We start from the raw sequence: 67,853 nt of genomic DNA, 5'->3' as shown, positions 1-67,853 counted from the left end.
AAAAGGAGCCTAAAGATGTTGTAGCTATTTATTTTCTTATCCTGTCATTTTGCTATCATTGTAAAAGTTTAGCTATGTCAAAATTTTGGAAAAGTATTTTCGCCAGAAGAATGAACGTGTCTAAGGTGAAGATGCTGATGGTACGTCATACTTTAGGAGCTGGAAGGGTGGACGTAGTATGATAACGCTAAAAGTCCACTGTGGAACAGCTGCAACATTTTGCCTGTAACAAATACATCCGATTATCTGATTATACCTTCAAAATAAAAGTTCATTATTCCAGTAATGGGTTACACTTAGTTACCATTTGCTACAACATTTAATGTATTTCTTTCTTTTTTTAAAGGTTGAAAAAAACAGTTCGAAAGGTTAGAACAATATGTATCTTTTATTTTTTTTTAAGGTTTAAAAAAAGGCTGAAAAAATATTTTCGATAAAAGGTTTTGAAAAAAATATTCGAAAGGTAGAAAAATGTATGTCGTGTATAACGTAACAATATAATCTTAAGCTTTTATTTCGAAGGCATAGCAGTAACCGGACGTTGTGTTGTTGCTGAAAAACTTGTCGCTGCCGTTACAGCAAGTCAGATAACCACAGCGCCGTCAACTTAGTCAGCTCTTCGTAAGAGACAGGTTAAACCCAAAGCGAGCAAGTACCCACAAATAGCTGTAATTAGCTAAATCCACCCACCCGAAGAATATGGATGACGACGTATTGACTACATTGAAACTATTGATTATCGGCGAGAGTGGAGTTGGGAAGTCGAGGTAAGACACTGCCAGTGTTGACATCAAGCTTGTTACGTAATTGCTTCAGTACACGTAGCCAGGGCCAGTTCAGAGGTAGCTATCCCTGGCCTGGGTCTAGATGGCTAGGCTAACCAGCTGAATGTCTTTGCTCTGTGGAAAACATCAATATACCCAGACAGTGTCATATCCACTCCACTTCACCGCTTTTTTGACTGTATCATGGTCATTTCTGAGTATCGGATTGTTGTTAGATAGCTAACCTGCCCGTTTCTTTGTTGTGATGAGGGTGTAACCTTAGCAAGCTACTTTGTTTTATGTAATATGTGGCGAAGTTGCTAGGCTAGCTAGGTGCAATGGAAATTGTATGTTGTTGCTTAGGAAGCAATCAACTCTATCCTATTTACCATCTGTTCATTCCTTGTCGGCTTCAAGCCTGTTCTCTACCTAGCTAGCGACATTCCTGTTGGAGTAGTCGAGAATTCTTTTGTCATGACGCAGGGAGAGGAGACTGACTCACGCAAAGAGGGGTAACTTCTACTGACGAAGTACACCCCATAATAACACAGCGAGCCTTCCCTGGCATAAGCCTGGCTTATTCGGTAGACTCGCTTTATGGAACAGGCCTCTACTATCATACTTGTTTCACTCAACCATCTCTGTATCTCTCTCTCTCTGTACCCCTTCTCTCTCTGTATCTCTCTCTGTATCTCTCTCTGTATCTCTCTCTCTGTACCCCTCTCTCTCTCTGTACCCCTCTCATACTCTCTGTATCTCTCTCTCTCTGTACCCCTCTCTCTCTGTGTATCTCTCTCTCTCTGTACACCTCTCTCTCTGTGTACCCCTCTCTCTCTGTGTATCTCTCTCTGTATCTCTCTCTGTATCTGTATCTCTCTCTGTATCTGTCTCTCTCTGTATCTGTATCTCTCTCTCTCTCTGTACCCCTCTGTCTTTCTCTCTGCCTGTCTCTCTCCACCCCTCTCTCTCCAACTACCCCCCCCCCCCCCCCCCCCCCATCACTCAGTCTGCTATTGAGATTCACAGAAGACACATTTGATCCTGACCAGGCAGCCACTATAGGTGAGTCCAGATGACCTTCACTGGAACATCCTCCTTGTGGTTCAATGCTATCAGCTGCGATCAGGCTGACCGATTTGTGCTTGGTTTTGTATCGATCCAGGTGTGGATTTCAAAGTCAAGACCATCGCAGTGGATGGGAACAGAGCTAAGCTGGCTATCTGGGTGAGTCTTTCAGCCCGGAGCAGGCCTGTGTTTTGCCTAAACACACCGTCTCAAACAAACAAACGCCTGTAGTGTTGTAGTACAGACTTACATCACTAGGGCACACCAGTGTACAGTGTTGTCTCTCAAATGCTGCATACTAGTTTGTAAATGTAAAAGAATGTCCCATTCTTCTACCTAGACCTCAGATTGAACACACAGATTAGTCCAGAAGAAGAACGGGTTAACCATAACCAACCCTACAAGAAGTGTGGTTGTAAATACAAATGTTTTTCTTAATTAACTAATTAATGAAGATAAGGTTAGAGTAACTGAAGTGAGTCCTCCAACTGTGTGTGGAGGTGAGAGGCTGGAGGTGAGAGGCTGCCTGGTGAGAGGCTGTCTGGTGAGAGGCTGTCTGGTGAGAGGCTGGAGGTGAGAGGCTGTCTGGTGAGAGGCTGGAGGTGAGAGGCTGTGTGGTGAGAGGCTGGAGGTGAGAGGCTGTCTGGTGAGAGGCTGGAGGTGAGAGGCTGTCTGGTGAGAGGCTGGAGGTGAGAGGCTGTCTGGTGAGAGGCTGTCTGGTGAGAGGCTGGAGGTGAGAGGCTGGAGGTGAGAGGCTGTCTGGTGAGAGGCTGTCTGGTGAGAGACTGTCAGGTGAGAGGCTGTCTGGTGAGAGGCTGTGTGGTGAGAGGCTGTGTGGTGAGAGGCTGGAGGTGAGAGGCTGTCTGGTGAGAGGCTGTGTGGTGAGAGGCTGTCTCTGGTGAGAGGCTGGAGGTGAGAGGCTGTGTGGTGAGAGGCTGGAGGTGAGAGGCTGTCTGGTGAGAGGCTGTCTGGTGAGAGGCTGTCTGGTGAGAGGCTGTCTGGTGAGAGGCTGTGAGGTGAGAGGCTGTGTGGTGAGAGGCTGGAGGTGAGAGGCTGTCTGGTGAGAGGCTGTGTGGTGAGAGGCTGGAGGTGAGGCTGTGTGGTGAGAGGCTGTCTGGTGAGAGGCTGTGTGGTGAGAGGCTGTCTGGTGAGAGGCTGTCTGGTGAGAGGCTGGAGGTGAGAGGCTGTCTGGTGAGAGGCTGTGTGGTGAGAGGCTGTCTGGTGAGAGGCTGGAGGTGAGAGGCTGGAGGTGAGAGGCTGTGTGGTGAGAGGCTGTGTGGTGAGAGGCTGTCTGGTGAGAGGCTGTCTGGTGAGAGGCTGGAGGTGAGAGGCTGGAGGTGAGAGGCTGTGTGGTGAGAGGCTGGATGTGAGAGGCTGTCTGGTGAGAGGCTGGAGGTGAGAGGCTGGAGGTGAGAGGCTGGAGGTGAGAGGCTGTGTGGTGAGAGGCTGGATGTGAGAGGCTGTCTGGTGAGAGGCTGGAGGTGAGAGGCTGTCTGGTGAGAGGCTGGATGTGAGAGGCTGTCTGGTGAGAGGCTGGAGGTGAGAGGCTGTCTGGTGAGAGGCTGGATGTGAGAGGCTGGAGGTGAGAGGCTGGAGGTGACCAGGCTGTGTTGATGTGTTGATGACAGGACACGGCCGGACAGGAGAGATTCAGGACCCTCACACCCAGCTACTACAGGGGGGCGCAGGGCGTCATACTGGGTGAGTTATACTCAAGTGTGTGTCCTCAGTGTAGAACTCTAGTGTGTGTGTGTGTGTGTTCCCAGTGTATAACTCTAGTGTGTGTGTCCTCAGTGTATAACTCTAGTGTGTGTGTGTGTGTTCCCAGTGTATGACGTGACTAAGCGGGACACCTTCACCAGGCTGGAGAACTGGCTGAATGAGCTGGAGACCTACTGCACACGCAACGATCTGGTCAAGATGCTGGTGGGCAACAAGATCGACATGGTGGGTCCGACAGGGCCCAGACTCACCCCTAGACCCAGACAGGGCCCAGACAGGGCCCAGACTCACTCCTAGATCCAGACAGGGCCCAGACTCACCCCTAGACCCAGACAGGGCCCAGACAGGGCCCAGACTCACTCCTAGATCCAGACAGGGCCCAGACTCACTCCTAGATCCAGACAGGGCCCAGACTCACTCCTAGACCCAGACAGGGCCCAGACTCACCCCTAGACCCAGACAGGGCCCAGACAGGGCCCAGGCTCACCCCTAGATCCAGACAGGGCCCAGACTCACTCCTAGACCCAGACAGGGCCCAGACTCACCCCTAGACCCAGACAGGGCCCAGACAGGGCCCAGGCTCACCCCTAGATCCAGACAGGGCCCAGACTCACCCCTAGACCCAGACAGGGCCCAGACTCACCCCTAGACCCAGACAGGGCCCAGACTCACTCCTAGATCCAGACAGGGCCCAGACTCACTCCTAGACCCAGACAGGGCCCAGGCTCACCCCTAGATCCAGACAGGGCCCAGACTCACCCCTAGACCCAGACAGGGCCCAGACTCACCCCTAGACCCAGACAGGGCCCAGACTCACTCCTAGACCCAGACAGGGCCCAGACTCACCCCTAGACCCAGACAGGGCCCAGGCTCAAGCCAAGAGTCGGAATTTGAAGCTTCAGAGCACAGTCCTCTAGCCCTGTTCACTGTTGATGTGGTTGGCTGTCTTAGTAATTCTGTAATCTTTATGACTGGCTGTACTGTTTGATGGGAGGTTATCAAACACCCGAACTGTGCTGTGTTTCTGTTCCTGAACGGTGTTTCTGGTGCTGAACAGTGTTTCTGGTGCTGAATGGTGTTTCTGTTCCCCTGTTGTGTTTCAGGACAACCGCGAGGTGGACAGGAATGAAGGCCTGAAGTTTGCCAGGAAACACTCCATGTTGTTCATAGGTGCAGTAGTCTCTCCCTCTCTCTAGGCTCTCTCTCTCTCTCTCTCTCTCTCTCTCTCTCTCTCTCTCTCTCTCTCTCTCTCTCTCTCTCTCTCTCTCTCTCTCTCTCTCTCTCTCTCTCTAGGCTCTCGCTCTCTCTCTAGGCTCCCTCCCTCTCTCTAGGCTCTCTCTCCCTCGCTCCCTCTCTCCTCCTCCCTTCCTGTCACCAGTGCTGATGACTATGTGTTCTGCTCCCTGTGGCTCCAGAGGCCAGTGCTAAGACCAAGGACGGCGTGCAGTGTGCCTTCGAGGAGCTGGTGGAGAAGATCCTCCAGACTCCAGGGCTGTGGCAGAGCGACACCCAGGGACAGGGCGTCCGGCTGGGGGACACACAGCAGCATCCGGGGGGGGGGTGTGGAGGGTACTGCTCCATACCCTAACTGGAGGGAAGGAACACTCGGAACTGGACTGGGCTGGGAACCGCAAATGAGGATGGAGGAGAGGAGGGAGGGAGGGAGGAGGATAGACTGGTGATGGGGCCTGATGTCCTTAGGGGCGTGGCACTGAGGGACTCACTTCCTATCAGCTGACGTGACGTGTCACATGACAGCATCACATTTGACCCCCACCTCCTGTCTATGGAACTTGATTGTTTTAAAATGACACTTTTCTTTTGGTTTTCCATGCCACGTCATACACAATCTTTGTGTGTACGGTAATGGTATCATGTTAGAAATTCTGCCGCTCACATGTCTAGTAGCTTCCTCATGTCCTCTTAACTACCAACCAAGCCCTGGTCTGGGGAACAGCGCCACCTGGTGACTGCTGGGCCCCTCACCACGTTGGCCTGACAGACTCTGGAGGTACGTAGATATAAAAACACTAAAACTCGTATCCGCTCATGTCCGTTTGAGCGGCGCCCCCATAAAGAACGTATGGGGAACAGCTGACCCAGGCAGGCGCAACATGGGGTTTGGGGGAGGGAGGGGGGATAGTTCTGCCTTAATTACGACTGTAGCGATGGTTACCGTGGCGCCTGACAGGTGAGGGGATTGAAAATTGATAATAGCAGGTCAGTGGTCACCGGACACTTTTATCAGTCTTGAAGAGACAGGCGAGATGGACGTGGGCTCGAGCATTGTGAAGGCACTCAGAGAAGCCATGTCATGTCCTGTCAGGACATGTGATGTCATGTCAGGACATGTGATGTCATGTCCTGTAAAGCACCCAGAGAAGCCATGTCATGTTCTGTCATGTGATGTTGTATATGTCTGCCTGCAGGAACTTGTGCCTATCAACCGACGTCACCACGGCAACCTGGCTTGTCAATAACCACATCTTTTTAATATCGTTTTTCTTCTTAGTTTATTTGCTTATGTCGTTTCCTCTGCTCAAGAGCAGCGTGTCTGTTTATACCACTGTTCTCTGTAGGCCTGTTAGCCACACGCTTACTGTACGCCACCCTGCGTCACACACACGCACACACACACGTACACACGTGCAGTCCCCTGTCCAGACCCTTGAGCCCGCTACATTCTAGTTCCAGAGACGTGTCTGCTGCATGTTTTCTGTCTGTGTTACATGAGTTATGTCAAGATGACCCAGAGCTCCTAATGAGTGTTTTTGTTGCAGGAAATTTTAAAGTACATCTTTGTCTTCCTGGAGTCCATTTCTGAATTGTAATTTTGCCTTAATGTCGACCATGTTTGTATTGTTGCGTTTATTGAACACGGGCGTTCATATTAAATGAATTAAGTGAAAATAAATGACAATCTGAAGACCAGGAAATTTCAAAAACACGTTGAAAGTATTTTCATCTCCAAACATCCCCTCTGCCCCCCCCCCACCACACACACACACACACTACATGCTACCCTGGAAACCAGTTTCACTCTCCCGTTTCCCTGGAAACCGTTTGGAGTTTCTGTTTCCCCATGTGTGGTGTGTGTGGGTGTGCGGGGCAGGTTGGGATGAGCTGGTGTTTCCATGTAAGCTGTGTTCCCCAGGCCAGCTGCTGGTCGTGACAGGCTGGAAACAGGGCTGCCACACATGTCACCGAGGAGAAGAGAAGCATGGAAAATCCCAGTAAGCATGTAGACCAGAATCATCTCTCTGCCCTGTGCGTGTCTCTGTGTCTGAGTGTGGGTGCTTTGGTGTGTGTGTGTGTGTGGGGGGGTGTGTTAAGCATCACGATAATGTTCCCAAATGAAGCAGGATGGTCTCATACCAGAGGACCACACCAGCTTAAGTCACAGTACCTTCTAGAACCCTGCCAGACACAAACCTTCCAACATAACATTCTAGAACATTCTACTTTTGAAACATTCTACTTCTAGAACATACTGACAAAAAGGTATAACATATGTTTATTTAAATGAGCTTCTCTTACATTACAATGCACATTTACCATTGGATAATGATCCAGTCACTTACTAAATTGTAATTCGTTAAGATAACTTAGTGTAATGAGGCACACAGGAATATAAAAAAGATACATATTAACCAGACCACTTTTACCCAACAGTTGTTATGACCCAGGTTGATGATAATATACCCACACAGGGGCTCCCATTTCAACCTGTGATGTCAAGAGCTGTGGTGGACAGGTCTGTGGTGGACAGGTCTGTGGTGGACAGGTCTGGGGTGGACAGGTCTGTGGTGTACAGGTCTGTGGTGGACAGGTCTGTGGTGGACAGGTCTGTGGTGTACAGGTCTGTGGTGGACAGGTCTGTGGTGGACAGGTCTGGGGTGGACAGGTCTGTAGTGTACAGGTCTGTGGTGAACAGGTCTGTGGTGAACAGGTCTGTGGTGGACAGGTCTGTGGTGAACAGGTCTGTGGTGAACAGGTCTGTGGTGGACAGGTCTGGGGTGGACAGGTCTGTGGTGGACAGGTCTGGGGTGGACAGGTCTGGGGTGGACAGGTCTACCACTGAGCTATTCCCTTCCTCAGAGTCTCCCAGAGCCACACCCACATGCAGGTCCAGACTCAGTCTCCTCTGGACGCTGGTCAGCGAGGAGAGCTGGTGCAGGTGAGAGGTGCATGATGGTCCGCTGACAGGAAGTGCAGTCTCTGTTCCAGGAAGTGCGTTGTAGTCTAAGGGGGTCTGGGGCGGTCCGGAGCCCTGATTCATCTGTGTGACAGGACAGCCAGCTTCACAGTCTTCACCTCGGAGATGTGGGACGACTTTTGGATGATGCAACTTGTAATGATAGGCCCTGTGGTGCAGCTCCATCCTGGGATAGGCCCTGTGGCGCAGCTCCGTCCTGGGATAGGCCCTGTGGTGCAGCTCCGTCCTGGGATAGGCCTTGTGGTGCAGCTCCGTCCTGGGATAGGCCCTGTGGTGCAGCTCCGTCCTGGGATAGGCCCTGTGGTGCAGCTCCGTCCTGGGATAGGCCCTGTGGTGCAGCTCTGTCCCTGGGCCAGGTTGGTGAGAGCCATGGCGGCGTGGATCTCCCTCCAGTCCTCGTCCTCCCGTCCCTCTGCTCCACTGAGAGGTAATGTTGTTCATTCAGACATGAATATCTTATAAATTAGATTCCAATAAATCCTCAATATGCACAAAGATATCCAGACATTATTAAACATGACTCCAATATCCCTCCAACTGTCAAAAATGGAGGGAAAGAAAAAGCATGCCGAAGGTGTTTCTCACCTGCCAGGTCCAGCATGGAGGGGGTCTCCAACACGGCCTGAAAACAAGCAGGGAGAAACAAGCTGTTAGGAGTTGTTTTTTTAGAACACTGAGTCCATGGAAAACACACACGCACACACACACACACACTCGTTTACAGCGCCAGAAGGGTTTAACTGAGTGAAGTGCTCCAGTCTGGCTTCTCTTAGGCGCTGCGGCCAAAACAAATGTCATTAAGTTTCTCCTGAGCTTCTGAGAAGGAAAGAGAATTTATCTGCTCAGCGTCAGGGCCGCAGAGCTGGTGTTTCCACAACACGGCTCTCTGCTCTACATGCCTCGACATCTATTCTTCCCTCCCTCCCTCCCTCCCCTCTCTGGAACACAGAACCCTCTCTGGGTACAGTTTAGAACACGGAACTCTCTCCGGTTCCTGTTTAGAACACAGAACCCTCCCTGCGTCCAGTCTGGCTCGTCTCCAGTTCCTCCAGCAGGGTCCCGGCCTGGAGAACCGCAAAGCAGATCATAAATAATCCTGCCTGGCCTGTGTTCTGCTACTGAACGCCTCTAATCTTTAGCTTTTGCGGTTCTAACAGGTTCTACTGGGGGGAAGCCTTTCTGTGGTTCTAACAGGTTCTACTGGGGGGAAGCCTTTCTGTGTTTCTAACAGGTTCTACTGGGGGGAAGCCTTTCTGTGTTTCTAACAGGTTCTACTGGGGGGAAGCCTTTCTGTGTTTCTAACAGGTTCTACTGGGGGGAAGCCTTTCTCAGCATCGCAATCTTTACCATCGCCAGAGATTTCTCCCCTTTCAGCTTTAGCTAGTTGCTCACTTGTAGACAAGCTACAACACTGAACACCAGCCTCATCACACACCCCCACACACACACACACAAACACCCACACACACACTAACACCCACACACACACTAACACCCACACACACACTAACCCCCACACACACACACACGCACCCACACACACACTAACGTGTCCACTCCAGTCTGGCTCACCAGAGGAGAGAGTGGAGGGAGCCCACAGCAGGCCAGTATTCATAAACAGACTGTTCTGGAACGACTCCATTAACCTCTCTGGAAGTGTGTATGTGTGTGTGTGTTTGTGCATATATTTGTGGTGTGTGTGTGTATTTCTCCCTCGCTCCCTGTTCTATAAAACTTCACGCCAGCTGGATTTATGGGTCTCCCGTCTCTTTAAGGGAAATACTCAACTTGATGTGAGCACCGCTGCTAACGCCTGAAATCATAAAGTACCTCCACACCTCCACGGGTCCACACCTCCACGGGTCCACACCTCCCCGGGTCCACACCTCCCCGGGTCCACACCTCCCCAGGTCCACACCTCCACGGGTCCACACCTCCACGGGTCCACACCTCCACAGGTCCACACCTCCCCGGGTCCACACCTCCACAGGTCCACACCTCCCCGGGTCCACACCTCCACAGGTCCACACCTCCCCAGGTCCACACCTCCCCAGGTCCACACCTCCCCAGGTCCACACCTCCACAGGTCCACACCTCCCCAGGTCCACACCTCCCCAGGTCCACACCTCCCCAGGTCCACACCTCCACAGGTCCACACCTCCCCAGGTCCACACCTCCCCGGGTCCACACCTCCCCGGGTCCACACCTCCCCAGGTCCACACCTCCCCAGGTCCACACCTCCACAGGTCCACACCTCCCCAGGTCCACACCTCCACAGGTCCACACCTCCCCGGGTCCACACCTCCACGGGTCCACACCTCCCCAGGTCCAGACCTCCCCAGGTCCACACCTCCCCGGGTCCACACCTCCACGGGTCCACACCTCCCCAGGTCCACACCTCCACGGGTCCACACCTCCCCAGGTCCACACCTCCCCAGGTCCACACCTCCACGGGTCCACACCTCCCCAGGTCCAGACCTCCCCAGGTCCACACCTCCCCAGGTCCACACCTCCCCAGGTCCACACCTCCCCAGGTCCACACCTCCCCGGGTCCAGACCTCCACAGGTCCACACCTCCCCGGGTCCACACCTCCCCAGGTCCACACCTCCCCAGGTCCACACCTCCCCAGGTCCACACCTCCACAGGTCCACACCTCCCCGGGTCCACACCCCCCTTGTCCACACCTCCCCGGTACAGGACAGTCCTCTGGAGAGCACCTGTACAGAACAGCCCTCAGGAGAGCACCTGTACAGAACAGCCCTCTGGAGAGCTCACATTGCATATGATACTGTAGGTGTGATCTCTTTGTTCTAGAGCGCCCCTAACTCGCCTGTCCCGTGGAACGTTCTAGAATCCCTGCTGACAGACTCAGAATGTGTTTTGTGAGGGGGATGCGAAAGGTTGAGCAGCGTAGAAATAGTGCATGTAGAAAAACCAGCAGATCGAAGTATCGACAGCTGGTTTTTCAGGGACTGACAGAGGAAGTCTTCCAGCCTCAGCTACAAGAGGAAGGGTTTTAAGAAATGTTATTAACAATAATTTTATTAATAAGAGTATTGTTTATTATATTTGCTTCACAGAGTCAGTCCAATACCACAATGCAGTGTGCCCCGACCAGCCTAACACCACCAGCCTCGATCCCCACCACCCCTCCCTCCTCACCCCTACGACCCAATGGAGGTCTGCATGGTGATTGGTCGGTCTTACCCACGTGATGTATTACACTGTTCTCCGCCTCCGAGGATGAGGAGGGTGAGACGAGCTCTTCGTCTGCCTCTATGGAGCTGATCGACTGGCTCCTCCCCCTGCAGTGGGACCCCGTGACATCATCAGCGTGCGCCAGGGCATGCTGGAGCGAGTCGTTCAGGTAGCGGTGCAGGAGGCTGCTCTTGTACTTAGAAGGTGGGGAAACGCTGTGGGCGGAGCCTATCCTCAACCCTGCCCCTCTGGTACTACTCTCCTGATTGGTCACCCTGATGGGCCTGTTGAGCTCTGATTGGCTGGTTGGTGTCGCTGAGAGGAACTCATCATCTGCAAACACCAGAGGACCCAACGTAAATATGAACTCCCCGGTTAGAATACATAAAGAAACACAGTCTCTTACTTTCAGTGTGTGTGTGTGTCTCACCAGAGTTTGTGTGTGTCTCACCAGAGTGTGTGTCGGCGCTGTTCTGGCTGAGTCTCTCTGCGCTGAGTCTCTCTGCGCTGAGTCTCTCTGCACTGAGTCTCTCTGCACTGCCCTGTGTGAGCTGCTCGTACAGCTGGATCCTCAGAGCCCAGCTGAGGTCAGGCTGGCGCACTGTGTTCTTCAGACGACGACGCGCGTTGGCGAACCAGTTAGACACCTGCAGGAGGGGGAAGGAGGGGAGAGGAGGGGGGAGGAGGGGGGAGGGGGGGAGAGGAGGAGGGGGGAGGAGGGGGCAGGAGGGGAGAGGAGGGGGGAGGAGGGGAGAGGAGGGGAGAGGAGGGGAGAGGAGGGGAGAGGAGGGGGGAGGAGGGGGGAGGAGGGGGGAGGAGGGGGGAGGAGGAGGGGGGAGGAGGGGGGAGGAGGGGGGAGGAGGGGGGAGGGTCAGGTGTATGTTAGCTCCCGACCACCAGGGGTTTGTATTGGTTTATAGTGTGTGTGTGTGTGTGTGTGTGTAGTGTGTGTATGTACAGCATGTGTGCAGCATGTGTGTGTGTGTGTGCCGCCTCCCCACCTGCACCAGGGTCATGTGTGAGGCCAGAGCCAGCAGCAGCTTCTCTGTCTTGGTGGGGTAGGGGTTGTCTCTGTGCTGGTACAGCCAGAGCTTCAGTGGCCTGGCCATGCTCTGCAGCACCTGCCTCCGCTGCCCCGCACCTGGCCTGCAGGGGGCACAGGGCAGAGGTCAGAGGTCACGGCCCCTGAGAGGGAGGAGCTGGGCGTAGGGAGCCGTGGTGGTAGATGTTTGAACTTTCTTTACAGTCACGTTTCTTTAGCAGATTTGTTCAAAGCAAAACACAAATATAACTGTGTCTCTAGCTTACATATGTACTGTATGAATATGCATACAGAGAAAGATGTATAAGATATAACATAAAATGACCTTGGATGCATAAATGTACTTCATTATTTCCCTATACCTGTTGTTTGAGGAATAGAAACAGAACAATTCTGAACTATATCACAGAGGAATGAGTATGTTTTTAACATTATTTCTAAGGTGTTTAGTTTTTATCATGAAATTCCATCCATCAGTCCTCCTAAACATCACTTCATATACTGTTAACAAACTCCCAATAGGAAGTTAACTGAATCATAATTGGTTTTCTTTCAGCAAGAAGATACGATCTGACGTTTAACTGTTCTTTAGCAGGTACTCACCCTCCTCTCCTGCTCCTCCCAGCTGAGCCCTCTCCTGGTGCTGGACATCCATCCTCCTCTCCTGGTGCTGGACATCCATCCTCTTCTCCTGGTGCTGGACATCCATCCTCACAGCACAGCTTCATGCTGTCTCTCTCCTCCTCTCTCCCCTTCTCCTCTCTCATCCACTCCTCCACCTTTTCTCTCTCCTCCTCTCTCCCCCTCTGCTCCTCACTCCTCTCCTCCCCTTCCCACCTCCTCTCGCTCTCTCTCTCCTTCAGGTCTTCTGTCTTCACAGCAGTTCCGTCCATCTCCTCCCCACTTGAACCGGGTTCCCTGGACCCTCCTGGTCTGGGTTAGGGTGAGAACGTTTAGAACCTCAGGGTGAGAACGTGTAGAACCTCAGAGTTATATCCCAAACTGGTAAAGCTGCTTCTCATCCTGGTTCTGCTGTCGGTCCAGGTCCAGGAACAGATGTTTAGAACCTTCCTTCACTCAGGACTCCAGGAACAGATGTTTAGAACCTTCCTTCACTCAGGACTCCAGGAATAGAGTCTCTGGTGAGACTTCCCCTTCTGTTGGAATTCCAGCCTTCAGTAAGTAGAACATCAGCCCTCAAAAGACTTTAGCCTCTAGTGAGGCCAGCCTCAACAACACCCCAGCCTCTAGTGAGACTCCAGCCTTCAGACACAGCAGCCAGTCAGGATCCAGGGGATGAGTTCACCTGGCAGCTCCAGGTCTGTCTGCAGGAGGGAGGCAGGTCTGGAGGCAGGAGGGAGGCAGGTCTGGAGGCAGGTCTGGAGGCAGGTCTGGAGGCAGGTCTGGAGACAGGTCTGGAGGCAGGAGGGAGGCAGGTCTGGAGGCAGAAGAGAGAACGAGAGGAATGTTCTAGCTTGCGGGGCTCCGGAGTTCTAGAACTCCTGAGAGTTCCACAAACCTGCTCACTGGCTCTGACCGTCCTCCAATCACGGGCCAGGACATGTTTCTGTGTTCCGTGGAGGAGGGGCTTGGGTCGGGCGCAGGAGACACTGCACCGGAGACTCCCCCTGTTCTCCCTCACTTTCGGTGTGTGTGAGTGTGTGTGTGCGTGTGTGTGTGCTTGCATGTGTGTGTGTTGTGTCTAACACCGACCGTATCAGATGTCAGTCCCAGCGTAGTCTTAGTTAAGTACTCTGACACATGACTCCCATCAGCTTCACTTCAACACTCAAACCTGCTGGGTCCCTCTGCCAGCAAGCCTGGCTTCACTACAGAACACCACAGAACCCTAGAACCTGGTTCTGCATCCTTACTGCCTGGTTCTCCATCCTTACTGCCTGATTCAAACGCTAAAGTCTTGGTCCAGCAGCAGAAACTTGCAGACAGTCATGAGACAGATACAAGACAGACAGACAGGCAGACAGACAGACAGACAGACAGATGGTACATTAAGCCCCAGTCTTCCATGAGTGCAAATCCAGTTTTTATTGATACTCCTCTGTGTTTAATTCCTACTGATTTATGACTGTGTGTATAATAATACAGTAGACACACTCCGTACATCTTTATGAGTGAAAACTCATTTACAGAGAAACAGCCAAGCCAGAAACCACCTCCCTTTACAAGAGCAAAAACAGTAACGTTCTGGCACGCCATCTGCAAACCTCACACCGCTCAGGCAAACCTCACACCGCTCAGACAAACCTCACACCGCTCAGACAAACCTCACACCGCTCAGGCATACCTCACACCGCTCAGACAAACCTCACACCGCTCAGGCAAACCTCACACCGCTCAGACAAACCTCACACCGCTCAGGCAAACCTCACACCGCTCAGACAAACCTCACACCGCTCAGACAAACCTCACACCGCTCAGACAAACCTCACACCGCTCAGGCAAACCTCACACCGCTCAGACAAACCTCACACCGCTCAGGCAAACCTCACACCGCTCAGACAAACCTCACACCGCTCAGGCAAACCTCACTCAGGCAAACTGACAGTCGCTCCCAGCCTGGCGGCCTACTTAATCCAGTCCAATAATCGAACTATTCTAGTCCAATAATCCAACTATTATAGTACCAGATCTAACAGATCTAGTCCCAGGTTCCGGCGCTGGCCTGCCTGTTCTGAGGCTCCACGGGGTTCTGACTGACGGAGGTTCTAGAAGCTTCAGCAGCTGTAAAGCACACGCAGCTTCTCCACCAGGTGCTGTAAATTCCACAGCAGCATTCCGAGGTGGGTGGGTGGTGCCTGTCGCCCCCCCTCCTGTGTTTGAGGGTCAGTCAGGCTGTGTTCTGTGTTTGAGGGTCAGTCAGGCTGTGTTCTGTGTTTGAGGGTCAGTCAGGCTGTGTTCTGTGTTTGAGGGTCAGAGTCAGGCTGTGTTCTGTGTTTGAGGGTCAGAGTCAGGCTGTGTTCTGTGTTTGAGGGTCAGTCAGGCTGTGTTCTGTGTTTGAGGGTCAGTCAGGCTGTGTTCTGTGTTTGAGGGTCAGTCAGGCTGTGTTCTGTGTTTGAGGGTCAGAGTCAGGCTGTGTTCTGTGTTTGAGGGTCAGTCAGGCTGTGTTCTGTGTTTGAGGGTCAGTCAGGCTGTGTTCTGATCGCCGTCAAGAAAAGTTGGATAAAACAACACCATTAACATTTAACTTTCTATTTAACACGTGATGGTAAAAGAGTAAATGTTTCCTCTGTAAATACTGTGAGTGTTGTGAGAGTATTAACAGTATCGCTCCTTCTGTTCCCACCCTGAACTACGATTCCCACAATCCCCTAGGAGCGAAGAGGCTTTGTCCATGTGGATGCTACAGCAGAACTACGATACCCACAATCCCCCGGGAGGCCACTGTGCCCGGGGGCCTAGAGGGAAGCAGGAAGAGAGCTGTTTACATAGCTCCGCCCCGGGGTTACGGTCGAAGACGCGCCGCAGTAAAAACGCTCAGGTTGATTTCCTGTTTCTCACGTTCCAGCTTCCTGAGTGTCTCCAGAGTGGATGAGGGTCCAGGAAACGAAGAGTCCAGGTCCGTTTCAGACTGAACGCCAAACATGAACATGCAAACGATTCAAGATGACTTTATTCGTCCCAGAGGAAATGTATCTTGGGCAGTAGCATGATATGAGTGAGGAGGGTGTATAGTTCAATGGTTAGAGCACTTAAATGCAGATCATGAGGTCACAGGTTCAAAACCCCCCTGTAGAACATGCTTAAGCTACATAGCTAATTTTCGTTTACTATGTTTTGCCACTGAATGTTAATTGACATATATATTTATGCTTTAGTTAATAACACGTGTGTGTCTAGTTAGTTTAGTACTTAGCAGACAGCTTCCTGTGTCGGTGACATCATAACCTGGACGCCACGGTCAGAGCTGGACGGCTGGTTTTCATTGGCTCGTCAGCGTTCCGTTAACAAGGCTGACGGTGACCTCAGACGGCGCCTGGAGACGCTCACGGCAGTTATGAAATTATACTGCCTCGCTCGGCAACCGCTGCCTGGCAACCACCGCCTGGCAAGACTGGCACTCTGAGAGAAGACTGGTACTGAGAAAGAACAGATTGGTGGAGAGAGAGAGATACATAGAGAGAGAGAGAGACATAGAGAGAGAGGGAGAGAGGTGACTGGTAGAGAGAGGAGAGAGTGAAACAGAGAGAAAGAGAGAGAGAGCAGAGAAGAGACTGATAGAGATGATGTCAGTTCAGAGTTAGTGTGACTTTGTAATGTGACTGAACAATGGTGGAAGCCGAATACCGGTTGATCTTCTGATGTGAGATACTGCTGGAACGATGAACTTATGATCCTTGATTTTATGCCATGCTTTCTTCATGTCTCAGTCTCTCTCTGAATCATGTGTTTATGTTTCTATATTTTGATGTGTTTTTACGTCGTAACTCCAGGGCAGGACGGGTCCCTAGGAAGTCATCTTAGCCTTCCAACTCCCCTCCACTCTCCAACTCTCCTCCCCTCCTCCACACCTCCACACCCCTGCTCCTCTCCTCCTCTCCCCTCCTCCACACCCCTGCTCCTCTCCTCCTCTCCCCTCCTCCACACCCCTGCTCCTCTCCTCCTCTCCCCTCCTCCACACCCCTGCTCCTCTCCTCCTCTCCCCTCCTCCACACCCCTGCTCCTCTCCTCCTCTCCCCTCCTCCACACCCCTGCTCCTCTCCTCCTCTCCCCTCCTCCACACCCCTGCTCCTCTCCTCCTCTCCCCTCCTCCACACCCTTTCTCCTCTCTCCTCCCCAGTCCTCTCTACCCTCCTCTCCTCTTCCTCTCCCCTACACGTCTCCTTCTCGACACCCCCCCCTCCTCCCCTCTGTCCTCCTCCTCCCTAACTCTCCTCTCTCCTCAGTCCCCTCCTCCCCAGGAGAGGAGTTGAGAGGATGAATAAACAGCTTCTAAAGTGTTACTGAGGAGTCATTAAACAGCATGGACCCCAGAGTTTTATTCAGGCTGAGAGCTGAAGTCACATTCAGCAGGGCACTCTGTAGCTAACACCCATGACCTGGAAGGGAATATGTACCAGAGCAAATAAAACACCAGTAATTTAGTGTGTGTGTGTGTGTGTGTGTGTGTGTGTGTGTGTGTGTGTGTGTGTGTGTGTGTGTGTGTGTGTGTGAAAGAGAGTGTGAATATGTAACAGACATTTACTTACAAGTTTTATTGGAGGTCGTTTTTTATTTTATTTTTATTTACTTGAAGAGTTCATTATTATGGGATACATTTTCAATAATCCCAGGACAGTGTCTGAGGCTGAACATGATTCATCAGTTTTCCCTTGTCACAGCTTGGCCAAACCCAGCAGCTGTCAGGACCATAACACACTGGGAACAGGGCCTTGGCAGAGAGAAGGCCTAACCTACCAGATAACTAACTAGCTTTGTTGCTAACTAACTAGTTAGCTAACTGACTAGCTAACTGACTAGATGAGTAACTAACTAACAAGCTAAATAATTAGCTAACTGACGAATTAACTAGGTAGCTAACTAGCTAACTAACAAGGTAGCTAACTGACTAAATAACTTTGTAGTTAGTCCCGTCACCAGGCTACAGTACCAGGGTTTCTGAACCACCTCTGCTGCTTCAGGCGATCAGGTGCGGTTCCACCCGACGGGGATCCACTGGTTCTCCTTCCCCATCTTTCCCAGCTCCACCCTCAGCTCGGTAAACGCCATGGCGACGTCGCCGTTGACTACCACCTTCTCGAACAAGTGGCCGTACTGGGTTTCCATGGTGACGGCTGAGCCAATCATGTCCTGGAAGTCCTCCTCCTGTGAGGCAGTGATGATCAGTGGCTGGAACAGACTGTGTGTGTGTGTGTGTGTGTGTGTGTGTGTGTGTGTGTGTGTGTGAGGGTATGTGTATATGTGAGGTAATGAGTGTGTAAGTGAGGGTATGTGTGTCGGGGTTGGGCATGAGGTGCTTCAAGCAGTTGTCAGGTTAGTCTCATAACTGCCATATATGTTCCCTTCTGCTGTGTGTGTGTGTGTGTGTGTGGTATGCCCCTTGTAAAAACTCCAGGTCACACACCTGGCTTGCATGGTCTGGGGCTGCCCGCAACTGGGCTCAACACTGCCAGTGCCCCACAAAACACACACACACACATACACACACACCTGCAGTCTGGAAGCGTACTTCTGCATCAGGGTGTTTTGACCCTGCAGCCAGTTAAGAGTTGACCTCTGACCTTTACCCTCAGTCAGAGGGGAGAGGAGTGTGAGTGTGTGTGTTCAGCTCACTGAGAAGGTCCTGGGTGTGTGTGTGTTCAGCTCACTGAGAAGGTCCTGGGTGTGTGTGTTCAGCTCACTGAGAAGGTCCTGGGTGTGTGTGTGTTCAGCTCACTGAGAAGGTCCTGTGTGTGTGTGTGTTCAGCTCACTGAGAAGGTCCTGTGTGTGTGTGTGTGTGTGTTCAGCTCACTGAGAAGGTCCTGGGTGTGTCCAGGTCTGACAGCAGCTTAGCTCTCCTCCTGGTGAGACGAAGCTCTTCCAGGGCCGGCGGCTTCACAAACACCACAAACGGTTTCTGCTCTGCCGTGTACAACCTGAGGATGGTCTGTGAAGGGGGGGAGGGGGAGGAGGGGAGGGGGTAGAGAGGAGCGAGACAGAGGGAGAGTGTGTAGAGAGGGTGGTAGGAGGGGAGGGGAGAAGGGAGGGAGAGTGGAGAAAGAAAGGGAGCAGAGGAGGGGGAGGAAGGGAAAAGAAAGAGGCAGGAGGGAGTGGGGTGAAAGAGGGAGGGGGGAGAGATGGGAGAGAGAGGTATAAGAGAATTGTGAGTTTAGTGAAACGAAGAAAAAAAAAACTATGTCCAAACTAGTCCCAAAACCCTTTCCTCCACACAACAGACTCAAAGCAGACCTGACGACTTCCAGACAGATCGAAACCTCAGTAAGTCATGATTTGACTTGGCTTTTGTATCATCTATATTGTGATTGGCTGTCTGGCCTGTCTCCTGTATTGTGATTGGCCCTGTGGCATGTCACTCACCTGTGGCTGTACGTCCAGCAGACACACCTTACCCATCACCAGGACCTGGTGGACCGATGACACACTCAGTCCATAGTAGTTCCCCTTATGCTGCCCATACTCTATAAACCTGGGGAGGGAGAGGGGTGAGAGAGAGAGGGAGGAAGAGGGAGAGAGAGGGGGGAGGGAGGGAGAGAGATAGATAGTACAGATAGCATAAACGTAGGAGTGCACTAATGAAACGTTTTGTTTTTCCCTCTCTAACCCTACCCCTCTCTCCCCATCATCTGCCTGTCTACTGCAGAACTGTCGTGTTGGATTATGCTCTGGAATATCAGCCGTGTCATCTCCGAGGAGAATGTTGACGTCAGTCTGTAGACCAGACAGCTGGGCCGGGTGGCGTTTAAACTCCATCTCCCACGATACACCCTGATCAAGAACAGCTGCTGGATGGACGCCTCTGATTGGCTGCCTCGTCGGTGTTCCACATGGTCGTGTTATCTTGTTTTGAGTACAAGTCCAGACATGTGTTTCTCTTGTCAGGTACAGATGTTGAATTTGAAAGTAGCAGAGGTTTGTTTGATTTGTATCACATTTGGCATTTACAGGACCGGTGTTTCACTTTCTTAAATGAGGTTAGAAGAAATCAAGTGAAACCTCAAGTCGACATTTACAACTGGTCTCAAGTTATGCTCATCCAAGATGTTTGTCTAGGTTGTAGACCTCAGGTTATAGAGCCCAGGGTATGTAGCAGGTTGTAGACCCCAGGTTATAGACCCCAGGGTATGTAGCAGGTTGTAGACCCCAGGTTATAGACCCCAGGTTATAGACCCCAGGGTATATACCCCAGGGTATATACCCCAGGACAGGCAGCAGAGGCCTACCTGTGGTCCAGAATGGCCTTCTCGAAGGTCTCTCTGGAGACAAAGTGATAGTCCACTCCATCTCTCTCCTGGCTTCTCCTCTTTCTGGTGGTGTCTGAGAGGGAGAGAGAGGGAGACAGGGAGAGAGTGAGGGGGGAGGGAGAGAGACAAAGAGTTGGTTAAATTTGATGTTTAAAAGTTTTAACCCTCTTCATCATCATGATCATCACTCAGTGAGTGAGTGACTCAGTAAGTGACTCAGTAAGTGACTCAGTAAGTGACTCACGAGGCACGGTGACGCTGTAGCGTTCAGGGTCAGAGATCAGAATCCTCCTCTTCAGCTCGCTGACTCCTACACCACTGGGACCTGTACGTAAACAACAACAACCGGTAAATAACTACACGGCAAGGACAACAACAACATCTCACTGATGACAGACAGGTAGTCAGACAGACAGACAAACAGACAGACAGGTAATCAGACAGACAGACAAAGTGGTGTGTGTGAGTGTGTGTATTGTGTGTGTGGTGTGTCAGAGTCCCACCCACCCACAAGCAGCACCAGGCGATGTGGGTCGTGGGGGGCCTTGAGGTAGGGAACCACCTCCAAGTATGTGGGGGTCTGGGCCTGGGTGTCCTGGGCATCCTGGGCATCCTTGGTCTGGGTCCCTGGGTCGCGGCTGGTCCTCCCGGCTTGGCTCTGACCAGCTTTCCTGCTCAGCCGGAAGCTCCTCCGCAGACCAGCTGCATCACAACAGGTGTGGGCGGAGTCAGATACACAGGTGTGAGAGGATAGGATAGAGGAGGAGAGAGAAGAGGAAAGGAGAAGACGAGAGGAAGAGAAGAGGAGAGCGGAGAACAGAGGATGTAGGACATTAGAACAGCTGGGGGTGAGAATGGTAACATAACATGACTGTAATACAGGAGAACAGCTGGGGGTGAGAATGGTAACATAACATGACTGTAATACAGGAGAACAGCTGGGGGTGAGAATGGTAACATAACATGACTGTAATACAGGAGAACAGCTGGGGTGAGAATGGTAACATAACATGACTGTAATACAGGAGAACAGCTGGGGTGAGAATGGTAACATAACATGACTGTAATACAGGAGAACAGCTGGGGGTGAGAATGGTAACATAACATGACTGTAATACAGGAGAACAGCTGGGGGTGAGAATGGTAACATAACATGACTGTAATACAGGAGAACAGCTGGGGTGAGAATGGTAACATAACATGACTGTAATACAGGAGAACAGCTGGGGGTGAGAATGGTAACATGTCACCAATATGGATCCCAGTTATGGCTCTATAGTCAGCATCCTCCTCCCCTGGTCAGAGACAGAGAGAGACAGAGACAAAGAGAGAGAGACAAAGAGAGAGAGACAGAGAGACAGAGAGAAACAGACAGACAGACGGATGTTGAGAGACAGAGAGAGGAAGACATAATGCACGAGACAGCTGGATAAAACACACCATGACATGTCGTACCTTCCTCCTCTTTAGTGCAGCATGTGGACAGAACACAACACAAGTCAGTTTACCTGGGAGCTGGACTCGCCTTGACAGGCACACATGACCCTTGGCCAGTGCTGTGACCTCCACCTTGACCTTTCCCCTATGACCCTCAGGACCTAGGGGTGAAATGGCCTACAGATGGGGTTTATATGGAAACACATCACCTGGTTGAGTGTGTGTATGTGTACGTGTGTGTGTCTGTGTGTCAGGGTGTCTCATCACCTGAGTGTGTGTGGAGTCTGTGGGGCTGGAACAGGGCCAGAGGACGCTGGAGAGCTACCCTCCTACAGGCAGAGAACAGCAGAAGAAATCACAGGGTTCTAGAAGGTTCAAGGAGACGACGACAGGGTTCTAGAAGGTTTAAGGAGACGACGACAGGGTTCTAGAAGGTTCAAGGAGACGACAACAGGGTTCTAGAAGGTTTAAGGAGATGACGACAGGGTTCTAGAAGGTTCAAGGAGACGACAGGGTTCTAGAAGGTGCAGATTCTAGAAGGATGCAACTCAGGATGGGACAGGGTCTAGAAGTTCTGAGAGTTCTATGAGACACAGAGCTCTAGAGGATTCCAAGTTAGAAAGTGACAGATTGTAGAATTTTCTAGGACATGATGACACAGGGCTTTGGAAGGTACAGATTGTAAAGTGTTCCAGTTTAGGAAACTAAAAACATTACAGGATGTTAGAGGAACAAACTTCAGGCATGCTGATTGGTCGATGGGAACGTCTGTGAGGTTACCTCTGCTGCAGCTGTCGGGAGGGGATTAGCCCCGCCCGGCTATTGCCGTTGGCATGACGACGGGCTTGCCACCAGTTGTCGTCCTGCTGGCTGAGGATCTCCAGGATGTCGCCCTTCTTGAAGGCTAGCCCCGCCTCCCTGCAAGGGATGGCAGGGTCGCCCAGAGGTTCGTAGTCAAACAGACACCTGACAAACACCTGAGGAGATAAGCAATGACGCTCAGTAGGATTGACTAGCCCTGTGGCCAACCAAATCAGGATGTGGTGTCAATACCTTGTTCTCATTGGCTGACAGTCCTTCCTGGGAGCCAGGGATCACCTTAAAGGTCACTGCCCCCTGAGACTGGGCCTGGGCGGAGAATAGAGGAGGTATGGACAACTGAGCAACACACACACACACACACACACACTTATACACACACACACCTACACACACACACACACACACTTATACACACACACACCTACACACACACACCTACACACACACACCTACACACACACATTCACACACACACATTCACACACATTCATACATTCATTCATTTAGCAGACGCTCTTATCCAGAGCGATTTACAGTAAGTACAGGGACATTCCCCCGAGGCAAGTAGGGTGAAGTGCCTTGCCCAAGGACACAACGTCAGTTGGCATGACCGGGAATCGAACTGGCAACCTTCGGATTACTAGCCCGACTCCCTCACCGCTCAGCCACCTGACTCCCACACCTACACACACTTATACACACACACACACCTACACACACACACATTCACACACATATTCACACACACACACAGACCAGAATGGGGACGACCTCCTCTGGCTGCTTGTCTTCCAGTGAGATCCCATTCACTTCTCTAAGTTCATCCCCCTCATGAATGAGGCCTGCGCAACACACACCACAGCAACTGTTATCATGTTATTACAGTCTTTAAAAGCTTATTACACGGTTATTACCCTGCAATAACCGCATCATACTGTAAAAACATTTATTTATTTATTTTCAAAAGGTGGATTTTTTAATGTATTTATTTTGTTTCAAAAAAGAGGTTTTGAAACAGGTACAGGTAGTAGTAATGGCTACTTAAGTAAAAATAGCTTTTTACTTAAGTGTATGTCAGAGCCCACACTACTTTAATTTGAGTGAAAAAAAACGTCAACTTTTTTAAACAAAGTGTTTAAAGTATTTTTAAACATGAGTATCTGTACTTCTACTTGAGTGAAGGATGTGTGTAGTATCTCTGGTGAACTCTGACCACTCTTATCAGCTGCCCCCCCTCTCATGATCCTGGCCACCACTATGGCCCCAGTGGAATCGCTCCTCCTGATGGTGGCTCCCTGGGGGGGGGGCAGAAGTAGTGGAGAGGTTAAAAAAATATACTGAAACATGTTAAACTGAATATAGATGTGTTGACTGGCAGGAGGAGATTGAAGAGATTGAGGATGGAGAAGGAGAAGGAGGAGATGGAAACTTTGGGCCAGCCAGAATTTCAGCAACCCCGGTGCATGTTGTCCAGGTACACACGCAATCCATCCATAAACGTCACCTCAGTCCAACAACAGTCGTTTGTTTCAGGACAGAAATTTGTTTGGCGTCTGCACTGATGCCAAATGTCAGAGCCAGTTACCACGCCAACCTTGCCTGCAGCAGATGGTATCAATAGGAACACAATAGAAGTACAGCCCATAATATTGTGGTCCGTCAGGCCAGGTCAGGGTGGGGCTCCTTAGCTAGACGCTCTCAGAAACAGAACTGGAGATTTCTGCTCCACGTTGTATCAATAAAGTGCTCGTGGTCATTAAAAGGTCAGACTGGGTTTCATCTTCATTTGGTATCAATAAAGTTTTTTTTTTTACTCTGTCGTTGGCTCTTGATACAGACAGGCCACAGACATTCTAGTACACACACATGCACACACATGCACACACATATACACACAAACACACCACACACACTCACCTCACACAAAACCACACAGGCAAACACATGCACTCACACACTCACACACACACAAACAGTGTGGCTGTGCAGGCCCTCTGCAGGGTTTCACGGAGGATATGTGGCGTATGCGATGTGGAAGAAGTGAGTGTAGCGAGCAGAAAGGAGGGGCTCAGAGCAGCCCCAGAGTAGCCCCAGAGCAGCCCCAGAGCAGCCCCAGAGCAGGGCAAGAGCAGGCCCACAGCATCCCCAGAGCAGGGCAAGGGGAAGGTGAGACCGGCTCCTCTCTCACCCCTCCCTGCGTCAGGGGCTTTCCTCCTGGCTGTACTCCTGCTCCACTGGCTTAGTCTGGCTCTGGGACTCATAAATCCAGAGCCTATAGAAAGACCCTGCACAGAGTCTGTGTTATATTACGCCAGGACTGGCTGGACGTCAGGTATTGCTGCTGGAAAGAGGACGGCATTACATGCCCTGATGTTACATGGCTGTCTGAGCATGTAGATCTGGTCCTGGTCCTGGTTTCGTTGTTGGTACGGTTACATTTAGTCATTTACATTAGGTTAGCTATGTCTGATTAGCATGACAGTAGTACAGTAGTGTTGTTAGCACGGTTAGCTATGTCTGATTAGCATGACAGTAGTACAGTAGTGTTGTTAGTATGGTCTGGGGAGCTGGAGGTGGAGGTGGAGGTGGAGGTGGAGGGAGGTGGAGTTGTGTCTCACCAGGGGCTCCTGGCTCTTCACCAGGCTGACGATCTTGACTGAGTCTTCCTCCTCCCCTGAGCAGGCCGGCAGGGGGGGCAGCCTGGGGGCGTAGTCCTTCTGGGACACGGTTTCCAGGACGGACAGCAGAGCCTGGGGGGGAGTGAGGTGTCTGTATATGTGTGTGTGTGTGTTTGCGTGTGTGTGTGTGCCTGTGTGTGTGTGTGTCTCCATACCTTGACGTGTGGTCTGGACAGTAGTCTGAGCAGCTCTGTGGTGTCTGGGTCCTCAGAGGCCTGCAGCTTCTCCAGCAGCTGCAACACAACAACACATGCTTACCTTCACCCTGAGAACCACACCCGTCTGCCAGCGCATGGTTTATCTGCTCTGGTAGACAGGTCTGGCCACCCTCCCATTCAAACTGATTTCCCTCAGACTAGAATCTGGTCGGGTCAATCACAACCGTTTATCTGATACGGGCAGTGTTTGATACGATGACTGTACAGAGGAGCGTGTTCGTCAACAACCAGCGTGACGTTTCAATCATTGTTCATTGCTTTGTGAGTTGGCAGTCAGTGTGTTTGGGTGAGACTCACGTCGCAGAGCAGAGCCTGTGTGTCGGCCTGGACAGGAACCGGCCTCCTGTCCTCAAACAGCCTCAGACGCTCGTGAACCTGTCAGGGGCGATACACCCTCTCTGTTACCTCTCTCCTCTCCACATGACCCTTCATCCAGGTATCCTTCAAGAAGGCCGGGTCAGAAAGGCCACCAGGTCATCCGGAACACTTGGAGAGCTCCGGAACCCCGTCTGCGTGTTCTGGAACGTCTGTGAGAGCGGGAAGGGCCGATGGAACCCTCAGGCGTTCTAGAACACGCCGGGTCATTCTGAAACTCCCCAGTGTTCCAGGGTTCCCAGACGTGAGGTGTGTTTGTAGCCAGGGTCACCTTCAGGAGCAGGTGAAGTCTCCGGTCCTTCAGCAGACCATGCAGGAACCTGAAGTCCTCGTCTCTCTCTATCCCAGACATCTCCTCAAACATATCTGGAGCAGAGCAGACCAGAGGTGACACACACACACACACACACACAGACTCCTCCCTTTATGGGGGTCACAGGACAGAAAGTCACCGGACAAGGGTTAAAGGTCAAACTGAGGGTGTGGTGAAAACCAGAGACAGAACACACACATGTGCACCATTGCCCTTTAGTGAACTGGTTACATCACAAACACGTCTGCACTACATATAGTCTTGTCTACACTACATATTGTCCAGACTATACTATATATAGAGAAGTCCAGTCTATACTATCGTAGTCCTATCTGTAATATATTTAGGACTGTAGTTCTGTAGGAACAACAGCACTCTCTGGTGAACACAAAGATACTTAGCAAGAGAGGGGTGGTTGTATATTACTATTATTATTTGATCTAGAAAGTTTTTATCTAGTTTGAGTGTGTTGGGTGAAAGGGTCTGTGTGTGTGTGTGTGTGTGTGTGTGTGTTGATTCATGCTGAATCCTGTAGCTTTTTTTCCCTTCTGAAACTGATCCTATTCTCTCTTACATTCGATCTCACCGTGTTTGATGATCTGGAGATGTGTGCTCAGGCCACAGGCAGACTCTGACAGCAAAATCCTAAATTTCATTGAACAACAGGAGGGTTCATTTTACACACTGAGTGTTTAGACATGCCCTCTCTCATGACATAGACCTATATAAACACTCCTGGTGTTCAGTGAACTCTTTGAAATGAGCTAGTTGTCACATCACCACAGCTGATCTGGGTCATGCAGAGATAGCTGGATCAATGGTGACTGCAGTCAACAACATCGACTCATGCATGTCTAACACATCTACAGGGACACACATCTACAGGGACACACAGCACCCGGCGCACAGCACCCGTAGCACAGCACCCGTCACACAGCACCCGTCACACAGCACCCGTCACACAGCACCCGGCACACAGCACCCGACACACAGCACCCGACACACAGCACCCGTCACACAGCACCCGTCACACAGCACTGTGACACAGCACCCGGCGCACAGCACCCGTCACACAGCACCCGTCACACAGCACCCATCACACAGCACCCATCACACAGCACCCATCACACAGCACCCATCACACAGCACCCGGCACACAGCACCCGTCACACAGCACCCATCACACAGCACCCGGCACACAGCACCCGGCACACAGCACTGTGACACAGCACCCGTCACACAGCACCATAATGAATTCATTCTGCAGACACTTTCATCCAAAGCAACTTACATTGATTGAGCTACACCTGTCAACTATGACAAACACATCAATTAAACATCTCTCCTCTTCCTCCTACTCCTCCTTCCTCCATTTCTCCTCCTCCCCCCTTTTCTCCTTCTCTTGCCCCCAGTCAGGGAGGTACCACTCACCAGAGCAGGGTCTGCCTCTGGTCTCCGAGGCCAGGATGGGTGCTTCTCCTCTGGGCGCGGTGGGTCTGGCCTCTTCCCTCCTAGTACCAGAGCTCCAGCTGGCAGTGTCCTACATTCACCATGCAGGCAGAGGGATCAATGGTGTGATGGGAGACCGAATGGTTGGAGCACACACACACACACACACACACACATGAACGCACAAATGCCATTCATGCACGCACTGACACACATGTACACACTCACAAACACATGCACGCATGAACTGATTAATGCCCTCCCTCACACACACACACACAGGCACTTACGCACAACTGCACACACACACACACGCGCGCACACATATTAATACTCTTGTAGACTTTCTTAATGGAATGTTCTAAATCTTCATTTGTGTACATTTATACCATTGTTGAACACAATAGAGATAAATAAATAAATGATATCAATAATCAAACATGATCATTAATATGGTCCGCTTCCTGTTTTCCCAGCATGCAATCTGGTACTTCCTTTGAGACACAGAAGTAGAAAGATGGCGGCGGTCAGTAAGTATTTGACAGCCAAAAACTCTTCCATAGCCGGTGGTGTATTACTGTTGTTGTACCTTCTGAAGCGGAGGAGACAAGCGGCCAAGTTAAATGGGTAAGTTTACTTTGAAAGACGTGCAGCTACGCGAAAGGAGAAAAAAGTTATTAAAAGGTCACAATGCCACACAGATGTGGCCTAGCTTGCTGTTAGTGCTACTGTAGCTGTCTAACCTGCTAAACAAGTGCAGCTTTCAGCCTGCGTTACAGACTAAGACAGTAGCAGACTAGCTAGCTAACATGAATATTCACAACCCGGTGACATTATTAACGGAAAAGTTTGTGTTTTTACACGAGCATAACCTTGCTGTGACTGACCGTGTCGCGGTTCATTCAGCCAACTAATACAGCAAACCACAACTACCTAAGTCATCTAGCTAGCTAGGCAGTTAGCCAACAACATTCATTCAGACTCTGAATGTCAGTATGTGTGCTAAAGCGTCGTTTGAACGTTAGCCGAACAACTAGCTGGCCAGTTTGGGTGAACTCGTCTGTGTTCTGTGTAGGGGAAAGCGACCTTCAGAGGCTGAGAAAAGCAAAAATGTAAGTATGACTTTATGTCATTGTGTGTTCGTGTCTCTGTATGTGTGCGTGCGTCATGTGTGTTGTGATGGGGGATGTGATGTAATGGGTGATGTTATAATGTGATGTTGTGGTCCAGCAGGACAGGCGACAGGACAGGACCATGGTGGATAAGGTGTTCTTCACACGCATCCTGAACATCATCAAGATCATGGTCCCTAGGGTCGTCTGCAAGGAGGTGTGTGTGTGTGTGTGTGACCATATATATATGTGTGTGTGTGTGAGACTATACGTGAGTGTGTACTTGTGTGTGTGTGTGTGTGACTATACATGTGTGTGTGTGTGACTATACGTGTGTGTGTGATATTAACCCAAGCCTCTCTCCCCAGTCAGGATACTGTCTCCTGATAGCAGTCATGCTGGTGGCCAGAACTTACTGTGACGTCTGGATGATCCAGAACGGCACCATGATCGAGAGGTAGGACACACACACACACACACTCAAGCAGACACGCACACCTACGCACGCACACACACAAACACACAGCTCTAGAAAAAAAGAAACAATATTACTGCAGCTATATCCTGTACGTACACACTTGATATGACGTCGCCAACCTGGCTACAGGCAGCCTATATGAATCCATGCACACGTACTGACATGCAGAAGCTCTGTGAGAGCCCAGCCAGTGACCTGCTCCTCTCCTCCTCCCTGCAGCGGGATCATTAGCAGAGATGTCAGTCTGTTCAAGAGGCACTTTTACTCCTATATCGCAGTCATACCTGGGGTAAACCAAGCTGTAGTCTGGGTACCAGGTGCCCCTGCTCTGCCGGCCCAGTAACCCTGCACGCTGCCTGGCCTAGTGCTAGCCTCACTACCCCCTCCTGGGAGTGCTTGTTGAGATGTGTGGTGCTTTGTCACAACGACTGAGAACAACCTAGAGAGGATGATGTGGAGGATGGAGAGCCAGGGCTGTTGTGTGGTGTGGGGGCCTCTGGTCCTGCCTCTGGTCCTGCCTCTGGTCCTGCCTCTGGTCCTGCCTCTGGTCCTGCCTCTAGTCTTGCCTCTGGTGGGTCCTGTCTGGACCAGCCAGCTCAGGCAGCGCTAAGCAGCCATGCCTCAGTTGTGCAACACTGAGCTTTAAGCCTGATTATAAACATGTTTGCTGTGTGTGTGTGTGTGTGTCCATCCTTGCGCGTGTTGACTCTATGCATGTTGGTTTGCAGTGCAATAATTGGTCGTTCAGCCAAAGATTTCAAGAGGTTCTTGTTCAACTTAATTAAAGTCATGCCGTTTGTAAGTGAAACTTTCTTTACTTCTGTGTCTGTTGAGGTGCCTAACTGTGAGCTACAGAACAACATGAGCTGTGATGACTAAACATGTTTAACTAACAACAATACTTACATGTGATTATGGAGGAGCAGTGTGTCATGGGTGGTCAGGAGAGTGTGTAGTCTAGCTACCTGTCTCTCTGTCCGGGTGAATGAGTCTTCCTGTCTGTCGGTCTGGGTGGATGACACTTCCTGTCTGTCTCTCTCCGTCTGTCTGCCTGTCTGTCTGGGTGGGTGAGACTTCCTGTCTGTGTGGATGACACTTCCTGTCTGTCTCTCTCCGTCTGTCTGTCTGTCTCTTTGTCTGTCTGTGTGGTGAGACTTCCTGTCTGTCTCTCTCTCCGTCTGCCTGTCTGTCTGTCTGTCTGGGTGAGACTTTCTGTCCTGGAGACGTCCTCCAGGAAGGTATAAACAAGGCAGCATCAGATGACTCTTCCTTTTCTATGCGTTTCTTCAGACTTGTGATGTTCATTGGTAGACCATGTTCTAGATTAACCCTGCTTTAGGTTACTCTGTTCCTAGAATACTTGTCTAGTGTTCTAGAATACCTGCATTCTACACTACCCTGTATTTAGAATACCTGTGTTATAGAATAATATAGATAATATATAGAATAATACCGCCCCCCCCCCTCACACACACACTCAGATCTCTAGTGGGAATTCTGGGTGCATTAATACTGCCTCAGCGAGATGTTGAATGACATCACGAGTGACATCACGAGTGAGCAGACCTCCTGCTGACTGTGTTCCTGTTCCAGATCTCCCTGGTGAACAACTTCCTGAAGCTGGGTCTGAACGAGCTCAAGCTGTGCTTCCGGGTCCGCCTGACCCAACACCTCTACGACCAGTACCTGCAGTAAGTGCTGGGGCCTGGCGCGCTCTGATGACATCATCCTCTGGCGCGCTCTGATGACATCATGCTCTTGAGTAGTTGTAGTAACCCGGCTGATTCCAGCCTTGGCCTTTCGCAAACACACTGGGCTCACGGCTCTCTGCATGCTGTCCAGTATTGGTCCAGGCATGTGTCAATCACTTTCTCTCAAACCCATCCTCCAATCACCTGTCTTGTCTCCAGGGGCTACACCTACTATAAGATGGGTAACCTTGACAACCGCATCGCCAACCCAGACCAGCTGTTGACACAGGATGTGGAGAGGTTCTGTAACAGTGTGGTGGACCTGTACTCAAACCTGAGCAAGGTGACACACACACACACATGCACACACACCTCAGTGTAGAAAGCATGTTGTGTTTAGGTCGTATGATGGGTTTAGTAAACAAGGTGTGTTTACGTGGTACATGTAGTGAGTTGCATGATGAGTTAGGGTGTGTTATATAGTGAGGGTTATGGTGTGTTATGTAGTGAATAGCATGGTGAGTTATGGTGTGGTATGCAGTGAAGGTTATGGTGTGTTATATAGTGAGGGTTATGTAGTTATGGTGTGGTATGCAGTTATGGTGTGTTATTTACATTTACATTTAGTCATTTAGCAGACGCTCTTATCCAGAGCGACTTACAGTAAGTACAGGGACATTCCCCCCGAGGCAAGTAGGGCCTTGCCCAATGACACAACGTCATTTGGCACGGCCGGGAATCGAACTGGCAACCTTCGGATTACTAGCCCGATTCCCTCACCGCTCAGCCACCTGACTCCCTATTATGTGGTGATGGTGTGATTAGTTTCTCCCTCCTGCTCCTCAGCCTCTCCTGGACATCGGCCTGTACGTCTTCAAACTGACCTCCGCCATCGGAGCCCAGGTGAGCCCTGCCTCACCCTGCCTCACCCTGCCCTGCCTCACCCTGCCCTTCCGTCCTGGTTCTGATCCTGGTTCTGGTCCTGGTTCTGGTCCTGATCCTGGTCCTGATCCTGGTTCTGATCCTGGTTGTGGTTCTGATCCTGGTTCTGATCCTGGTTGTGGTCCTCCCAGGGTCCGGTGTGTATGATCTCCTACCTGGTGTTCTCTGGACTGGTGCTGACCCGGCTCAGGAGGCCCATCGGCAAGATGACCGTTACCGAGCAACGCTATGAGGGAGAATACCGCTACGTCAACTCGCGACTCATCACCAACAGGTCACTATCTGCTGTTCTCCTCCTCTCCTCTTCCTCCTCCCCTCCTCTAATGTGTTCCTCCTCTCCACAGTGAGGAGATAGCCTTCTACAATGGGAACCTGAGGGAGAAGCAGACCATCTATTCAACCTTCCACAAGCTGGTGAGATCTGGAGACAAGTCTGTAGTCATGGAGACCGGTCTGTAGTCATGGACACTGATCTGTTGTCTTGGAGACAGGTCTGTAGTTTTGGTGTCCTTGGGTGGCATGAGTAGTGTAATCTTGCCTCCTAAGTGGGTTTATGAAGTTATGGGTTGCCATGATCACATGGTCCCTTCCTCCCCTCAGGTGGATCACCTGCACAACTTCATCATCTTCAGGTTCTCCATGGGCTTTGTGGACAGCATCATCGCCAAGTGTGAGCGCTCCTCTTCCTCCTCTACCTCTTCCTCTTCCATCTCCTCCTCCCCTTCTTTCTACTCTTCCCTCTCCTTCTTGCTCTTCCTCCCCCTCCTCCTCTTCTTCCTCCTCTTACCACTAAGTCTCTCTCTCCTTCCTTCCTCGCCTCCTAGCTCCTAGCTCTCTTCCTCCATCCTCCGCTGCAACACTAAAACTGTGATACTGTATTTATTGATAAGATCTACTGCCAGTCCTCTCAAACACTTCCTTATTTACGTACTGTAGAATGTTGACTAACCTGAGGCTCCTCCCTGTACAGATATCGCCACCGTGGTTGGCTACCTGGTGGTCAGCAGACCCTTCCTAAACCACGCCCACCCTCGCCATCTACACAGCACGCATGCTGAACTGCTGGAGGTGAGATGGAGAGGGAGAGAGAGATGAGAAGGGATTGAGAATGAGAGAGAGAGGGAGAGAGAGAAAAAGACAGAGAATGTGTTTGTTGATTTGAGTCTCTTACCAAGTATCTTTGAGAGAGAGATATTGAGAGTGAAGGAGAAAGACAGAGAGAGTGAGAGAGAGTGTGTCTCTCTCTCTCTCTTACCCAGTTTCCTTGGTAACCCCTCCCCAGGACTACTACCAGAGTGGGCGCATGCTGCTCAGCATGTCTCAGGCCCTGGGAAGGATCGTGCTGGCTGGCAGGGAGATGAGCAGGCTGTCTGGGTAAACTACACCACTACCGTCCTCTACTCCTCTCTCTCCGTCTCTCTCTCTCTGTCTCTCTCTCTCACTCACTCATCTGCTTCTCTCTTGCTGTACTTTTACTCTCAATTTATTTTTCTCATCTACTCCCCTTCTCCTCTGACTCCCTCTCATCCCTCCTCTCTTTCTCTTCTCCCCCCTTCCTCTCTGCTCTCCAGGTTCACTGCTCGCATCACAGAGATCATGCAGGTCCTAAAGGAGCTGAACTCAGGGAAATATGTGAGGACCATGGTGTCTCAGCAGGGCAGAAGTGAGTGTGTGTGTGTCGCTGGTTCTTGTTGTGTTTGCTTCCCTGGGTTAGGGTTTGTTGACATGTTTGTGTTGACATGTTTGTGTTGACATGTTTGTGTTGACATGTTTGTGTTGACAGATCATGAGTTGCTAGACAGACTCACGCTGGTACCAGAAAGTGGGGAGATCATCCACGCTGACAGGATCATCAGGTAGAAACACCACTGAGGTAGAAACACCACCGAGGTAGAAACACCACCGAGGTAGAAACACCACCGAGGTAGAAACACCACCGAGGTAGAAACACCACCGAGGTAGAAAGAGGTTAGAGCACTTGACTGGAGATCACAGGTTCACATTCCCCCTGTACTGGACATCGTTTTGGATCAAAATGTCTGCTAAATCCATGAATTCATCCTCACATCACCATCCACTCTTCATCCCTCCATCACGTGTGTGTGTGTGTGTGTGTGTGTGCAGGTTTGAACACACTCCCTTGGCCACACCCAACGGAGACATCCTCATCAGAGACCTCAGCTTCGAGGTGAGACCCTCACCATGGCAACCATGCTCTCACCATGGCAACCACATTCTCAGTGTCTCATGGCTTGTCCTGACTTCAACCATGGTCTTACTATCTATGGTTATCCATGGTCTAACTAGTTATGGTCATCCATGGTCTAACTAGTTATGGTCATCCATGGTCTAACTATCTATGGTCATCCATGGTCTAACTATCTATGGTCATCCATGGTCTAACTAGTTATGGTCATCCATGGTCTAACTATCTATGGTCATCCATGGTCTAACTAGTTATGGTCATCCATGGTCTAACTATAGTTATGGTCATCCATGGTCTAACTAGTTATGGTCATCCATGGTCTAACTAGTTATGGTCATCCATGGTCTAACTATCTATGGTCATCCATGGTCTAACTAGTTATGGTCATCCATGGTCTAACTATCTATGGTCATCCATGGTCTAACTAGTTATGGTCATCCATGGTCTAACTATCTATGGTCATCCATGGTCTAACTAGTTATGGTCATCCATGGTCTAACTATCTATGGTCATCCATGGTCTAACTATCTATGGTCATCCATGGTCTAACTATCTATGGTCATCCATGGTCTAACTAGTTATGGTCATCCATGGTCTAACTATCTATGGTCATCCATGGTCTAACTAGTTATGGTCATCCATGGTCTAACTATCTATGGTCATCCATGGTCTAACTAGTTATGGTCATCCATGGTCCTGCCCCTGCTCTGCTGGCTGGGCAGGTCATGTGAGGGCTGCTCCTGATGCTGTTGTCTCTGTCGCCCCCTGCAGGTGCGTTCAGGCACCAACGTGCTGGTGTGTGGACCCAACGGCTGTGGGAAGAGCTCTCTGTTCAGAGTCCTGGGGGAGGTGAGGGGCCACACACACACACCTCTTTTTCTCACAGGTTGTGTGTTTTTCATTTTGTGTTTTCAACTCACCTGTGTGTGTGTCAGCTGTGGCCCCTGTTTGGAGGTCGTCTGACGAAGCCTGAGAGAGGGAAGCTCTTTTACGTCCCCCAGGTAAAAATACCTGCATATCCCCTCTCCATCTCCCTCTCCTCTCCTAGTGACATTGACACCTACTAAATCTGTCAACTCTGTGTGTGTGTGTGTGTGTAGAGGCCCTACATGACGCTGGGATCATTGCGAGACCAGGTGATCTACCCCGACACTGTCCAGGACCAGAGGAGGAAAGGGATTTCAGACCAGGTGACCTGTCTGCCAATCTGTCTGTGTTTTTGCCTGTCTGCCTGTCTGTCTGAATGCCTGTCTCTCTGTACGTGATGTATGTGAGTATACCCTGTGCAGTGTGTGTAACGACCTGTGCTGTGTGTGTGTGTGTGTACCAGGTGTTGAAGGAGTACCTGGATAACGTGCAGCTGGGCCACATCCTGGATAGAGAGGCCAGCTGGGACTCAGTCCAGGACTGGATGGACGTGCTCAGTGGAGGAGAGAAGCAGAGGATGGCTGTAAGTGTGGGGGAAGGGTGTGTGTGTGTGTTGTTCTCTGTGGCGTATTCTATCTTGCTACTGAGTGTGTAGTGAATAAATGTGTTGTTGTTTACCTGCAGTAGTAATGTGTTGTTGTTTACCTGCAGTAGTAATGTGTTGTTGTTTACCTGCAGTAGTAATGTGTTGTTGTTTACTGTGCAGATGGCCAGGCTGTTCTACCACAAGCCCCAGTTTGCCATCCTGGATGAATGCACCAGTGCTGTCAGCGTGGATGTAGAGGACTACATATACAGCCACTGTAGGAAGGTACAGTACACACACACGCGGCCTCATGCACATACACACACACACACACATACACACAAAGTATTTGTAGGATGATGTCAACAGTCACAGTCGTCTAGATAACTGACCCTAGCCTGACCTGTCATAGAAGTGCACCTAACACCTCACCTGTCTGATGTCCTCCTGTTCTCTAACCCATCCTAACACCTCACCTGTCTGTCCTCCTGTTCTCTAACCCATCCTAACACCTCACCTGTCTGTCCTCCTGTTCTCTAACCCATCCTAACACCTCACCTGTCTGTCCTCCTGTTCTCTAACCCATCCTAACACCTCACCTGTCTGATGTCCTCCTGTTCTCTAACCCATCCTAACACCTCACCTGTCTGTCCTCCTGTTCTCTAACCCATCCTAACACCTCACCTGTCTGACGTCCTCCTGTTCTCTGGCCCAGGTGGGGATCACACTCTTCACCGTGTCACACAGGAAGTCCTTATGGAAGCACCACGAGGTAAGAACATCTACTTCCTGTCTACTACTTCCTGTCTCATTCTTGAGGCAGGTGTTGCCAGATGTTTCGCATGACAGATCTACTTCCTGTTCATCACACCGGGAGCTAGGAATAATGATAGTTGCAGTTTGATTGGCCGATTTCTCTCTACTGGGATATAGGTTTGCTTTGAGGCCTTTGACAGGAAGTAATGTTTGTAACTTCCTGTCCCCAGTTCTATCTGCACATGGATGGGCGGGGCCACTACGAGTTCAGACCCATCACCAAGGAGACGGTGGAGTTTGGATCCTAACGACCGTTGTCCAGCACCTCATCACACATACTGTTGAGAAGGGGGGGGTGGAGAGAGAGAGAGAGAGAGAGGTGTCTGAATGTTGCTGTATTACATAAAGCTTCCACAGCACAGTCAGAGCTGCCAATCAGAGCCCTCCTAACAAGGTACCGTAGACAGACCTTCCAATCAGAGCCCTCCTAACAAGGTACCGTAGACAGACCTTCCAATCAGAGCCGTCCTAACAAGTTGGACTGTAGAGCCACTGTGTGATGACTGGTTTAACCTCCGGGGGGCGCCTCTCCTGTTGCTCAGATCATTCCCCCAGACCTGTGCCATTAAACCTACATGCCTAACTTCTTTTCCTTGGTCCTTAGCCTAGCATCAGAGCCTTGATCCCTAGCCTAGCATCCCAGCGTAACATCCTAGTCTAGCCTCCTAGCCTAGCTTCCTAGCCTAGCCTCCTAGCCTAGCTTCCTAGCAGTTTCTACTAGCCTAGCTGCCTAGCCTAGCTTCCTAGCCTAGCTTCCTAGCCTAGCTTCCTTGCCTAGCTTCCTTGCCTAGCTTCCTTGCCTAGATTCCTAGCCTAGCTTCCTAGCCTAGCTTCCTAGTCTAACTTCCTAGCCTAGCTTCCTAGCCTAGCTTCCTAGTCTCACACGAAGCAGACTGCAATGTGGTCTCTCTTCGCCATGTTGGCGTCTGATTGGCTGACCTACCACCTGTTAAGTAGAGCTAGGGGTCAAGGGTTGGAGGTCACCAGGGTCAAGAAGGAACCAGCTCACCTGTGTCATAGAGGATGTTGTGTATGCGTGTGTGTGTGTGTGTGTATTTAAACAGATACTGTGCTGAGAAGCTAGCCTTACCTCCCATGTTGTGCCTACAACAGGGTTTCTATGGTTACATAAAAGAGTCAGTTCTGATATCAACAAGATAAATTATGTCATCTTTAACTTTTGCCTAAAGTGTGTTAATGACTGACACCACCCTGAAGTGCATTCTGCATAGCTACATTAATTTACTGCACTAAGAATCAACCTATGAACTCACTGTATAATGTTTAGTCTGGGTTACAACACAGTCCATACAGTTTGGATTATATGAGGTACTTGTAAGTAAATATGGACTTTCCTACAGTGAACCTGGTCAGTTGCTGCCACAGTGAGCTGCACAGTGTGTCATCTTTTTAAACTGTCCTGTTAGACTTGTAATGTGTTCCTGTAAAGGAGGCTGATGATGATGTGAATGGTTGTTACCATGGTGAAGTTGAATGGCTGTAAAATGAACAATAGGTTTATATTCATTTAGGTGATTTAATATATTTCTTGAAAACAACCTGTGGTCTCGGTCTCATCTGGTTGTCATGGTGACCTAGGAGAACAGTGTGTTGTCATGGTGACCTGGGAGAACAGTGTGTTGGTGTCATAACACACTGAAACAGGAAACAGACCTGTGAATTTTGATGCTTTTATTTGTGATTCAGATAACAAAGCATGAAGTACTTACAGATTACAGCACAAGTACAAAGAAATGTTTGTACAAAATGTTAGATATATAATTTCCTAATATAAGTCAAATCAATACATAATGTACCATTAGGGCACACTTCATAAAATGTTCACTTAATCTGTTTCGGAAGATACTTTGAAGTAAAAATTACAAAAATGTCACAGGAAAACAGGAGCATATTATTCTGTTACATCATATAGTTCATAAATCAATTGATTAAATTGCATATACTTATTTCCCTATTGCACCTAAATAACAAAAAGACAATAAAGAAATAGACCAACAGCTGCCTGCCCTGTAAGCTTTCAAGTGTTGAGTCAAGTGAGATGAGAGTGAGATAAGAGTGAGATAATAGCCTAATATGACAAAGGGGGAAAAGTATTTGCCACCTCTGCCTAAAAACAAAAACAGAATAGGTATTTAAAGGCATGTGTTTTGTTGGCTAGATGAAGCGAGGCATGATTTGGGAGCGTTTCATTGAAGAACACAGCAGGATCCAGAACTGTCCGGATATGGACCAGAAACAGGAAACACCAGCCTCTTTCTCAGGGTGAAAGTGGGTTCGGAGATCTGTGTATTTTTTCCTTCACTCACTTTTTCATTCACTTCAGTCAAGATGTACATGATGTCTTCTCTGCAGAGAGAAACACAGTTAACTCACTCACCTCACTACTAACAAAAAACTAGCCTTCATTTGGATTGGCACAGATATGTAAGGAAAATGATTACTGAGGAATTAATACCTAGGGCAGTGTAAGATCAGTTCATGACACAGAGCCTGGATGAAATGGGCCCCCAAAACTGAATTCCTGTAGGAGACATAATGCAGCACGGTTGCCTCGACAATCAGGAAATCGGCCTCTGATGGGAGGTTCCTGGAACTCCCAAGGTTTTTGTATGGTTCCGCTTCACCATCGACAGGCTCTTGCTTAACTTCCCCCATGGGATGGTTCCCCCGACATGCCTGGATGAAGAACACCTTGGGCTTGCCGATGAGGGCTGGGCAGTTCTCTCCGTTGAATGGCGAGAGCAAATTGTTTATGGGAAGCACTTTGTCGTCAACACCTGCAACACCACTCTCATTTCCATGGGTCAGGATGGAGCAGATGAAGGCATCACCATGTTGTGGAACTTCCCTCAATAGAGCGTACTCTCCATTGACGTACTCGTACAGACCAAGCTGCTTCAGATCAGCCAGATACTGCAGATCACCACCAGGATCGGACACATTTTTCAACTGAGAGATTACCTTCACCACTCTCTCGATCTCTTGTTTCTTCTGATCCATACACAGCAGCACTTTGAACCCCAGCCAGTCAAACACAGTCGACAGGGATTCTGCAGCAGAATTGTATTACCGATCAAATGACTGCATTTAAAAGCTAAACGCAATTGATTTAGCTATACGTTTGCTTCTATCTTAGTCGACTCATTCCCTTCAAGTCATAAAAGATGTGAAGGTGAAGAGGTTGTCATACCAACATCCATCTCTGTTCCAAGTCTTTGACCTAATCTTTTAAACGTCTTGTTGCTGATGATCAGACAGATGCCTCTGGGCGTGCTCTCCATTGGATACTCGTGGCTCTAATGAGAGAGAGAGGTAAGACAGTAACACACACATCCACTCATCTCTCTTTACCATTTCAAAAATATTTTATTCACCCTGAATATATATTTTGTGTTCAATCTTAATACAAAAATAGAAAACACAGAGCAAAAGACAGGAGATCATCTTATACACTCAAGAAATCGTGTGACCATGTACTAGAAAAAGGGGGGCAGATATTACATAACAGGATGTTTCTCTTTCTACTCAGGATTGGGAGGGGACATCATGTTATGGCATGTCTGTGAAATATTTTACTGTTGCTTATCCAGTGCGACTTACAGTAAGTACAGAACATTCCCCTGAGGCAAGTAGGGTGAAGTGCCTTGCCCAAGGACACAACGTCACTTACACAGCCAGGAATCGAACCGGCAACCTTCTGGGGGGGATTGTTCCTCATATCTGTCTATATAATGAGAGGTCCAGAGAGATGTGGCGTTGCTTTTTGTGTATTATTATAGTATTGTTTAAATGGTTAGCATGGAGACAAGCTAGCAGACAAACTTTGTCCCACCATAGCTTTTGTCTCCTTGCGAGCATGCTGCATGTAATAAACTTCCTTGAGATTCATCGACTCCACACTTTTTAATACATACATAAGCACAGGTTTATTGTCACTCACATAACACATGTACTTCCCCAGACTTACCCCTAGATGGCGACAACACTTCATTAATTTAAAGGGCTTCAAGATGGGAAGACGCAGTCCCATTTAAACTGCATGTTTTCCTGTGAACACTAATTCTAACTAAAGAAAAATGTATAACAACTTTATCTTTTCTCCCCCTACTTCCAGGTTTTGCATCCCAGGCCAGCCCAGACGGGTGGAGCTTGCACCCTTAATGGTCATATCATTAATAACTCCTTCCATGTGGGCCACCCTAGGTTGTAAAACAGTGATCCCTTAAACGTTGTTGGAGCCCCTCGCAGGAGGGGGCGGGGGCTTGAAGTCAGGGGGAGGCTCTGAGTCGTCCTGGATGTCTTCTGCCATTGGCTGGATTTGAGAGGAGGAGGAGATAGGAGTTGATTGACAGGTCTGTGAAGCCTCCTCATTGGTTCTTCTTGCTGTTAATCGGAAGTAGACAACGTAGGTAAGTGCTATTGAGCATCTGTGTATGTGTATGAGTGTATTTGTGTGGAAGTGTGTCTGGATCTGTGTGTGTGTGTCTGGTTCTGTGTGTGTGTGTGTGTGTGTGCGGGGATCTGAGTATGTGTGTAAGTGTGTGTGGATCTGAGTGTGTGTGTGCTTCTGTCTCACCTCTGGGCTGACTGGAGGGTGTGGTCGGGGCAGAGTCAGTCAGGCAGGTCAGGAGAGGGGTGGAGCTGAAGGTGGAGGCTGTCTTCAGTGCTGCCTGGTAGCTCTTATACAGGACGGCCCCGTACTATAAAACAATGACACACACCAAGCTCTACTGCAGGGGACAAACCTAACATGCTGCTTCATTATTCAGGAGTGTGTAAACAACAGACTATTTACAGACTGCAAAAATGTGTATTTGCATGTGTGTGTGTGCGCTTGTATGTGTCTATGTGAGTGTGAACAGGTCACGCCTGCTCCTGATTGTGTAGTTCAGCGTGTCAGGTGACCTTGGCGACCCGGATGGAGGCGACCCAGAGGAGCAGACTGGGCTCGTCCTCACAACACAGGAAGCGCACGTACCGGGACTCCCTCTGAATCCTGGGGTGCTGCGGGGGTCAGAGGTCAGGGGTCAGCATGGCCAGGGGAAGGGGCGGGGCCATGGGAAGGGGCGGGGCCAAGGGGGAAGGGGCGGGGCCAAGGGGGAAGGACAAATCCACGTACGGCGAGCCCGGGGCTGTCACACTCACTGGTCACTGAGACAACCCAAGATATTTACTGACCCCTTAAAAATATACATACATATTGTATATATAATATTTATATTATTATGATATTATGTTTATAAACTATATATAATGTATACTATAAATAATGTACTTTGTAATATTATATTATACAATAGCATCTCAAAAATCTTAATAATACATTGGAACAGGTAAGCCTCTTACAGGTCCACCACTGATATAGCTTATTTTTAAATGTATATATTTACAGGGGCAAATGAAATATAGTTCCATATTTGGTGAAGTCGCCCCACACAGGGATGGGTGTAAGATGTACACGATCTCCGCCCTCCATGTGAGAACCACACTAGTTCTGCTTCCTGTGAAAGCATCTTTCACACATCACTTCCTGTCCCGCTGCCCCACAGAGCATATTTCTAATGTGTTAGAAGGTGTTAATTTTGCACTTTCACCCACAGAGTGGAGTCTGTGCTTACCAGGTAGCAAGCTAACCACACCTCAGATACCAGGCTTCTATTTCAGAAGCTCTCTACTCTGTCTCTGACTATAGCTGCATATACATAGCTAGAGGGATAGATATATAGAGGCTGTGTGCACATACAAGAATATGTTACTTTCACACCCTGACAAAGTTTCAAGCCTCACAATCAAAAGCCACTTTTTGAGATTATGAGTTCATAGATGGAAATAAATGTGTGTCCTATGACTTGTAACAGTATGTGCCTGGCTGTCTGCCTGCCTGTTTTTCTGCCTGGCTGTCTGCCTGTCTGTCTGTCTGTCTGTTTTTCTGCCTGTCTGCCTGTCTGTCTGCCTGTCTGTCACCTTCAGTATGAAGCAGTGGTCTGTTGGAGCTTTGAGTCTCTGTCTGTAGTCTGAGGTGGTGTAGATGTTGACTTGGTCCAACTGGAGGAGGCAAGCCAGGTCCATGGATGTCTGCGCAGTAAACACAATCAAAACAACAACAAACAAACACACCTCAGATTAGGAGCCAATCAACAGACTAGGTTAGCAGACACACTTCCTGGTTTTCTATACTACTTCCTGTCTGCTAGTGTAGCACTTCCGGTTTACCTTGGTCTTTCCCTTAGGAACATAGTATATTCCGGAAGGGCGCAACAGGAAGTAGCGTTGTTTCCATGACTTTTTGCCACCCTCCTTCAGGAAGAGGGGGCCCTCCAGGTCTGGAACCCTCACTGGCCCTCCCTCAAAGTTCTCCTGGAGACACACACACACACACAGGGAAGGTTCGTTAGATGAAAAAGTAGTTTTTTGTATTGTATATACATGTGTGTTTTGTCTATGTATCTGTCTATCTAGCAGATTAAATGACAAATGATAAGTAAACAATAGTATACGTATATGACTCTCTCTCTCTCTCTCTCTCTCTCTCTCTCTCTGTGTGTGTGTGATGTGTGTTAGCAGAGTGTCACCTTCAGCAGGATGTCCTTCTGCCTCTCACTGTTGTCATTCAGGACTTGGTTGCTCTTTCTCCACTGATAAAACACCTGGAAGAGATCTGCGCTGTCACGTGCTTCCTGGAAGTTCTCTTCACCGCTCCTCCTATCTCCTCTCCCCTCTTCCTCATCTCTCCTCCTCTCCCCTCCTCCCCTCTTCTTCCCCTCCTCCCCTCCTCCTCCTCTCCCCACCTGTGGTTGTGTGAAGATGGAGTACTTGCTGGTTCTTCTGAGGAAGCTGAGGGTGTTGCTGCTGTCTCGTGTCCAGGAACAGAGAGCTTCCACCAGCTTCTCATGGTCCTCGAAGCCCCGCTCTAGAACGAGACAGGAACAACCGCTTGACACTCATCCATGTGTGTGTGTCTAAACGTGTGTGTGTCTACACGTGTGTGTGTGTCTACACGTGTGTTGACGTGCGTGTCTGTGTGTGTGTGTGTCTCACCCGCCTGCAGTTCAGGGTTGGTCTCACACAGACTCCAGTCCAGGCTGTGGTCGCAGTGCGTCTTTTCAAACAGGTCGTGTAGAACGTGTCTCACTGTCTGCCGCTCGTCCACCATCAGCGTCTTGGAGCTGCCGTCCTCCAGGAACACCCTCACCACCAGCTGGACACACACACACACACATGCAGACACACACACACAGACACACACACACATGCAGACAAACACACGCAACAGAGATTCTAATGTTTCAGGGAACCATTGTAGCTCTTAATTTGTTCAAACTCTCTCTTTCCTTCTAGCTTTCTCATCTCTCTCTCATCTCTCTCTGATCGCTCTCATCTCTCTCTCACCTTCCTGATCTTGGCCTGCTGGATCTTCTGCAGAGCCAGCTTGATCTTGTCAGCTTTGGCCTGGGCCTCTTGCTCTGCCTGGTAGAAGAGGTAACAGATAGGATTAACGGATGAATTAATGAATTTATAAAACAAAAGGAGTGCGAACAGTACCTCTGAAAAGAGGACTTTTCCTGGTCCCGTTCCTAGTCCTGGTTCTAATCCATGTTCTGGTCCTGGTCCTGTTTCTAATCCAGGTTCTGGTCCTGTTCCTGGTCCAGGTTCTGGTCCTGTTCCTGGTCCAGGTTCTGTTCCTGTTCCTGGTTCTGGTCCTGGTCCAGGTCCTGTTCCTGGTCCAGGTTCTGGTCCTGTTCCGGGTCCTGGTTCTGGGGAGATGTTTGAGGGAGGCGGCGGGGGAGGAGGAAGAGCCCCCCACTGGCTGTCCTCCCGCCCGGTCATCCCCCCTGCGGAGCGCCTCCCCTGGGACGACCCCAGCTCTGACCCCTGGGACGACCCCAGCTCTGACCCCTGGGACGACCCCAGCTCTGACCCCAGCTCTGACCCCAGCTCTGACCCCAGCTCTGACCCCAGGTCAGCCATCAGAGCATCCAGATCACGGTCCTCCAACTGCTGCAGAGACTCTGCCACAGAGGATCATGGGAATTCAAAATGGTGGGGACTAAGGGACAGTTTCCTACAGACTAGACTAACGCTCTCCTGCTCCTGGAGAGATACCCTCCTGTGGGTTCATAGTCCTTAACTGAATCTTGAACCCTGAACTCTAAACCTTGAACCCTGAACTTTAAACCTTGAACCCTGAACTTTAAACCTTCAGCCTCTTTCTCACCGTTCAGGTCGGAGAAGCCGATGGAGCTGATGACATCTCTGGAGATGACCTCTGACCCCAAACTCTGAGAGGACGGAGAGGGGGACAGAGGGGTGGAGAATGAGAGAAGGAGATTTGAAGGTTTGAACTAAGCATAAAACCTTGGTTCTAGGTAAGTCTTGCGTCTATGTAATTCAAGCATTGGCAGAAATGGTGGATGTTTGAAACAATCTGAACATTGTCTTCTGACTTTCTCAGAAGGGAACTAATTCTAGGCTCCAACCACTGAACTAATTCAGTGGTTAGAGCATATGACTGCAGATTGAAAGGTTGCAGGTTCAGATCAAGACTGTCTGTGGCTGTACTCCTGAAATATGCATTGTGTGATCTGTAGTTTGAGATGAGCCCACGCTTAAATGACTGAAGCATGATGGGATCTGTAGTTAAATACATTCCTACATTCCTACAAATCATGGGAGATGCAGTTGAGAGATGGTCTTGATGACTAAAGCGTCATGGGACATGTAGTCTCTACTCACCTGAGTGAGGAGGTCCATCTCACCCAGCAGGTCAGTGAAGATAGTGTCCACGTCTTCCATCTGGACACAAGCAGGTAGACTTCAGATACACACATGCTCTACACATCGACACACACACAGCATGATCTACACATGAATGCACAGTCAGACAGTCAGACAGACAGACAGTTGGCTTTGACCCAAAACTCTAGAACCTTACTCTAACATTGTAGATAGAAGCTGTGCTGGGGTGTGTGTTGGTAGCAGGGTGCGTGTGGTGTGTGTTGGTAGCAGGGTGTGTGTGTGTGGTGTGTGTGGTGTGGGTGGTGTGTGCTGGTAGCAGGGTGTGTGTGTGTGTGGTGTGTGTGAGGCCTGGTCAGAACAGTCGTACAGAGCTGTTCCATGTGGGCCAGATGTGGCAGTCTGACCCTCCAAATCCATCAACACCGACCGTGTTGTGATTAACCACCTGATTAATGACCTGTCACAAGAGCTCCCTCTCTCTCTCTCTCTCTCTCTCTCTCTCTCTCTCTCTCTCTCTCTCTCTCTCTCTTTCACTCTTTCTTTCTCCTCCCCCTTTCAATCTCCCTCTCATCCCCCTCCCCATCCTTCTCTCTCTTGTTTGTGTGCAGGTCGTCCTCTCCGGGCTGAGGAGAGGGAAGCAGGCAGGAAGGCTACAGGGGAGGCAGTGGAGGCAGGAAGGCTACAGGGGAGGCAGGGGAGGCAGGAAGGCTACAGGGGAGGCAGGGGAGGCAGGAAGGCTACAGGGGAGGCAGTGTGGAGGCAGGAAGGCTACAGGGGAGGCAGTGGGGAGGCAGGGGAGGCAGGAAGGCTACAGGGGAGGCAGTGTGGAGGCAGGAAGGCTACAGGGGAGGCAGTGGGGAGGCAGGGGAGGCAGGAAGGCTACAGGGGAGGCAGTGTGGAGGCAGGAAGGCTACAGGGGAGGCAGTGGGGAGGCAGGGGAGGCAGGAAGGCTACAGGGGAGGCAGTGTGGAGGCAGGAAGGCTACAGGGGAGGCAGGGGAGGCAGGAAGGCTACAGGGGAGGCAGTGTGGAGGCAGGAAGGCTACAGGGGAGGCAGTGGGGAGGCAGGGGAGGCAGGAAGGCTACAGGGGAGGCAGTGTGGAGGCAGGAAGGCTACAGGGGAGGCAGTGGGGAGGCAGGGGAGGCAGGAAGGCTACAGGGGAGGCAGTGGGGAGGCAGGGGAGGCAGGAAGGCTACAGGGGAGGCAGTGGGGAGGAAGGGGAGGCAGTGGGGAGGCAGGGGAGGCAGGAAGGCTACAGGGGAGGCAGGGGAGGCAGGAAGGCAGGGGAGGCAGGAAGGCTACAGGGGAGGCAGTGGGGAGGCAGGGGAGGCAGGAAGGCTACAGGGGAGGCAGTGGGGAGGAAGGGGAGGCAGTGGGGAGGCAGGGGAGGCAGGAAGGCTACAGGGGAGGCAGGGGAGGCAGGAAGGCTACAGGGGAGGCAGTGTGGAGGCAGGAAGGCTACAGGGGAGGCAGTGGGGAGGCAGTGGGGAGGCAGGGGAGGCAGGAAGGCTACAGGGGAGGCAGTGGGGAGGCAGGGGAGGCAGGAAGGCTACAGGGGAGGCAGTGTGGAGGCAGGGAGGCAGGGGAGGCAGGAAGGCTACAGGGGAGGCAGTGGGGAGGCAGGGGAGGCGGGGAGGCAGTGGGGAGGAAGGGGAGGCAGGGGAGGCAGGAAGGCTACAGGGGAGGCAGGAAGGCTACAGGGGAGTCAGTGGGGAGGCAGGGGAGGCAGGAAGGCTACAGGGGAGGCAGTACAAGTTTCATCTGGAAGTGAAAATGTTGCTGCGGTGTTTCACTACTGTCCAGCTCACACTGTTCTGTCTTCAACACAACACTGTCTCTGGAGGGCTATCTCCCTCTCCTCTCTCTCTCTACCTCTCTCCCTCTCTCTCTCTCTACCTCTCTCCTTCTCTCTCTCTCTCTACCTCTCTCTCACTCACTCCCACAGCAGACACAGCAGACACAGCAGACACAGCAGACACAGCAGACACACAGCAGACACAGCAGACACACAGCAGACACAGCAGACACAGCAGACACAGCAGACACAGCAGACACAGCAGACAGTCCTCACGTGTTGATCCTCAGCAAGACCGATAAGGCTGTTGATCTATAGGCACCTGAAGTCATGAACAGTGATGCAGAAACACACACACACACTCATACACACACTCACGCATGCCTGTAGTCAGTCTGCTCTCTCACACACACTGTAGTACTTACCACTGCTGTTATCCCAATCAACAGTCTAATAGAGAGTTCTGCAAGTGTGTGAGTGTGTCTTGGTCCAGTGCCCCTTGCTCCCCTGTCGTTGGACAGGCAATGAGCAGAATGAGCTCTGCTCTCTGCTCATTGGGCTGGACTTCCTGTTCTGGGAGGAAGTCGATACACAGTTTACTGTTTAAACTGAGTGTGTGTTGTGTGTGGATATGATTGTGTGTGCTTGTCTTTCTGCGTGTGTAGTGTGTCTGTATGATTGTGTGTGTTGTGGTGTGTGTGGTCTAAGAGTGTGACATGAACTGAAGTACAAATAACTTCCCAGAAGCAAGGAGGCAGTGAGCAGAGGGGGTGAGGAGAAGAGAAGAGGGGAGAGGAAAGGAGGAGGAGGAGAGGAGGAGAAGGGGCAAGGAGAGGAGGAGGGTTTGGTAATGAAAGTGTACATTAAACAAGGCTAGTCTGGAGTTATACTGGTTTTATGATTCAAATATGTGGGTTCCTCTCTTGAAAGAGGCGGGAAGATCAAAGCCGCCCACCCCTCGGATCTGAAGCTGGCGTCACGGATTTCATTTACGTTTGCCTCGTTAAAACTCCACATGCTTCAGAGAGAAAAAAAACGATATGTAATTTAAACTTTAATTCTCTCTAGTTTACTCTGGTTTAAAATGAGGATTACCGTTAACTGCCTGGTCCCCCAAGAGGCGTTTTATCGCGACGCGTTTTTACGCATGAATGGAACTTGATGTTAGAACGCTGGACACGTCTGGTCACCAGAAACCTGGAAGAGTTTCCAGACTGTTCTATTCCTAGCGGAGACCCCCTCTCTCCTCCTCATCCATCTCTCTCTGTCTCTCTCTGTCTCCCTCTCTCCTTTACCTCCCTTCCATCCTCTCTCCCTCTCTGCTCTTTCGACCCCTCTCCTCTTTTTCTCTCTCTCCCTCTTCTTTCATTCTGTCCAAATTGATTCCTCTCTCTCCCCAGGGGGCAATTCACATCCCGCCACAAGCCAGCCAGATCTAAACATTACAACTCACATAGATCAAAAATATGCTAAACATGTAACATGGCGTCGGTGGAATAGCTTATGACTCGACTCTGTGGCATGTCCGGGAGAGCTACGGGTTAATTCTAGACCACGGGGGAAACCTGGAGCCAATTAAGCCGCTGGAATGCAACATGTGGACCGATCTCGACATCGGAACAGAGGCGAGCAGTAACCGTGGGCACAAGAGGAGCCCGGGCAACTGTTTGAACGGTTTCACTCGTCTCAGCGAAGAGGCCTTGAGATAATCTGTTAATTGTTTTCTTTAACGGTAAAAAGAAGAAAGACTGATCGAGACTCAGCGGACGGGGTTTAGAGTGGCTTGAGGATGCGTAAAACGGACGTGTCGTGGGTCTAAATTCTCGAACATTGGATGAGTCGTACCTACACAGTATATCTGACTCCACGGTCTTTACAAAACATGTCTGTAGTGACTGTTGCGTTTCTGTTGGGTTTCACGACGACGCTTTTCAGCGGGGTTGGAGGGCAGCTGGAGATATGCCGCGGATCTCACTGCTTTCCGCCCGACGACTGGAGCACAGCGTGCGTGGGACCGCACTGCCAGGGGCGCAGGGAAGCGGTGCCGAGACAGTCCACACCCCACGTCCATGGGAGACACTCTCCTGGACGAGTCCGTCCCGTTTACCTGGACGCTCACACGAGGAATCAACGGCAAAGTGCGGCCGTGCCGTACACCGTCATTCACCCGGGCACGGCGGCAGGCACGGCGGCGGGTGGAACCAAGAGACTCAACCCCAGAACCGTCACCGCCGAGGTGTTCCACCCGGGGTGCAGAGGGGGAACCTGCGAGGACCCTGCCCCAGCAGGGAGGGAGCGGCCGTCCCCGGTCCACGTGACGGACAGAGCGGCGCAGTTTATGGGTGAATTCCCGGAGCTGGCGCCGGAGCGTGGAGCCTCGCCGCTGGGGATACAGCTGACATGTGACATCAAGCCAGGTGATGTCAGATCCTCCCAACATTTAAAGGGGTCTTGTCAGGGTGTAGACTGTCTAAGTAACTATGGGAACTTTCTATAATTGTTTGTACTTAAATAGCCCAACATACCTCCTCTATCCCTCTCCCCTCCCCGCCCCTCCCCTCCCCACCCTTCCCCCCCCTCCCCCCACCCCCCCCACTCCCCCCCCCTTCCCCTCCCCACCCCTCCCCGCCCCTACTCCCCTCCCCTCCCCCCCCTCCCCTCCCCCCCCTTCCCCCCCACCCCCCCCTTTCCCCCCACCCCCCCTTCCCCCCCACCCACCCCCACTCCCCCCCCTTCCCCTCCCCCCCTTCCCCTCCCCCCCTCCCCTCCCCCCCACCCCCCTCCCCTCCCCACCCTTCCCCCCCTTCCCCCCCCTTCCCCTTCCCCTCCCCCCCTCCCCGCCCCTACTCCCTGGCCCTCCCCCAGGTTCTAACGAGGCGTCGTCAGAGGATGCGTTGGTTCTGCAGCTGAGGCTGTCCCAGGATCAGGATCTTCTGGGCTCCCTGCGCAGCCAGCAGGAGGACATGCACCAGCTGCAGCAGCACCTCAGCCACCAGCAGGGGGCGCTGCTCAGCCACCAGAAGGACATCCTGGAGCAACAGGACCGCATGTTTCAGCAGATGACCCAGGTCTGGAAGAGGGGGGGGCTGGGGGAGGATAGAGTGGGGCTGGTGGACAAGAAGTGAGATGGGAGGGGGGATTGTGAACCCAGCCCTGATGCCCCCCTGTTGCCCCCAGGTGAAGGAGCAGTACACACAGCTGCTGGAGAGCGTTAAGCAGCTGAACTTCCTCAGCCTGCAGGGGGAGCTAGAGAGCCAGCTGGACTCCATGAGGACCCAGGCTGCAGCACGCCACACACAGCTGGACTCCATGAGGACCCAGGCTGCAGCACGCCACACACAGCAGGGCTACGCTGCTCACCAGGTACCACACACATACACACACACACACACACCAGATACCACACACACACACACACCAGGTACCACACACACACCAGGTACCACACACATACACACACACACACCAGATACCACACACACACACACCTGGTACCACACACACACACACCTGGTACCACACACACACACACACCTGGTACCACACACATACACACCTGGTACCACACACACACACACACACCTGGTACCACACACACACACACCTGGTACCACACACACACACACACACACCAGATACCACACACACACACCTGGTACCACACACACACACACACCTGGTACCACACACACACCAGATACCACACACACACCTGGTACCACACACACACACACACCTGGTACCACACACACACACACACACACACCTGGTACCACACACACACACACACCAGATACCACACACACACACACCTGGTACCACACACACACACACACACACCAGATACCACACACACACCAGGTACCACACACACACACACACCAGGTACCACACACACCCACGTCCTAACCCCCTCCGTGTGTGATGTGTGAGGTGGACATGCAGGCCAGTGTGATGGAGGTGGGGCGCCCCCTGCAGGGCTGTGGAGGCTGTGCAGAGGAGCAGTTCTGCAGTGTCTCCACCAGAGGGCCTCGCTGTGAGAGCTGCACCATCTGCCCCCCGGGGTTCTTCCTGGTGGCCCACTGCAGCAGCCACACCGACAGGGTCTGCCAGGTACGAGGAGCGCATAGTGGAGGGTGTGTGTGTGTGTGTGTGAGTGAGTGTGTGTGTCCAGTAGAGTATAATAGAGTCCAGTGTGCAGACATGTCCTCTGCTGTGTGGCAGGACAGAGACGAGTGTCTGGAGATGTCCAGTCTGTGTGGTGAGCAGCTCAAGTGCCTCAACACCCCAGGTGAGGAGCAGGACTCCTGGAAAAAACAAGCACTTCCTGTTTCCTGCTTCCTTCCTGTGACGTTTCACTTGTGCTCTCCTTCTCTCCTCTCGTCTCCTCTCGTCTCCTCCTCTCAGGTGGATTTCGATGCCAGGGCATGTCTGAGAGGGAGGGCGGGGCCGACCTGTGTGGCCACGCCTACTTCTACAGCGCTGAGATGGAAGAGTGCCAGGCGTGTTCCGACTGTGAGGGTCAACCCCCCTCCACGCCCTGCTCCTCCACCTCCGACACCATCTGCCCCTCCTCCCCCCCCTCCTCATCCTCCTCCTCCACCTCCTCCTCCTCCACCTCCTCCTCCTCCCACTCAGAGGCCAAACTGTCCCTGTCCTGGTCCGGAGACGTGACCCTCCCCTCCTCCTCCGCCCAGGGCTCGGGCCAGTCCTTCCCCATGATGAGGCTCCAGATCCTGGGTCGGGGTCCCGGGGGTCCTGGGGGCTCTGGAGGGGTGGTGAGAGCAGAGCAGGGAGGCCTGGTGTTCAGGCAGCACGGCCTGGTCTGGCTGGACGGGAACCTGGCCATCAGCCACGGCTGTCGGAGCTTCGTCCAGCTCTGTGTCCGCCTCAATGCCAGCGAGGGGGTCGAAGGTCGCGACCTCAGCGGGGTCAGGCTGGAGCAGAGGGAGGGGCGGGGCCTCCAGAGTGCCAGCATGAGCGCCGTGGCTGAGGTGGCGCCCGGTCACGTCCTCTCCCTCCTCCTTCGCAGCGCCAGCCATCACTGTAACCATAGCAGCGACGGGCTCCGCCTCCACGACCCCTCTGCGACCCCGCTCAGCCTCCTCTGGCTGTCGCACGACACGGGCGCCGTCGCCATGACGGCGCAGGCCACGGCGTCCGCGCACTACCACACCAGCTACCGGCCGACCTTCCAGGGCACGGTGACCTCCGACCCCTACGTGGTGGCGTTGACTCACGACGGGCGTGGCGTGCGTTTTGCCGAGGCGGGGAGCGTGAGGTTCGTGTTCCGCCAGGCGCTCTACTCCATGGGCGCGGCCTGCGTGAGCGAGGGCTTCCAGGTGCTCGCCTACCTCAACCGCAACGGCACCGGGGTGGAGCTGGGCCGCGCCTTCCGGCCCGGCGTCCACTACCGGGACACGTCCGTCACCCTGGCCGCCGCTGCCGCCGTCACCCCGGGAGACACGCTGGCGTTCGAGGTGCTGGCGCCGGCGCAGTGCAATGTCCGCTACTTCGGCGACGAGACGGGAATCAGCGCGGTCGGTCTGCTCTGGGTCCCCGCCGCGCTCTCCGCCACGCTCCACGCCTCCCTGGCCCCCGCCACCCTGCCCTCCGGCGCCGTGCGCAACAAGCCCCTCCTCTTCCGCCAGACGAGCCAACCAGTGGGCCAGGTGGCGTTAGTGGGCGGGGAGGAAGAGGGGGGGAGGGACTTCCTGTTCCGGGAGCGTGGGACGGCCAGCGTGTCTCTGGAGCTGAGGTTGATCCACTCCTGCAGCCTGGTGAGGGTGACACTGCTGGGGAGGGGGGCCGGGGGGCTCGGGGGGCTCGGGGGGGCCGGGGGGCTCGGGGGGGGCAAGCACGTGCCCCTGGGGCAGCAGGTGGGGGGGCAGATGGCGGAGGGCAGCCGCTGGGCCAGCCTGGCGCTGAGAGCCTCGGTCCCGGTGCAGAACGGCACGGCCGTGTTCTTCACGCTGGACTGCGTTAGAGGACGAGTCAACCAGATCAGCCACCAGGAGGGGAGCGGGGGTGGCGGTTATGTGGGTGGCAGGGTGAGGGGAGGGGGAGTGGAGGGGGAGGGGGAGGGGAGGGAGAGGGAGAGGGAGAGGGAGAGGGGGAGGGGGAGGGGGAGGGGGAGGGGAGGGGAGGGGGAGGGGGAGGAGGGGAGAGGGAGAGGGAGAGGGAGAGGGAGAGGGAGAGGGAGAGGGAGAGGGAGAGGGAGGATCTTCTCACTCTCCCCCTCTCCCCCTCTCTCCCCCTGTCCCTCCTGTGTTAGAGCCCTGGTTGGACTGTATGATAAACTGTATCGATTCTCTGTTCCTCAATGTAGCATATTTGTGTAGCAAAGTGTTTGCAAACAAAAGTGTATAAACCTTTTTATTGAGCTTATTAAATGATGTTATAAACTCTATTGCTTAATAACTACACAACTTCACAATGCATTTACTGCTAAAATAACTCAATAAGTTAACGACTAGTTTACATATTCCTTCAATTGAGTTTTTTCATTTGTAAATGTGAAATGTTCTTGTACTGTGTAAAAACCTAATTATCATGATGATAAACTAGTGGTTATACTCCTGAACTGAACCCTCTGAACTGAAATATTTGACTGTTAAAAGTGTTTCCCAGAACATGCCGTCCCTCTGATCGAGCCAGTTGAAAGTCACCGCAGTTTTATAGATTACTTTTACAGATAATCCTTGTTGTGACATGTAGCGTTGTGTTTCCATGGGGACCAGCCTGGTGCCTCTCCGGGGCCACATGGAACATGTCAGACCCCAGGTCTGAGGAGGGGGTCCCTGGGTCTGAGGAGGGGGTCCCTGGGTCTGAGGAGGGGGTCCCTGGGTCTGAGGAGGGGGTCCCTGGGTCTGAGGAGGGGGTCCCTGGGTCTGAGGAGGGGGTCCCTGGGTCTGAGGAGGGGGTCCCTGGGTCTGTGAGGCGGGGTTCTGCGTTCTTCGTTTAATGATACTTGTCAGAACCACCCAGAGATGGGGGAGGGAGGGGAGGGGACAGAGAGGGGGGTAGAAGTTGGTTTGATTCCGGCCCAAGACATTTCCTGAATGTCCTCCTCTCTCTCTTTCTCTCTCCACCCCCTCTCTCTCCCCCCCCTCTCCCTCACTCCCTCCCTCTATTTCTCTCTCCCTCCCTCCCTCCCTCCCTCTTTCTCTCTCTCTCCCTGCTTTCCTGTCTCTCCTCTCTCAAAGTAAAAAAAGAGAGACCATAGAGAGACCAGAGAGCAGAGAGAGGAGAGATCTCCTTATGGACCGAATCTAACCCAGGTGTGTGTGAGACAGACAGATGGTTCTCATCACAGATCAAACACACACACACATACATCCAGACTCCTGTCTTTTACATCCCTGTTCCAGTACACAGATGGTGGAGATAACAGAGGAACAGTTAAGACGGAGTCCGGCTCCAACACTTCTTTCTGCGCCTCACCGTCTCCACTGGGAGTCAGATGGCTGAGCGGTTAGGGAATCGGGCTAGTAATCAGAAGGTTGCTAGTTCAATTCCTGGCTATGCCAACCAAATGATGTTGTGTCCTTGGGCAAGGCACTTCACCCTACTTGCCTCGGGGGGGAATGTCCCTGTACTTACTGTAAGTCGCTCTGGATAAGAGCGTCTGATAAATGACTAAATGTAAATGTACTCAGGCTAGACAAGAGAAGCACAGACCATTGAATCCAATCTAAATCAGATTATAAATTGGTTCTCTTTTTACAAGCAGGGTCACATAGGGTTTCACAGGTGGCCACAGATCAGCATCTCTAATCGATCTAAACCCTCAAACCATCAATCAAGCTGCCACCCTGGTCGTGACTTCTTCAGCTGTCTGCAGACTTGGCAAGAGATCCAAGCCCTTCCATGCTTCTGGATGTGGGGTACGTTTAACCGGGTTTGACGGAGAGAGGGTTAGGCTCACAGGGATCGTCTTTCTAGAGCTTTCCGTAACAGGTCCATAACAATCTCTGCCTTCCTCACTCTCTTCCCCGTCTCTTCCTCACTCGTCTGTGCAGAGAGCGCCACCTGGAGGCTGATCCTGCACACTGCACCTTTCTGTTTCACTCATTCTTATCGGAACTCCAAGCCCCCCACCCCCTCACACACAACGACAGATTAAACTACACGATCTGGCATTCTTTATTACTATTTTATTACTACTTTATTACTACTTTATTAATACTTTATTAGTTGACACTTTATTAATACTTTATTAGTTGACTGGTGTCAACAACCACCTGATCATTTTATCGTGTTATAATCACACCCACTACCCTCCACACAGATCCAGATTACAATGCTCTTCTCTTATAGTAGAGTAGGGTAGAGTACAGTAGAGTAGGGTACTGTAGGGTCGAGTAGGGTAGGGTACTGTAGAGTAGAGTAGGGTAGGGTACTGTAGAGTAGGGTAGGGTAGGGTACTGTAGAGTAGGGTAGGGTACTGTAGAGTAGGGTAGGGTAGAGTAGGGTAGGGTAGGGTACTGTAGAGTAGGGTAGGGTAGGGTAGGTTAGGGTAGGGTAGGGTAGAGTAGAGTAGGGTACTGTAGAGTAGGGTAGGGTAGGGTAGGGTAGAGTAGGGTAGGGTAGGTTAGGGTAGGGTAGGGTAGGGTAGGGTAGAGTAGAGTAGGGTAGGGTAGAGTAGGGTAGAGTAGGGTAGGGTACTGTAGAGTAGGGTAGGGTAGGGTAGGGTAGGGTAGAGTAGGGTAGGGTAGGGTAGAGTAGGGTAGGGTACTGTAGAGTAGGGTAGGGTAGGGTAGAGTAGGGTAGGGTAGGGTAGGGTAGGGTACTGTAGAGTAGGGTAGGGTAGGGTAGGGTAGAGTAGGGTAGGGTAGGGTAGGGTAGGGTAGGTTAGGGTAGGGTAGAGTAGAGTAGGGTAGAGTAGGGTAGAGTAAAGAGGTTAGTAATTCAAGACAGGTAATCTCTGAGACAGGTACATTAAAGAACCAAGCAGCCACAGAGCAGGTGACCGTATCTGAAGCTGCGGCATGGACCATCATAAGGCAGTTATATTAAAGGCTGTAGCAGAACATGAAGTGTTCAAGTGCTGTGGAATGACATCACGATGTTCCCTAACAGTCCTCAGTGTCGCTAGAGCACCTCCTCACAGTGACCAGTGTGTGGTTCTAGGACACAGTCAGGGAGACCGCAGGCAGTCTGGATGCTGTGGTTTAAAAAGATGACACTGGGGTCAACATCTGAACGGTTAAAAATCCCAGACCAGGGATGACGCTGGTTCTACAGTGGACTGTCATGTGACGTGTCATGTGATGTATCATGTCACGTGTGATTCGTGGGCACTTGAGTGAGCGAGTGGCGCGATCGCAGCGTAACGGAAGGTTTGCATGAGAACTTCTAGAAGCATCCGAGTGACACTGAGGGTGATCAGTTCCTGATCATCCCATCCGGTGATCAAGCCACCTGTCTACAGCTGGGCCAGACTGGAGGAAGATGGAGAAGAAGGAAAGGACCAGAATTCAAATTAAGATACTAATAAATAAATAAATAAACAGACAAATAAAGATAGAAGAGATTGTGAAAATAACGAGTATTTGTTTCATTACATACAGTGAATACAGTTATTTAGGAAGCAGCAAACTAGTGTTTCTTTGGGTTTAACTTGGAACATGGCTGATTGAGGCCTGGGCAGACGAACAGGCCTCAGGTCAGATCTCTGAGGATCACACCCTGGAGAAGCTAGGCTGCAGGAGACACTTAGCATGTTAGATGAGGAGGAGGAAGGAGGAGAACTGCAGAGAGGAGGAGGAAGAGAGGGGGAGAGATGGAGGGATGACAGGATGAAGGAGAGGAGGAAGAGAGGGGGAGATGGAGGGATGACAGGATGAAGGGTTTAGTGCAGGATCTCCAGGAGGAGGCGTTTGAAGTCTCCTCCACACTCTGAGCAGAGCGCGTCCTTCAGAGGGACGTCGTACTTCTCCAGGTACATGTCCTTTACCGTCTCCAGGTCCACCTGCAGACACACAACACAGCTGTAGAACTGTCCTCCACCCCGACACTCCAGAACTGTCCTCCACCCTGACACTCCAGAACTGTCCTCCACCCCGACACTCCAGAACTGTCCTCCACCCCGACACTCCAGAACTGTCCTCCACCCCGACACTCCAGAACTGTCCTCCACCCCGACACTCCAGAACTGTCCTCCACCCCGACACTCCAGAACTGTCCTCCACCCCGACACTCCAGAACTGTCCTCCACCCCGACACTCCAGAACTGTCCTCCACCCTGACACTCCAGAACTGTCCTCCACCCTGACACTCCAGAACTGTCCTCCACCCCGACACTCCAGAACTGTCCTCCACCCCGACACTCCAGAACTGTCCTCCACCCCGACACTCCAGAACTGTCCTCCACCCCGACACTCCAGAACTGTCCTCCACCCCGACACTCCAGAACTGTCCTCCACCCCGACACTCCAGAACTGTCCTCCACCCCGACACTCCAGAACTGTCCTCCACCCCGACACTCCAGAACTGTCCTCCACCCCGACACTCCAGAACTGTCCTCCACCCCGACACTCCAGAACTGTCCTCCACCCCGACACTCCAGAACTGTCCTCCACCCCGACACTCCAGAACTGTCCTCCACCCCGACACTCCAGAACTGTCCTCCACCCCGACACTCCAGAACTGTCCTCCACCCTGACACTCCAGAACTGTCCTCCACCCTGACACTCCAGAACTGTCCTCCACCCCGACACTCCAGAACTGTCCTCCACCCCGACACTCCAGAACTGTCCTCCACCCCGACACTCCAGAACTGTCCTCCACCCCGACACTCCAGAACTGTCCTCCACCCCGACACTCCAGAACTGTCCTCCACCCCGACACTCCAGAACTGTCCTCCACCCCGACACTCCAGAACTGTCCTCCACCCCGACACTCCAGAACTGTCCTCCACCCCGACACTCCAGAACTGTCCTCCACCCCGACACTCCAGAACTGTCCTCCACCCCGACACTCCAGAACTGTCCTCCACCCCGACACTCCAGAACTGTCCTCCACCCTGGCACTCCAGAACTATCCTCCACCCGACACTCCAGAACTGTCCTCCACCCCGACACTCCAGAACTGTCCTCCACCCTGGCACTCCAGAACTATCCTCCACCCCAACACTACAGGCATCCCGGCCTACCTCAGAGCGGCCCACGATGATGCGTATCAGTGTGTCCTCGTCAGTCCCCGCCCCCTTCATGGCGGCGTTGAGGCGTCGAGCAAAGTACAGCTGAGGGCTTTTGGCACACCTCACTACACACACACAAACGCACACCAGACAAACATCACAGATGTCAACAAATACATTCACCACTTAAGATTTATCTTGGTGCCTCTCAGGTGACAGATTCATGAGGCACAGCAGTGTGAGCTCCTGATGATGTTTGATGTGACAGGAGAAGCTATATTATTATTATGAACAGGTTTATTGATGAGTCGGCCGTGCCCCCACCCAGGGTGATGTAGCAGTCCTTCAGAGTCCCTGTGGCCTCGTTGTCCACCGCATCCAGGATGTCCGTCCCCGCCAGCTTAGGTAAACAACAACATAAACAACAACACAGAACACGATCAGCTGAGGTAAACAACAACATAAACAACAACACAGAACACGTTCAGCTGTACTGAGTGACGGTTTTGTAGCAACTCATAGATCTATTTCATTTCCTCAGGTTTAGTTTGTTAGTTTTGTGTTCCTACCGACTCGTAGATCTTGAAGGTGGCTTGCAGCTGCAGGTAGTTCCTGTGGGCCAGGATGTAGCTGAACGTGGACTCATCTGTCCCGAAACGACCCTCCCCTGCCTGGCACACACACACACACACACACACGCACACAGATATAGATCACACACACAGATAGAGATCACACACACAGATAGAGATAACACACACATACACAAGTAAAATACCACATGCTTCAGGTAGAGCATAAGACAGCAGATCAAGAGATGGCAGGTTCAAATCCCCCCTGAATGTTGGTTTGTAGAACTCCCTCCCTCCCCCTCCCCCCCCCCCTTCCTATAGAGGAGGAAACAGGAAGAGCCCACCTCAAACAGAGCTGTCGCATCCTGCTCAGCCAATCCCTCGTCCACATCGTAAGTCTCATCCCGGCAGGCCTATCAGAACACAGGGGAGGCGGGACAAGGCAGAGGGGAGGGAGAGGCGGTGTGTGGGAGGGGGGAGACGGACAAGGCAGAGGGGAGGGAGAGGCGGTGTGTGGGAGGGGGGAGACGGACAAGGCAGAGGGGAGGGAGAGGCGGTGTGTGGGAGGGGGGAGACGGACAAGGCAGAGGGGAGGGAGAGGCGGTGTGTGGGAGGGGGGAAACGGACAAGGCAGAGGGGAGGGAGAGGCGGTGTGTGGGAGGGGGGAGGAAGGGGAAGGGAGGCAGAGAAGATGAGGGAGATTAGAACATTCTGAACTTCCTGGAAGGTTCCACTCCTGAAAGCCAATCACAGATCTGTATGATCCCCCTGGGATGTGAGTCAGGAGGGCGGGATTGTTTTGCACTGCAGAGTGGGAGAGAGGCAGTGAGAGAGGCAGTGGGAGAGGCAGTGCACCAAGGCAGGAGAGAGGCAGTGCACCAGGGTGGGAGAGAGGCAGTGGGAGAGAGGTAGTGAGAGAGAGGCAGTGGGAGAGAGGCAGTGAGAGAGGCAGTGAGAGAGGCAGTGCACCAGGGTGGGGCACTGCCTCTGCCACAGCAAAAGAGGGAGGGGGAGGAGATTGTGAGTAGAGTGAAGAATCACACACACACACACACACACACACACATACACACACACACACACACACACACACACACACACATACACACACACACACACACACACACACACACACACACACACGCACGCACGCACACACACACACACACACACACACACACACACACACACACACACACACACACACACACACACACACACACACACACACACACACACACACACACACACACACACACACACACACACACACACACACACGCTGTGTTCACCTGCAGTAGAGCCATGAGGAGGTTCCTCACATCCCCACTGGTGTCACCCTCAATGTCCTCCTCCAGGTCTCGCTCGCTCGCTACACAACAACAACACACACACACAGTGAGTTCCTACAGGGCAGAAACCTACAGGAGGGTGTGTGGTGAGTCCTGGTACAGGAGGGTGTGTGGTGAGTCCTGGTACAGGAGGGTGTGTGGTGAGTCCTGGTACAGGAGGGTGTGTGGTGAGTCCTGGTACAGGAGGGTGTGTGGTGAGTCCTGGTACAGGAGGGTGTGTGGTGAGTCCTGGTACAGGAGGGTGTGTGGTGAGTCCTGGTACAGGAGGGTGTGTGGTGAGTCCTGGTACAGGAGGGTGTGTGGTGAGTCCTGGTACAGGAGGGTGTGTGGTGAGTCCTGGTACAGGAGGGTGTGTGGTGAGTCCTGGTACAGGAGGGTGTGTGGTGAGTCCTGGTACAGGAGGGTGTGTGGTGAGTCCTGGTACAGGAGGGTGTGTGGTGAGTCCTGGTACAGGAGGGTGTGTGGTGAGTCCTGGTACAGGAGGGTGTGTGGTGAGTCCTGGTACAGGAGGGTGTGTGGTGAGTCCTGGTACAGGAGGGTGTGTGGTGAGTCCTGGTACAGGAGGGTGTGTGGTGAGTCCTGGTACAGGAGGGTGTGTGGTGAGTCCTGGTACAGGAGGGTGTGTGGTGAGTCCTGGTACAGGAGGGTGTGTGGTGAGTCCTGGTACAGGAGGGTGTGTGGTGAGTCCTGGTACAGGAGGGTGTGTGGTGAGTCCTGGTACAGGAGGGTGTGTGGTGAGTCCTGGTACAGGAGGGTGTGTGGTGAGTCCTGGTACAGGAGGGTGTGTGGTGAGTCCTGGTACAGGAGGGTGTGTGGTGAGTCCTGGTACAGGAGGGTGTGTGGTGAGTCCTGGTACAGGAGGGTGTGTGGTGAGTCCTGGTACAGGAGGGTGTGTGGTGAGTCCTGGTACAGGAGGGTGTGTGGTGAGTCCTGGTACAGGAGGGTGTGTGGTGAGTCCTGGTACAGGAGGGTGTGTGGTGAGTCCTGGTACAGGAGGGTGTGTGGTGAGTCCTGGTACAGGAGGGTGTGTGGTGAGTCCTGGTACAGGAGGGTGTGTGGTGAGTCCTGGTACAGGAGGGTGTGTGGTGAGTCCTGGTACAGGAGGGTGTGTGGTGAGTCCTGGTACAGGAGGGTGTGTGGTGAGTCCTGGTACAGGAGGGTGTGTGGTGAGTCCTGGTACAGGAGGGTGTGTGGTGAGTCCTGGTACAGGAGGGTGTGTGGTGAGTCCTGGTACAGGAGGGTGTGTGGTGAGTCCTGGTACAGGAGGGTGTGTGGTGAGTCCTGGTACAGGAGGGTGTGTGGTGAGTCCTGGTACAGGAGGGTGTGTGGTGAGTCCTGGTACAGGAGGGTGTGTGGTGAGTCCTGGTACAGGAGGGTGTGTGGTGAGTCCTGGTACAGGAGGGTGTGTGGTGAGTCCTGGTACAGGAGGGTGTGTGGTGAGTCCTGGTACAGGAGGGTGTGTGGTGAGTCCTGGTACAGGAGGGTGTGTGGTGAGTCCTGGTACAGGAGGGTGTGTGGTGAGTCCTGGTACAGGAGGGTGTGTGGTGAGTCCTGGTACAGGAGGGTGTGTGGTGAGTCCTGGTACAGGAGGGTGTGTGGTGAGTCCTGGTACAGGAGGGTGTGTGGTGAGTCCTGGTACAGGAGGGTGTGTGGTGAGTCCTGGTACAGGAGGGTGTGTGGTGAGTCCTGGTACAGGAGGGTGTGTGGTGAGTCCTGGTACAGGAGGGTGTGTGGTGAGTCCTGGTACAGGAGGGTGTGTGGTGAGTCCTGGTACAGGAGGGTGTGTGGTGAGTCCTGGTACAGGAGGGTGTGTGGTGAGTCCTGGTACAGGAGGGTGTGTGGTGAGTCCTGGTACAGGAGGGTGTGTGGTGAGTCCTGGTACAGGAGGGTGTGTGGTGAGTCCTGGTACAGGAGGGTGTGTGGTGAGTCCTGGTACAGGAGGGTGTGTGGTGAGTCCTGGTACAGGAGGGTGTGTGGTGAGTCCTGGTACAGGAGGGTGTGTGGTGAGTCCTGGTACAGGAGGGTGTGTGGTGAGTCCTGGTACAGGAGGGTGTGTGGTGAGTCCTGGTACAGGAGGGTGTGTGGTGAGTCCTGGTACAGGAGGGTGTGTGGTGAGTCCTGGTACAGGAGGGTGTGTGGTGAGTCCTGGTACAGGAGGGTGTGTGGTGAGTCCTGGTACAGGAGGGTGTGTGGTGAGTCCTGGTACAGGAGGGTGTGTGGTGAGTCCTGGTACAGGAGGGTGTGTGGTGAGTCCTGGTACAGGAGGACTAACCTTGGGCGTAGGCTTCTTTGTAGTTCATGATGTCCTGTTGGGAGACGGATAAGACCACCTTCAGACATGCACACAATCTGGGAGGTTTTTATTTAAACGTGTGTGTGTAGGTGTGGTTGTGTGTATGTGTGGTTGTGTGTATGTGTGGTTGTGTATGTGTGGTTGTGTATGTGTGGTTGTGTGTGTGTGATTGTGTAAGTGTGGTTGTGTGTGTGTGATTGTGTACGTGTGGTTGTGTATGTGTGGTTGTGTACGTGTGGTTGTGTGTGTTTCACACTAAGACAGGTGATTGGCTGGGAGGTCTCCTCAGGCTCTGACCTGATTGGATGCGGTGCACAGGATCTCCACCAGCACGGCCTCATCAGTGCCCGCCCCCTTCACGGCCCTGCGGAGCTCCTTGGCGAAGTAAACAGGAGGAGGATCCAACATGGCCACCGTCGCCTTCTCAAAACTACCGGTCAGCTCCTTCTTCAGTACCTCCTCCAGCTCCTGGGAGAACACAGGGGGGAGGGGGGGGGGAATGGTGGAGAGGATTGGGGGGGTGGCGTGGGAGTAGGGGTGAGGGTGGGTGAGGTAAAAACTGAGAATCTCCCTGGATATGGCTCTAATTCATTCTCACTAGTATGAACTGCAGCAGAAAGGAGACACTGAAGGACATAGGAGATGCTGAAGGACATAGAAGACACTGAAGGACATAGGAGATGCTGAAGGACATAGGAGATGCTGAAGGACATAGGAGATGCTGAAGGACATAGGAGATGCTGAAGGACATAGAAGACACTGAAGGACATAGGAGATGCTGAAGGACATAGGAGATGCTGAAGGACATAGGAGATGCTGAAGGACATAGGAGATGCTGAAGGACATAGAAGACACTGAAGGACATAGGAGATGCTGAAGGACATAGGAGATGCTGAAGGACATAGGAGATGCTGAAGGACATAGAAGACACTGAAGGACATAGGAGATGCTGAAGGACATAGGAGACACTGAAGGAGATAGGAGACAGCCACATCTGAGAGACACCTACATCGTCATACTTATCAAAGTACGCTTGCTTGATCTCCACGCGCTGAGCTGCGCTCCGATTGGCCAGGATCTCAATAATGGCCTCCTCATCCGTCCCTGAGACAGGAGTTTCGAGAAAAACATATTTTATTACATCAAGAAAAAATAATTTATTCCTTGATAATAAATCTCTCTCAAAGCTGTCCCTTTTAGATTATTTTAAACGCTGAACGGCTGTTAAATACAGACCGTTCCTTGACTCTGACCATCGAAAAACCATTAGAATCTGATCCTTGACTTTCTGCTAAAGACTAATTTTGTGTGCACTAGTTCTACCCCGCTTTGGATAAAATAGTCTGCTAAATAGATCAAATATAAAACTATAATGAAGGTGCGTTTGTGCAGAGAGGCGAGAAGCTGGGATTCCCGATACTCCGTGAGAGGTGCACGAGACCGTGTCACTCACCGAGCCCCTTACACGCCTTCCGGAGGGACTTGATGTCCGCGAGCACGTCGAAGTCCTCGAACGGAACGATGGTTGGCTGGGAGGGAGCGGAGATAGAGAGGAGATACAACTATTATTGTTGCACAGTCCCTAGTAGCTGAGATGTGGTTAACACAGACTCACCTCCGAAATGCTGTAGAATCCTATAACCAAGAATCCTACTGTAATCCTATAACCTAGATGCACTATTTACACATCACTTTTGATAAACGAGTCGGCTAAATGAAGAAAATGTCATCGTAAAAAAATGTGGACGCTCTCTCAGACATGGCTCCAAACCAACCCAATGTTATTGATCTGTACAACTCCCAGAGACATTGGGGCGTGGAGAGGATGTTGTCAGTGTGGTTGTCTCCCTGGAAACGGAGTTACTTTGGGATTCTTTGGGATTGCAGTTGATCTCCCCGCGGTTGGGCGCAGTCCCCGGTTAGCTGAGTCACGGGGCGGTTCGGTACCGACAGAAATCTGGCCGGCGCCGGTTCGGCTTCTACACTCGCCCACTATCCGGTAACACAAAGCTGGTCTATTGATCCCGGCGTGTCGCGCGCAGCTGAGACATTCCGTAGGGATTCTGCCCCCTCGCGAGGATGCATGTTGGACCAAACCCTTTCAGCCAGTCAACTATTGATTGTGTTATTATCTTCCAAGTCTACGTCAAGTATCACAAACCGTTTTACAGTAGGTCTGGACCATCATTTAAAATACGTATTACTTAAATAAGTATCTATAGAGGTCGTTTCAAATTCACAATTCACATGTTTTTATTGGTAATGAGTTTTACTGTATCGAATGCAGAGCACTGATGACGCAGTTAGGACCATCTTGTTAAAGGCACATTCATGTTTTTTTTCCTATTTTTTTTGCATGAAAATAGGTGTGGTACAGTAAACAGACCTACGAACTTTAAACTTTATATATATCCACCAAGCTACTGGAACTGCTTTAGCATCCTAACATATCTACACGCGTAGATATTATCGAACGGGGAATCAACACGATTTAAATTATTTAAATAAGCCTAAATTCGCACTTACTTGAACGTTGCCCATGATGAGAGAGACTGGTGCTGCTGCAAACAGATGTGCGCTGTCAGAACGGCTGGTGTGTGAACTCCTCGTGCGTGGGACACGTATGCTGACAGCGCGAGACTTGCATGAGACTCGGCCCTGTCCGGTGCTGCATAGGTGACGTCACCCCACTAATCAATGACCGGCGCAAGCAAAACTTATTACCAAAAATATATATAAAAAATATAAATAAATAAAAATACCGCAAAAGAGAGAGAAACGTCATACAAATAAACGTTAAATCGTGTTTATGTCAATCAACACGGGTTCGTCATCTCACATGTAGGCCTTTAACGAGTCTGATTCCAGGGTTAATAGTCCGGTCAAATACAAAAGCTCCATTGAGAACCGTCACTGGACAGAAGCTCCGTGTCTTCCGCTCTGAGCGGCTGTAAACCGTCTGTCTTTTGCTTTGTGTTTTAGTATCTCGGTGTTTTTCTCCATTGGGTCAATCTGTTTGACGTTGGAGAAAAGTCAACTTTCTACACCCTTGAGTTTTATGTAGTGTTACAACTAATTAGTAAAGTTTCCCACGTAGGCCTAAGTGTGTGTCAAACATAATCACGGATATTTTAAAAAGACTAGCGAACTAAACTTTCATCAAGAAAACTGAGGACTAGAAATGTTTTCCAAACACAATTTATTTTCTTTCCTCACTTTTCATGGCTGTGGGTGTAGCTCAGTAGTATATCGTTTGACTGCAGGGCTAGCCCAGAGCATTCAGATCAAGCCATTGCAGTTTCAAATCCCCCCTGTAAGGCCTACTGTACGTCGTTTTGGGTAAAAGCGTCGCTAAATGAAGACATACATTATTAGGCCAGTTACGGGGATGAAAGGACGTCAGGAGAGATGGCGAGGGATGAGTCCCTTTGGTAGATGTTGTAATTCCTCTTCATGTCCACTAGGGAGCGACGCCGTCGTGTGTTTGGCACCTTATCTGGCCTTAGTGACACGAAGATGCTTTTCATTGACAGGTAGGCCTACTTAACGATTAAGTGTGTAATAACTACACAACTAATAACTGTGGGTGGGTAGTACCGGAACACAAAGTTGCTGGCATTATACAACTTATTATTTGTATTTATCATTGATAAACTTTAATGTAAACTCGTTGACCTGCATGTTTTATCTCGACACAAGACTCTAAACAACTCTCAAGAATCTCAACAGACCCCGTGTATGTGATAAAGAGTATTAGGAAGAGTAATCTGAACTGAAATCCACAATGAAAACAAAAGTCTGACAGCAACGTTAGATTTAATATAAACATTTCTTATTGCAGGTCAGGGTTATAGGTCTGTATGTACATGCAACAGCTAGAGCAACAACAGAATGTTGTCATGGTAACACTGAACATGTGCACAGTACACTACAGAGGTCAAAGGTCAATTCCAACCTTGTGGAACTTTAAGAGAACCCACTAGTAAAAAGGGTTAGGGTGAGACGAACCTGTTGGAGGGGAATCGATATGGAGAAAAGCTTAGTGTTCCAGTGTGATGCAGTGGGGAGGGGGAGAGCAGGGGGGAGACCAGGGGAGAGACCAGGGGAGAGAGCAGGAGAGAGAGCAGGGGGGAGAGCAGGGGGGAGAGACCAGGGGAGAGAGCAGGGGAGAGAGCAGGAGAGAGAGCAGGGGGGAGAGACCAGGGGAGAGAGCAGGGGAGAGAGCAGGAGAGAGAGCAGGAGAGAGAGCAGGGGGGAGAGCAGGGGGGAGGCAGGGGGAACATATCGATTGAAAAGACCATTGGTGGCAGCAAGCAGGATTTACACATGCTTTCAGAGGGGATAGAAACACGCACACGCATGCGTAGTAAAACACACACACACACACACATCCAGTAAGGACACACACACACACATGCGGTTCAGTGTGGTGTTATTGAACTCTTTTCCAATAAACATCTTGTGGTGAACGGCAAGAAGGTTCAACACTATAGCAAGCGAGGAAGAGAGTATGAACACAAGAGAGGAGAAGAGAGAAAAGGAGAGGAGAGAGGAGGAGGAGAGAAGAGGAGGAGAGAAGAGGAGGAGAGGAGAGGAGAGAGAAAATGAGAGGAGAGGAGGAGAGAAGAGATGAGCCGTGAGAAAAAGTGCCACACACATTTAGATATCTTTGTAGCGGAACCTTATAAAAAATAAAAACCACGCACACAAAAAACCCATCTAAAACATTTAGGTTCTAGCTTGGAATATTTCCACAATGTTCTACTTGTACCAAAATGTTTTCAAACCGTTTTTTTCTTCTATTCAGACATTCCTGTGCAGAGACGAGCATGTGTGTTCCTGTACATCCTCTCCACTCCTCCTTCATGGATATTTGATGGCAGCTTGTGCTTGGGCTCATCCTAGAGTCAGTATGAATGTTTGATATGGTTTCATTCTGTATATAGAGCACTGTCACTACTGGGCCACAGCCTCTGTATGCAGCTAAGATGATGTCTTCATAAAGTGTCTATAAAGGCTTATAACCATACGTATGTGCGTGTGATGTATACATGCTTATGACCATCGATATTCTGTAAACCATCCGAATAAGCTTATAAACATCAGCATTTCTGTAAAAGCATGTATGATTACAACCACCTATAAAGGCTTATAACCATCAGTATTCTGTAAACCATCTGAATAAGCTTATACACATCTGTATGTGCTTATGATCAGTATACATTACATACTCATAACCACAAATAAGAGTTTATAACCCCCAGCTTATAACCATCATACACTTATATGGATATGAGTTTACATGCTCACATCCATCCCAAACGTTTAATCAACATCTTCGACTCTCTGTTCATGCTCATAACAGTTCTTAGTGCTCATAGTGATCTGACTGGACGAGTCGTCATGGTGATCTGACTGGACGAGTCGTCATGGTGATCTGACTGGACGAGTCGTCATGGTGATCTGACAGGACGAGTCGTCATGTTTCCTCTCCGGGTTCAGACCGTGTAGCTTGGGTGAGTTTGTTTCGTGGGTGAAATAGAAAAAAAGGAAAAGGTAGAATGTTAAATGTACGACTAGCGAGCGAGCGGGTGTCTACTGTACATCCCTTTACACGACCGATAAAGTGACTTCAAAGTTGCATATTCACACGAGTAACAACATCAAGTTTATGATTCAACACATACTGTGTTTGGAATGCATTAGAGGGATCGCAACAACTTCCTGTTTTCTTCTTCTCTCTCTTTTCATCTCCCTCTCTTCTCCAGATGCCTTTTACCCCATAACCCGGCTCACAGGGCGGTTTGTGCTGTCTGTGAGTTTAAAACAAACACACCCCAGGGTGACTTTCTCAGAAGCCCTCCTGGCTTCTGTCTGTCTCCTCCTTACCAAGTCTCTCTGTTGTCCTGGAGCATAAAACAAATGCACCCCTTCAGGCCTTCTTCCCGGAGTCTGTGTCGTCATAGTCCCAGGGACAGACGTCGGCCATCTTGGCAGTGCTGACCACTGGACTGCTGTTGGAG

The 67,853-nt window shown here is 51.3% G+C and overlaps 7 protein-coding genes across 12 annotated transcripts in view; 2 read left to right on the top strand and 5 right to left on the bottom strand.

Moving 5' to 3' along the window:
• Nucleotides 1-559: 559 nt before the first annotated feature.
• Nucleotides 560-6,496, top strand: LOC134036626 (ras-related protein Rab-18-B). Its single transcript, XM_062481627.1, has 7 exons — nt 560-767; nt 1,771-1,826; nt 1,927-1,988; nt 3,458-3,530; nt 3,658-3,776; nt 4,655-4,721; nt 4,967-6,496. The coding sequence occupies exons 1-7, from the start codon at nt 700-702 to the stop codon at nt 5,137-5,139; spliced, it is 618 nt and encodes a 205-aa protein (XP_062337611.1). The 5' UTR covers nt 560-699; the 3' UTR covers nt 5,140-6,496.
• A 10,777-nt stretch (nt 6,497-17,273) lies between these two features.
• LOC134036608 (MAGUK p55 subfamily member 7-like) lies at nt 17,274-25,822 on the bottom strand. Its single transcript, XM_062481606.1, has 17 exons — nt 25,730-25,822; nt 25,381-25,458; nt 25,021-25,098; nt 24,806-24,937; nt 23,401-23,482; nt 22,944-23,029; nt 22,419-22,493; nt 22,146-22,342; nt 21,633-21,694; nt 21,437-21,526; nt 21,179-21,223; nt 20,436-20,630; nt 20,173-20,253; nt 19,908-20,001; nt 19,045-19,153; nt 18,479-18,613; nt 17,274-17,831 (listed from the first exon to the last, which is right to left on the bottom strand). The coding sequence occupies exons 1-17, from the start codon at nt 25,820-25,822 to the stop codon at nt 17,652-17,654; spliced, it is 1,812 nt and encodes a 603-aa protein (XP_062337590.1). The 3' UTR covers nt 17,274-17,651.
• Nucleotides 25,823-27,693: 1,871 nt separating this feature from the next.
• Nucleotides 27,694-37,477, top strand: LOC134036452 (ATP-binding cassette sub-family D member 3-like). Of its 5 annotated transcripts, XR_009932420.1 has the most exons (24): nt 27,694-27,847; nt 28,296-28,332; nt 28,451-28,549; nt 28,701-28,789; nt 29,539-29,608; nt 30,404-30,501; nt 30,721-30,844; nt 31,348-31,404; nt 31,575-31,717; nt 31,788-31,857; nt 32,044-32,113; nt 32,414-32,511; nt 32,726-32,817; nt 33,015-33,106; nt 33,227-33,299; nt 33,568-33,631; nt 34,421-34,498; nt 34,585-34,650; nt 34,750-34,839; nt 34,980-35,099; nt 35,283-35,387; nt 35,818-35,874; nt 36,089-36,353; nt 36,395-37,477. XR_009932420.1 is itself a non-coding variant. In XM_062481414.1 (23 exons), the coding sequence occupies exons 1-23, from the start codon at nt 27,738-27,740 to the stop codon at nt 36,164-36,166; spliced, it is 1,980 nt and encodes a 659-aa protein (XP_062337398.1). In that variant the 5' UTR covers nt 27,694-27,737; the 3' UTR covers nt 36,167-37,477. The 5 variants fall into 5 exon arrangements, 4 of the variants coding, with proteins under 4 accessions (XP_062337398.1, XP_062337399.1, XP_062337400.1 ...); XM_062481414.1 differs by having other exon boundaries at nt 36,089-37,477; XM_062481415.1 differs by lacking the exon at nt 29,539-29,608 and adding an exon at nt 29,030-29,099 and having other exon boundaries at nt 36,089-37,477.
• A 673-nt stretch (nt 37,478-38,150) lies between these two features.
• On the bottom strand, nt 38,151-39,263 carry LOC134036755 (caspase-8-like). The gene is made up of 3 exons (XM_062481829.1): nt 39,130-39,263; nt 38,385-38,989; nt 38,151-38,278 (listed from the first exon to the last, which is right to left on the bottom strand). The coding sequence occupies exons 1-2, from the start codon at nt 39,218-39,220 to the stop codon at nt 38,388-38,390; spliced, it is 693 nt and encodes a 230-aa protein (XP_062337813.1). The 5' UTR covers nt 39,221-39,263; the 3' UTR covers nt 38,151-38,278; nt 38,385-38,387.
• A 576-nt stretch (nt 39,264-39,839) lies between these two features.
• LOC134036607 (amyloid beta A4 precursor protein-binding family B member 1-interacting protein-like) lies at nt 39,840-47,093 on the bottom strand. The gene is made up of 13 exons (XM_062481605.1): nt 46,896-47,093; nt 44,673-44,732; nt 44,155-44,218; nt 43,482-43,948; nt 43,329-43,406; nt 42,978-43,137; nt 42,728-42,849; nt 42,512-42,586; nt 42,153-42,296; nt 41,904-42,014; nt 40,845-40,943; nt 40,516-40,639; nt 39,840-40,322 (listed from the first exon to the last, which is right to left on the bottom strand). Exons 2-13 carry the CDS (start codon nt 44,730-44,732, stop codon nt 40,162-40,164), a joined length of 1,665 nt encoding a protein of 554 aa, XP_062337589.1. The 5' UTR covers nt 46,896-47,093; the 3' UTR covers nt 39,840-40,161.
• Nucleotides 47,094-55,996: 8,903 nt separating this feature from the next.
• LOC134036433 (annexin A13-like) lies at nt 55,997-64,490 on the bottom strand. Of its 2 annotated transcripts, none has more exons than XM_062481388.1 (11): nt 64,357-64,490; nt 63,284-63,359; nt 62,840-62,934; nt 62,128-62,298; nt 61,810-61,843; nt 59,478-59,557; nt 58,530-58,598; nt 58,183-58,284; nt 57,938-58,013; nt 57,626-57,738; nt 55,997-56,443 (listed from the first exon to the last, which is right to left on the bottom strand). In XM_062481388.1, exons 1-11 carry the CDS (start codon nt 64,369-64,371, stop codon nt 56,324-56,326), a joined length of 951 nt encoding a protein of 316 aa, XP_062337372.1. In that variant the 5' UTR covers nt 64,372-64,490; the 3' UTR covers nt 55,997-56,323. The 2 variants fall into 2 exon arrangements, with proteins under 2 accessions (XP_062337372.1, XP_062337373.1); XM_062481389.1 differs by having other exon boundaries at nt 62,128-62,295.
• A 1,572-nt stretch (nt 64,491-66,062) lies between these two features.
• LOC134036606 (metabotropic glycine receptor-like) overlaps nt 66,063-67,853 on the bottom strand; it is a 15,725-nt gene continuing 13,934 nt past the window's right edge. The window contains exon 8 of the mRNA XM_062481604.1: nt 66,063-67,853. This exon is cut by the window's right edge and continues 1,638 nt beyond it. The gene's annotated coding sequence lies outside the window, so the exon portion shown is untranslated.

This window comes from Osmerus eperlanus, chromosome 16 (genome assembly GCF_963692335.1).
Source record: "Osmerus eperlanus chromosome 16, fOsmEpe2.1, whole genome shotgun sequence".
Lineage (NCBI taxonomy): Eukaryota > Metazoa > Chordata > Actinopteri > Osmeriformes > Osmeridae > Osmerus > Osmerus eperlanus.
Note: the sequence above shows the minus strand (reverse complement) of the source record. Positions and strands in the feature narration are given on the sequence as shown.

Excerpts from the sequence above, each read along its gene's own strand:
- LOC134036433 (XM_062481388.1), bottom strand. Across the intron at positions 62,935-63,283 it reads GAAGGCGTGTAAGGGGCTCG|GGACGGATGAGGAGGCCATT; the intron begins GTGAGTGACACG and ends CTCCTGTCTCAG. Across the intron at positions 58,599-59,477 it reads TCCTCATGGCTCTACTGCAG|GCCTGCCGGGATGAGACTTA; the intron begins GTGAACACAGCG and ends GTGTTCTGATAG.
- LOC134036608 (XM_062481606.1), bottom strand. The coding sequence starts at position 25,822 with ATGTTTGAGGAGATGTCTGGGATAGAGAGAGACGAGGACTTCAGGTTC. Across the intron at positions 21,695-22,145 it reads TCCCGACAGCTGCAGCAGAG|GAGGGTAGCTCTCCAGCGTC; the intron begins GTAACCTCACAG and ends CTCTGCCTGTAG. Across the intron at positions 20,002-20,172 it reads CTACAGCGTCACCGTGCCTC|ACACCACCAGAAAGAGGAGA; the intron begins GTGAGTCACTTA and ends TCTCCCTCTCAG.
- LOC134036452 (XM_062481414.1), top strand. The coding sequence starts at position 27,738 with ATGGCGGCGGTCAGTAAGTATTTGACAGCCAAAAACTCTTCCATAGCC. Across the intron at positions 28,550-28,700 it reads CTAGGGTCGTCTGCAAGGAG|TCAGGATACTGTCTCCTGAT; the intron begins GTGTGTGTGTGT and ends CTCTCTCCCCAG. Across the intron at positions 35,875-36,088 it reads CCTTATGGAAGCACCACGAG|TTCTATCTGCACATGGATGG; the intron begins GTAAGAACATCT and ends TCCTGTCCCCAG.
- LOC134036607 (XM_062481605.1), bottom strand. The coding sequence starts at position 44,732 with ATGGAAGACGTGGACACTATCTTCACTGACCTGCTGGGTGAGATGGAC. Across the intron at positions 42,587-42,727 it reads CCATCTTCACACAACCACAG|GTGTTTTATCAGTGGAGAAA; the intron begins GTGGGGAGAGGA and ends GATCTCTTCCAG. Across the intron at positions 42,015-42,152 it reads TTCCTAAGGGAAAGACCAAG|ACATCCATGGACCTGGCTTG; the intron begins GTAAACCGGAAG and ends TTTACTGCGCAG.
- LOC134036626 (XM_062481627.1), top strand. The coding sequence starts at position 700 with ATGGATGACGACGTATTGACTACATTGAAACTATTGATTATCGGCGAG. Across the intron at positions 768-1,770 it reads AGTGGAGTTGGGAAGTCGAG|TCTGCTATTGAGATTCACAG; the intron begins GTAAGACACTGC and ends CCCATCACTCAG. Across the intron at positions 4,722-4,966 it reads ACACTCCATGTTGTTCATAG|AGGCCAGTGCTAAGACCAAG; the intron begins GTGCAGTAGTCT and ends CTGTGGCTCCAG.
- LOC134036755 (XM_062481829.1), bottom strand. The coding sequence starts at position 39,220 with ATGGAGAGCACGCCCAGAGGCATCTGTCTGATCATCAGCAACAAGACG. Across the intron at positions 38,990-39,129 it reads TGGAACAGAGATGGATGTTG|AATCCCTGTCGACTGTGTTT; the intron begins GTATGACAACCT and ends ATTCTGCTGCAG.